Genomic DNA, 72,089 nt, shown 5'->3' on the forward strand with positions numbered 1-72,089 from the left:
CATTTTCTATAAAGAATACCCTTGAAGGGACTTCAGAGTTTATCTGATCCAAAAATTTCTAGGTGTTGGCCTGAGGGCCACATACGGGTTGCTTGGTTGGTTTGTTTTTCTGATACAAGATTTTTTTTAATTAGTAATTTAAGATTTGGAAAATGTCATATAAGTCTGGATTCCTGGCTTCTCTTGAGGAATTGGAAGATCAGGTGACCTCAGGCCTGAACTCCTGCCCGGCAACATTGGGCTGGAGGTGAGAGGTCACCACCACCACCACAGAGGTCACCACAAGTCATGGGGGCATTTTACTCATTTGTGTTACCTGTTGACCCCTGCACACATTTGAGTCTGTGACTCCTTGCGTCCTCCAGCTCCTTCAATTTAGAAAAGAGGAAAGTGTGACCCAGAGAGGTCTGGTGTACTTGCACAGGGTCATGGAGCTGGGATTGGCAGAGCTGGGTCTAAAACCCCGGGTTTTTCTTCCTGGGCCCCTTAGAATATGCTCTATGCCAAATGAGCACAAATACTTTTATTGATGAATTAGGTGATTCCAAAGGCGTTCTCCTGTGAAACTTCTTTATTTCAGTAGTCAGATCAAGTTTATTGTTACAAATGAATGCAGTGCTTTAAGACAGAGCTAAATTATGACCTGTCTTACTCATCTCTGTGATTATAAGCACAATTTGGGGTCAGACCACACCTAACTCTGCCATTATCATGGGCAAATTTCTCACCTTTTTTTTTTTTTTTTTTTTTGCGGTACGCGGGCCTCTCACTGTTGTGGCCTCTGCCGTTGCAGAGCACAGGCTCCGGACGCGTAGGCTCAGTGGCCATGGCTCACCGGCCTAGCCGCTCCGCAGCATGTGGGATCTTCCTGGACCGGGGCACGAACCTGTGTCCCCTGCATCGGCAGGCGGACTCTCAACCACTGCGCCACCAGGGAAGCCCTCTCACCTTTTTAATAATAGTTGTACAAACCACAAAGTGCAGTGGTGAAAATTAAATGAAATATTTCATGTAAACTTCTCACTATAGGGTCTGGAATATAGAAAGCGTTCAACATATGTTGTTGAATTAGGACCTCAGAGAAATTAAAATAAATATGGCAAAATAGCAAAGTAGCTAAACAATTTTGCATCTGCAAATATGTATGAGTTCACAGTGATCCCATCAATTCAAATCCAACACCAGAGTGTTTTCTTTATCTTTACCACTTTATATATTCATTCTTTGTGATATTTCATCTAACCTACAAAACATGATATATGTCAGTACAAACTTATTGATTAAAGTTCACAATTTAGGGACTTCCCTGGTGGTCCAGTGGTTAAGACTCCTTGCTTCCAATGCAGGGAGCACGAGTTCCATCCCTGGTCGGGGAACTAAGATCCCACATGCTGCACAGCGTGGCCAAAAAATTAATCAATATTTTAAAATATATTTTTTTAAAGTTCAAGATTTATTTGTGGTTATTTACATCCTTAGAATATACCCCAATAATAGTGCACAGTCAGGATGTTTTGTTCAAACAAAACTTGAATTAATCCCTTACGCTTGGGTGGTTGAGTTATCAATAAGATGTACAGTTGGGTCAATTTGCTGCTGTTTGTATTGATTTTAGAATCTCTTTTATTTCATCTTTTATGATTTAATTTTGGGTTTTAATATGTTATCCTTGTTTCAACCAATAAGTACTATGTTACTGGGATTAAAGTAATGAAAAAGACAGAGTGTCTGTCTTCTAAAAGCTTAGAGGTGGTAGTGGAAACACACATATAAACAGACCATTACTATAAACCGTGTCTTGGAGGTATGGATGGAGAGCTGAGGGGTCGTGGTGGTTTGACTGGTAGATAATGGGGGCTTAATAAGGCTTGCTGAACAAATCAATGAATGACTGAATCAATGAACCGATTTTTCCTTTTATTTGTCCCCTCTAGACTATGAGTTCTTCAAGATGAGGACTCAACCTAATTGATCTCTGTATCCCAGGGAGGGCCAGAATTGGTCCCAATCTATGCCTTTAGAATAAAAAGCAGCCATTCTAGGGCCCTGCCTTCAGCACTAGGACTAAATTAGTTCCATGAATGCCATATATTTCATTTGTCAGAGTAGCTGTCCCAGTTCCTCCCGTGCTATCTCAGCACTTTCCCGCTCTTTTCTTTTCTTATGGCTATTACATTTTAATATATATTAAACATTATTATTTTTTAACATCTTTATTAGAGTATAATTGCTTTACAATGCTGTGTTAGTTTCTGCTGTATAACAAAGGGAATCAGCTATACGTATACATACATCCCCATATCCCCTCCCTCTTGCATCTCCCTCCCACCCTCCCTATTCCACCCCTCTAGGTGGTCACAAAGCACTGAGCTGATTTCAGTCAAGCTCATCACTTTCTTCACTTGTCTTCATGGAAAACCATGTTCCTATTTTAAAATGAGGGTGGGGTGGGGTTGGGGATACTATTCATTGAAAAAGTAAAAGAAGAAAATAATGGAGGGATTTCCCTGTTGGCGCAGTGGTTAAGAATCTGCCTGCCAATGCAGGCGACACAGGTTCGATCCCTGGTCTGGGAAGATCCCACATGCCGCGGAGCAGCTAAGCCCGTGCGCCACAGCTACTGAGCCTGTGCTCTAAAGCCCGTGAGCCACATATACTGAGCCCACGTGCTGCAACTACTGAAGCCTGCACATCTAGAGCCCGTGCTCCGCAACAAGAGCCAAGCTGTGCGTGCAGAAGCTCGTGACTTCTGTGGCCCGGCGCCAAAGTCAGAGACTCCCAGCAGCTAAGGGTGACCTGAGACCTAGTGGTTCCCAAGGCTCTTTTCTCCCTCCAGCAGTCAACTTGGATCTAATTATTCTACCCATTCCAGGAAATTCCCTGGAAGGCAGCTCTGTGGAACTGAACTGGGAGATTTCACAAAGGGAGATTTGTTCTTGCACCAAAGGCTCCAGTTAACTACCTTATTTCTTCCAAGTCTTACCCTTTTCCAATGCCCTTTCAGTACAATATTCACTGGGAGGGAGCTTGTCCGTCCAGCACATTTTTTTTCTTCCAGCACTTTTGTCTTCTGATTTTATTCTAGCAAGGAGAGCTGCCCACCTTTACAGCCACCGGAGTAGTGGGTGGTCGGGAGAGCAGGGGCTTGGATTGGCAATGACAGCAGGGGTTGTTGAACTCTGGGTGGGCTTGAAGAATGAAAAGTATAGTTCTTAGATTGATGTCTGGGGGGCAGTGGTCATGTTGATACCTTTTGTCAGGATCCAGCTTGCGATGGGAGCCAGCTCTTAGTGAAAGGTCTTAGGAGGATCCCTGGCCCAGTCCTCTCAAGTGGGCAAGTATTAACCATCTAGGATGATTCAAAACTCACCTAGGATGAGAGAAATTGTGGCTGACCCTGCTCATTGGCAAGAGGGCCATTCCCTACCCTCTTCTCCATTGCCCACAGGGTCACAGGGTCTCGGCTTCCAAACCAAGTAGGCTCGTCAAGCAATTTCCTCCAGAATAAAAACAGGTTCTAGGGCTTCCCTGGTGGCGCAGTGGTTGAGAGTCCGCCTGCCGATGCAGGGGATACGGGTTCGTGCCCCGGTCCGGGAAGATCCCACATGCCGCGGAGCGGCTGGGCCCGTGAGCCATGGCCCCTGAGCCTGCGTGTCCGGAGCCTGTGCTCTGCAATGGGAGAGGCCACAACAGTGAGAGGCCTGCAAAAAAAAAAAAAAAAAAAAAAAAAAAACAGTTTCTAGCATTTTTTTGAATTTAAAAAACTAACCTTGATGGTACTCTATGTGTTATGCACTATTCTGAGAACTATACATCTATTTTCTCACTTAAAGCTTAAACAACCCAAAGAGATGGGCACAATTATCACCCCATTTTACAGGTAGAGAAACTGAGCTCTGTTCTAAGCACTTTACATGTGTCAGGCCCTAGAGATCAGATGGATCTGTATGACCGTCAACGTGAGGCTAGCAGACCTGGGAGGCAGGTGCCATGCTCCGTGTGCTTCCACCATGCGCCATTCACTTCAGTTATTTCTAATCCCAGAAACAACAATGGCCACGTCTGACAGTGACAAAGCGACAACTGAGTGCCCTTAAGGGCAAGAACGGCTCCTCTACCCGACCGGTCTGTGGAGTCATTTGGGGTGCTGCTCTTGACTCAGTGGCTTCCAAACTGTTCTCCTGCCCTCCCAGAGAACCTGTCAGCCTCTGAGATTCCCTAGAAAATGTATTTCCAGCCAGAGTTGTATTCAGCCGTTGCAGCTGAAGTCACTGGTTGATACATGTGTACAACACGTGTTAGTTTTCTCTTCTCTGCAAGTCTGCATGGTGTATCAAGATTTTAAATGTTGTTTCACACTTACATCCCTTATTAAGAATCACAAATTTCACTATGTCATCACATAGACTCTTGGAAAGTCTCAAGTGAGTTTTCTTAACAGAAGAAAGGTGTGTCATCATGTGATTCTCCAAGCTGAGATTCTTCTTGGAAAGAAAACAGCACTATTCCTTCTTTGATGTCTCCGAGGACAAAGAGGAATGGGTGAGGGTTTTCAGGTCTTCAACAGACTGTGAGTTTGGACTCCTCTGGGCACCTATTCCAGCCTCCCCCACTCACGAGACATACCCAGGATGATCCTCTCTTCCAGTTGCCCAACTCACTTGACCTTGGGGTGGGGTAGGTGAGAGGATGTGTTGCCTTTAGAAGCCCATCTCCAGCTTGTTTAATTCTTGCTCCAAACCCATAGATAATTTTTGCAGGTTTTTTCCCAGCTCCACTGAGGTATGATTGACAAATAAATATATATTTGAGGTATACAATGTGATGTTTTGGTATATGTATACATTATGAAATGATTATCACAATTAATCTAATTAACATATTCATCATCTCACATAGTTATGTGTGTGTGTGTGTGTGTGTGTGTGTGTGTGTGTGTGTGTGTGGTGAAAAAACTTGAGATCTACTCTCTTAGAAAATTTCAAATACACAACACAGTATTGTTAACCTTCTTCACCATGTTGTACACTAGGTCTCCAGAGCTTATTCATCTTATAACCAAAACTTCACAACACCCTTTTACCAGCATCTCCCAGTTTCCCCCACCTGCCAGGCCCTGGTAACCACCATTCTATTTGCTGTTACTATTGATATAAAGTTGACTTTCTTAGATTCCGCATATAAGTGAGGTCAAACAGTATTTGCAGACACAATTGTTGTTAAAAGAATGATTCCACAAAGTCCTTTATTACTCATTTATTATTTTTACAGTATAACTCATTTATATCTGTTATAAATATATTCCAAACTGGAGATTCACAGATGTTAATGAACTTGCTCACTGGGTCACTTGTCTCTTAATCCCACTACCTTGTGCTGTTTGCGCTTTGACTAAAGGATGAAAAAGGCAATGTGAACCCATGTGAATGAAGTTCAAGGATAAATGCTGTCAGGGACCAATTCCAACCCTTCTGTGCTTTGTGTGTGTGATCCGAGGGCCAGCCAACCACTGCCTCTCAGGGTAGCAACTGACTCCCTGATGGATTGATAAAAAACACATATTAAAATGATGACTCATGTAGTAAAAAAAAATTGCTTCATTATTTTTAAAAAACGGTGAGAAAAATGTTAGGTTAACGTTGCATTTATAAAATGCCTCTTAAAGTTATACTCTAGGTTTAACATTTTACTTCATACAATTTTAATTTGCCATACAGAACATTTACCAATATACATAAGTACTTGCCTTTTAAAAACCCACAAAAACAGAGTCATTCTGTGCAGTACAGATTCTACCTGAGATGCTCGAGTCACAGTCTTAGGAGTTGTTCTCAGGAGGAATGGGATGCCAGGAAGTAAGTCAACATGGCTCCTGCTGCACCCTTTCCATCGGCGAGTGTGCACTTCTGGGTTGAGCTTGTTTCCAACAAGGGCTAAAATGCACAGACAGCTGTCAAGCCAAAGAAAGAATGTGTTTTGCCAAAATATTTGATATATACTTGGCCTTGTCTGCCAGGTCTATAAGAGACACCGATGTGGCATGAAACAGAACAACATAATCAGTGACATGGGGCTAAAGAAAGACCCACTGAATGTGGCATCACTGTGGATTGAGAGACACTGTTTTTTGTAACACAAAAGTGTGTGTACACATACACACAGTTATACATACATATGTATGTATGTGTATCCTTTCAAGTATCAGAACTGTATTTGTAAGTGTGCCTCAAATATTATGAGGTCATTAACCATTACAGAAGGAAAATAGAGAGCCTTTAGGAGTTGGAAAAGCCTTTGAGTGAGTATGATGGTGGGTACCAGTTGGCATAGTAAGAGGATTTCCTAGAGCAAACAAGAATAAAGTGGGGAGACAGGGCATAGCAGGTTTATGAGTAAGATATGAGGTTCATAAGCAATCAATATTTCAGTAGAGATGTCACTTATAAGAAGAGCGATATGGAGGATCTATTTAGATATGTAGGCCAGAAAGTCCTTAGGGCTAGAGGTGCATGGTCAATGGCAAAGGTGCAAAATTGGAACTACAGAGAGAACGGAGGCAGGGATGAAACATCATGGTAATGAAGATACAAAGGTGTTGCAAGAAGAAAATAGCACCTCAGGCCCCAGCCACCTCCAGGGCTCCTCAGGGCTCTCTGCAGCATTGTGTGAAGCCTTGGGACCAGCCTCCTCTTTGGTCTCCACCAGCTTTGACCTTAAACACTTAAATGAGTCTTCTTGGGAGAAGATTCTCACAAATTGATTTTTACTAAATCCATTTCATCTCTGAAAGGGGACATAAAGAACAAAATTTTCCTAACACAGGGAGCCACTTCATGGGGTATCCTGGTGAACAGGAAGGTATCTTAAAGGATCCAGAACTCAGCAAGCAAGCCCAACAATAAGGCAGAGTCTTGAGAAGAAAACAGCTAGGTTACCCAGTGGATTAGCAGGGAGCTATTTCTGAGGACATTCTGCAGGTAGGCAGGAGGCAAGTCTGAATCTTAATCAGAACTGGTCCCTAGCATCCATTCTCATGTCCAGCCAAGACTACAACCCACAAGGATGTGCCTAAGTGGAGAACAGGCTGTAGCTGTAGGGGCTGCTGAAGGAAACAGGATTGTCAACCAGGGGCAGGCAGACAGGGATGAGTGATTTCTTACATATGAGACACTATGCTAGACTGTCAAGTTTTGTCATCTTTTTTAGTTCTTACCACATTTTGAAGAGGGTAAGTTTATAATCCTTATTTAAGTGACAAAGAAGCTGAATTTCAGAGAGGTTAGGTACTTCATTCTAGATCACAGAATGACGCCAAAATATGAACCGAGAAGTGTCTGACTCCAAAATTTATGCTGTTTTCAACAAACCTAGTGGGTTCCCTGAAGGATTCTCAAATTAGCTTATTAATTCTTCACTCAATGCATCTATGTTTTAACCAAAAAACTAGAAAATCTCCAGATGTTTAAAAATTAAGCAACACATTTTGAAATAACAATTAAATCAGAAAATATTTTTAACTAAATGATAATGAAAAGAGACATATCCAAACATTTTAAGAGCTGCAGCTAAAGTAGCACTCAGAGAAAAATTTATAGTGTTAAAATGTACATATAAGAAAAGAAAATGTACTGAAAAATCAATGATCTAAACCTCCATCTTAAGAAGCTGAATAAAGAAACCCAAAGAGATTAGAAGGAATATCTATATCTCTAATAATAAAGAGAAAAGCAAAACCCAAATAAGTAGAAAGAGAAAATCAACAAAGTTAAAGGTTGGTTCTTTGAAAGAGTAGTAAAAATGATAATCCCCGAGCAAGACTAATCAAGTAAAATTCAAGTGAGAAATAAATTGTCACATCAAGAACAAATATATATATTTTAACTGCCTCCTACATAAATAAGACACTGAGAATGAGGAGGAGAAGGAAGAGGAAGAGGACAAAAAAAGTATCTGTTTTGAAGCCATCTAGAAAATCACATTTCAGATTCTATTGTATTTAATTTAACCCAACATGCATTTATTGGAAGAGAACATAAGGGCTGTCCATCTGGTTTTATCAGTCTAGAAAGATAGAGCACATGAATTTTGGAGTTGAATAAAGCTGAGTTCAAATTCATTCTCTACCTTGAACTAAATGTATGATTTTGGGAAAAGTATATAAATTCTCTGAACTTCCTTTTTCTCATTTGACAAATGGGAGATAATAATATCAACCTCATAGGGCTATCGGAAGGATTAGAGGTAAAGCACCAAGCGTGTGGGTAGCTTATATCTTACAGAATATTTTTCCCAACATGACCCATAACCATGGCATTTATAGTTTATCTGTAGGAAGGGTACAAAAATATATCCTGAAACAAGGTCATTCATTTGGAAATGTAAACTTTTCTGAAAAGTCTGGGCATTTACTTTTCTTGACCTGCCAATAAGAGAGGCTTGGAGTGGTCATTCTTCAAGGGAAAGGATGTTACCAACATATTAATAACATAAAGCATCATATGAAAATTAAACTGAAATAATATAAAATTTCCACTCTAATGTTATACAGTAATTAATCTTTCTTGATTATTAGGAGATCGAAATAAAAACTATGCCAATAACATAAGTTATTTTAAGACTCTAGAGGAAAAGGCTCCCATCTCCAGTGCTGATATTATGACAGAGAATTCCCCCGAATCCTCAGCTTTCCACGAGCGTGTCTCCTGAGTCGTGCATTTTGATGTATACTGCAGGGCCTCAACCACGCAGACTGGCTCATCTGCAAGATGAATCCCCAGGCTTTTTCACACACTGAAGGAACTTGCCAGAGCTATGACGAGAAAGGAAAAAAGGAGATCAAGAGGCAGTACAATACACCTATGGTCAACTCACCAATGAAAGAAGCCCCTTTGTTAACGACAAAACTACGCATCGACCACTTAGCATCCACCCAAGTTTCTTTCCTGCACTGACAACAAGGAGAAAGGTCAAGTCCAAGAGTGAATGACTGAAAGTACAGCCCAACTTAGCTTCATTTCACTTGTAAAGCCATAGAAATAAATAACTGATGTTTGAAGATAATATGTGGAGATGAAAATGTCTGGCTCACACAAGTCACAGATATGTGCTATGAATGTCAGCTGAGAGTCAGGAAGCAGCAGAAGCAGCAACCTAAGAGGAGGGACCTCCATATTTTCTGTTGAGGATTTGCTTTCTCTTCAAAAACTTCCTGAGGAAGTGTTGGGTCTAAGCGTCAGGCAGCAAGAGGTCATAGACTCTCTGGGAGATGGCTGGCGGCCATCAGCAAAAGGACCACAATCCTTGGCACAGAAAGAATCCTAGGTAAGTATTAGCAGGTGAAGGACTCTTGCTTTCATAAAAATCAAATAACAAAGCCACAGGGTCCAATGGGAGTGGTTAGCACATGGAGGAGAGAGGTGGAGAGCAGGGTAAGTGGTTCCTTAAATTGCAGCTGAATCTGATTTTGCTAAATGTGAGTCAAGAGAGAGAGCGAGAGGCTTAGAAGCAGCTACCAGTACCCCTGTTTCTAGGATAGGCCATCTCAGGCTCATCTCTAGCCAACTGTCATGACCAGTTGGGTATAGTGGCTCTAAGTAGAGAGTCAAGCCATCCTCACCAATACAGTGATCTGAGATTCCCCACATGAATACATTCTAGGAGGGAAAAGTATCTTCTTCCTTAAGGAAATAATGCTTCAGAAAAGGAATCTTTAGAGGACTATTTAGGATTTTCGAAGCCACCTTTGCTTTACAGTAAATGAAGAGAATAGGAAGACATTGCTTAATTAGTTTCTCATTTATTGGGAAGTCAATTTTGGTAAAGGAGCAGCAATTGTGCTGTTAAGATAATCTCTCTCCAATAATATATAAATATCCACATCCAATGTTCCAGTAAAATGGAAACACTTGTGCTATGTTGGATAACACATTGAGGATAGAGACAGAGTATCTTGAAATAACATAAAAGGAGAAATGCACCTTTAGGGTTTTTTAATATGCCACTAGGGCACACTAGCCAGAAAAAGCAATCTGACTATTTGCTTTTTTTTTGGGGGGGGGGGCGGGGGTGTACGCGGGCCTCTCACTGTTGTGGCCTCTCCCGTTGCGGAGCACAGGCTCAGGACGCGCAGGCTCAGCGGCCATGGCTCATGGGCCCAGAAGCTCCGTGGCATGTGGGATCTTCCCGGACCCGGGCACAAACCCATGTCCCCTGCATCGGCAGGCGGACTCTCAACCACTACGCCACCAGGGAAGCCTTATTTGCTATTTTTAAAGTAATCCAAAAAGTAGTATTTTAAAACATATCTTAAGAAAAACATATCTTAAGAAATTCTGGGGACATCCCTGGTGGCGCAATGGTTGGGAATCCGCCCGCCAATGCAGGGGACACGGGTTCGATCCCTGGTCCGGGAACATCCTACATGCCACAGAGCAACTAAGCCCATGCACCACAACTACTGAGCCTGCTCTCTACAGTCCATGAACCACAAATACTGAAGCTCGCATGCCTAGAGCCCATGCTCTGCAACAAGAGAAGCCACCATAGCGAGAAGTCCATGCAAGGAGGGAGCCCGCACACAACAACGAAGACCCAATGCAGACAAAAATTTAAAAAATAAAAAATAGGGCTTCCCTGATGGCGCAGTGGTTGAGAGTCCGCCTGCCGATGCAGGGGACGCGGGTTCGTGCCCCAGTCCAGGAAGATCCCACATGCCGCGGAGCAGCTGGGCCTGTGAGTCATGGCCACTGAGCCTGTGCTTCTGGAGCCTGTGCTCCGCAACGGGAGAGGCCACAACAGTGAGAGGCCGGCGTACCGCAAAAAAGAGTTGCCATTTAAAAAAGTAAATAAATAAATAAATAAATATTTTAAAAAAGAAAATCTGTGTATATTTTATAAAACTGAGTGTGTGTATGGAAAAAATGACTTTAAGGATATACAGCCATATGTTAATCGTGTTTGTCTCTGAGTAGTGGGATTTATTAAAAGGTAATAGAATCAGTAGAAGGTCTAATCCATGTAAATGTAATTACAATTCTGTTTGCTTATTAAAAAAATCACACTGAAACAGCGGGACAAATTTGGTTAAATTGGAAAGTATGTTTGGGATGGAGTGATTTAGACTACAGTCTACATCTATATCCATGACATTCACTTTGGGCTCCCCTAGAGACAAGCAGCTTGCAAAGCCACAGAACTCTTAGACACAACAAGGGCTCCTGGTAATTCAAGGAGGCATGCCGAGTATATCATGACCTCATGGTTGGAGAAAAACAACAGGAATTTCAAATATGATCCCCAAGTTTAAGGTCACATGAGCTGGTGCTCTGAGTGACAGGTGCTGACTTACGAATCACGTCTTCCTAGGTGGGCCACTATACAAGTCCATGTGGGAAGGTATGCTTAATTATTCTTCCCAGGTGGAGGATGAATGAGCTTACCCAGAGCCTGTAGTTTGGGCCATTCATAAAAAAATGGGGAATGCTAAATGTAAGAAAAGAGATAAAAGAGTGTTGGGGACGACTCATCTACATTCCCCCATCTTGTCCTAAGTTTTAGCATTCCATTTTCTCAATGCAAAGTATCTTTGAGTAACTTAACCTGGTCAGATGTTTGCCATGTTTCTTTTATAGTTGTTCCTTTGTTCTGTTTGTTTTCCCATCTAACTGCTGTAGAAGGCTTCTGTTATTTTCTGGCAGTTTCCAGAGAGAAGCCAGCTGACTGATGGGGAATTCAGGTCATTTGAGAGACAAAGGCCTCACTGAATGTTCTTTGAATCTGTCCTTCTGTTTTTCTGACATGGTTGGTGGGAAAGGGAGGTGATAGAGAAGTGATGGGAAAAGTATCCTAACGTTTCAGCTTCTACATTCCTTAAGAAAAGTTTTCTCTCTGCATCTGTCTTGTTCCAAGCTATCACATATGGGAAAATTTCCAAAGATGCTTTTAGCAGAGATCTCTGTCTATATTAAGTATTGGCCACAACTTCTTAAAAATAGTGAGGGGAGAGGGGTCCCAGTTTTGATAACAGGGTTGCAGGTGACTTTAAAAATATATACCTATCTGTAATTTAAACTTTTCTCCAATAAACATGTATTACTGGTAAGTATTTTTTTTAAGATTTTACATTTTTTCATTAGAAAATGATAAAGCTTGGTAAACTGCCATTTGGCAACTTACCAAGTGTTAGGCATCTACACTGAGACCCAACTAAAGAAACCTCACCTGCAAAATTATGCCAAGTCACAAGGATTTTATAAATCCTTTGTATATGGCAAAACGTGCTTCTACTCCTCTGAAAGCTAGGAGTTCTGGGTCAGGCCTCTCATGTGGGAAACCAGGAAAGATACCCTCAAAGTCTGGGTCAGCTTTACAGGAAAATAACTGCTTGAGTCAGGTGTGGAAGGAAGAGAAAGAGGAGGGAAGGTGGACAGCAGGAGGCCACTGGCTGGAAACACCTTCTGGGCTGAGCTGGGGGAAGAGCAGAGTTCACCATAGGTCACCACCCAGATCACCATCCAGGCCCAAGGGAAGATGCCTGTGGATGGCAAGACAGCCATTTCTTCTTCAAGAAGACATCAATTACCTGTAGTTATCTTGGCAAGTAAATTTGATATTCCTTTGCCTTATAATCTGTCTCAGATCATTTATGGAGGAACCCGAGCAGGAGTCACTGGGGAAAAAAAAGAAGAAAGTGTTAAAATAGCAAGAGCTCACAAACATTTCCTGAGTCTCTTGGTTTCTTCCAGGTAGCAGGCCCTGGTCAAGGCCCTGGGGTAAAGAGGTGAAGCAGAGGTAGCTTCTAAGAGCTCACAGGTCAGCAGGGGAGCCAAAGGTGTGAACTACGTAGATACCTACCATGGAAATAAAATTAAGAGACTGTTGGAATGGGGTAAATGTAGAGTAAGGCCCCATTCATTTCCTGAGCCAGTCCTTTCTCAATGCATTTCTGTGACTGTGGACTCTTTCATGGACTGATTCCTGAAATAACCCTGAGAATATATGGCTACAAGGTAGTAACATATACCTGGGAAATTTTCCAGGGTCATGGATCACCCAAGCCTGTAGCGTATGAACCTTCATTGGATTCAAGTTATGGACTTCCACACGTCCAAAAGTTCTAAGATGGGAGAGACAAAGAACATTGTTAACCCCAGACTAAATTTTTCAGGCATCCACAGCCCCTGTGAAAAGCCAACAGGCGGGGTGCCATTGGTTAGAACTTACCCTTTGGAAGTGATCCATGATTTGCATTAAAATCAGGCATCTTTACTCATTCAGTGTGACCCTAAATGAGTAAGATTCTCAAAAGAAGATTCTTAATCTGTACATTGATGTTGATTCTTTAAGTACTTGCTATTCCAAGAGTGGGCCTTAGACCAACGTAATGAGCTCATTAGACCTGCAGAATCGCTGCCCACCACCACCTGCTGAATCAGAACCTGCAGCCGAACAATCGCCAGGTGATCTACTCACTCTCTGAGTTTGAGAAGCACATCGTTGAAAGACCCCGATGTCCTGCTCTAACCCCAGCCTTAAACTCTCCCCATTAGTCTCTACCACTCCTGTTACAAGTACTTGGATCCCTAATATCAGATTACAAAATTCTGGAATGTTAACACTTGTACCCAAAAACCTACAAGGTTGGGGTCAGAAGAAGATAGAAGGACGAATGTTTCTTGGTGGAATTAAACATTGAAAGAGGAGAGAAGGAAAATTAATTTGGGGCACGTGGAGTGCCTGGGGCACATTAATACATGCTCCCTCCTCTCAATCAGACTTATCCGGGGAAAGACTGAAGAAGAGAGACTGGAAAGGTAATCAACGTGGTAAAAACTGTAAGTACGGAAGGGGGTTAGAGAAGGAAGGCATGAGTGTGATCAGAGTCAGTGGTTAAAGGAGTGGATGTGGAATCTAGAAAAATGGTACAGATAAACTTATTTGCAAAGCAGAAATAGAGTCACAGAAGTAGAGAACAAACTTATGGTTACCAAGCGGGGGAAGGTGGGGTGGGACGAACTGGGAGATTGGGACTGACATATATACACTACTATGTATAAAATAGATAACTAATGAGAATCTACTGTATAGCACAGGGAACTCTACTCAGTGCTCTGTGGCGACCTAAATGGGAAGGAAATCTAAAAAAGAGTGGGTATATTTATATGTATAACTGATTCACTTTGCTGTACAGCAGAAACTAACACAACATTGTAAAGCAACTATACTCTAAGAAAAATTAATTAAAAATATGGAATTTCCTTAGTGGCACAGTGGTTAAGAATCTGCCTGCCAATGCAGGGGACATGGGTTCGAGCCCTGGTCCGGGAAGATCCTACATGCCGTGGAGCAACTAAGCCTGTGTGCCACAACTACTGAGCCTGCACTCTAGAGCCTGCGAGCCACAGCTACTGAGCCCACATGCCACAACTACTGAAGCCTGCGTGCCTAGAGCCCGTGCCCCACAACAAGAGAAGCCACCGCAATGAGAAGCACATGCACCATAACGAAGAGTAGCCCCCGTTCGCCGCAACTAGGGAAAGCCCGCGCAGCAACGAAGACCCAACACAGCCAAAAATAAATTAAATTATTTTTAAAAATTAATTAAAAAATAAAAAACAAAGGAGAGGACAATAACTGATACTCATCCAGCACTTTCTCTGTCAGGCACAGGGCTCAGCATTTTCATATATTATCCCAGTTAATCTTCATATCACCAGCACCTCCTCAGGTACATACATACTACAGGGGCCCTGCTAAGGTCACATAGGTGAGATGTCATGACCTCTGGAGTCCCCGCTTTTAACCACTATAATAAACCACTGACACTGTCTGCAAAGAGGTAATGAAGGTCAAACGCCCAGCAGAGCTCCTACTGTTCCCAATAGTAGACTTACTGCTGACTTGGGATTCATACAGTCCAGGGAGGAGAGAGGAGTCGGGCAGATCTTCGTGGATGGTGAGACTTTAGACAGTCAGAAGGAAGGAGGGGCCGGGTCATATGGGGGAGCACCGTGAACAAAGGTGGAAAATGGGCAGGATGGAGTGTCATGGGAGAGAGAGCTGAGAAGATTATAGCAGGCGTCGTAAAGCCAAGAGGAGGAGCTGGACACATGCAAGGACCATTAGGACTTTTGGAGGATTTTAAACAATGGAGAAACCAGACAAAAGTGTTGACTTCGAAAGACAAAGCTCACCATAGAATACAAACATTTTACCTTTTTTAGCCCGGATTCAGTACTGGCCTTCAACATGAAAAGCATATTCTTCTAAAGATGAAGTGGCCAATAGGAGACTGTGCTAACCCTTACAAATAGGATGCAAAGAAATAAGTACCTCTTTCTATCAAAGGCGTTACTGATGGATCCATTGAGCACCACCTGGACCACACCACAGGCATTTTCTGCAAACTTAAGAACAGAAACACCATTCCTCAGCATGCAAACTTAAGTGCCACGCCCCAGCACTTCCATCCCAAACACTTCTTAGCATCATCTGGTGAAGGAGGAACGGCCTGTATGGCTCTAGCTTGGTCAGGCCAGATCTGTGTAATTTTCATCCCAAGCCATTGGAGGGATTATGCTTCCCATGAGGGTTTTCTGGAAGCAGTTGCTCCAATCTGTGTCTGAACAATGAAGTTCAGCATCATCACTGCTAAATTGGTGGTTCAGAAGGTGGAAGTCCAGGGACCCCCCTGGCAGTCCAGGGGTTAAGACTCAGTGCTTCCAATGCAGCAGGTGTGGGTTCGATCCCTGGTCAGGGAATTAAGATCCTACATGCCACGTAGTGTGGCCAAAAAAAAAAGAAATAAAAGGTGGAAGTCCAGATGAGTAACAGCAACATAATCACTGAAGGAGGAAGGTAAAAGCACTTTCTTGGGGCCACGCACTGTAGACACTGCACATTTCATTTAGCGGGAGCAGAGCAGACACGTAAGGAGTAAAAGAAATGAAGAAAGAAAAAAGAAAACGCCAAGAAAAAAGAAACTGTGGAGAGATGGTGACACTGAAGCCTGCAATGGCATAAAGAGAAACGGGGAATGGATGAGTGTATATTTTTGAGCAAGGGGTTTTATTCCGCTGGAATCTTCCCTAGGCACTGGGGGAAAACAGGATGAACAAAACTAAGCAATATACTTGTTTCCTCCAGGAGGCCTATCCAGGTCCCTGGGACTAGCTCAGGTCTCCTTCACACATGATACAACTATACCGCATCGTGAGGTTGAGCTTAACGCGGGGTTAGCCACCAGTACTGAGAGTTCTGTGAGAGCTGTGAGCCTGGCTGTCCCGCTCGCCACTGCAGCGCTGGAGCCTCGCAGCTAGGGCACAGCACAGAGTGGGCGCCCAGGGAGAATCCACGCATGGAGAAGAGGCAAGGGAAAGGGGAGGCAAGAAGTCCAAATACTCTGCGATGGAGAGTATGGAAGAACCCAGGACAACAGAAGCCAAGTCCTGAAGGATGAATCGGATTCTGCCTGGTAGAGGTCGAGGCAGACGCAAACCAAAAGGCCCAGGAGCTTGCGAGAGGAGTGATGTTTGGGGGAAAACTTCGGTGGATGCTGAAGCTAGGTAGATGAGTTAGTTCACAGAGGGCCATGAACGCTTTGCCAAGGAATCCAGCCTTTACTCCGCAGGAGATAAAACACTACTGAACAATTTGAAAGGGAATTGTGAAAACCCTGTGCGGTGTCGGTCTTTCTCCTGGGGGTGATGAGCAGAGAACAGAGGCCCGATTACTATCAGTCACAAGTGCTAACCCAACAGATGGGTGCCAAGCACTAACCCTGTCCTATGTAAGTCTCAACAGCCCCCGCAGAGTAAATCTTGGGTGAGTTTGCCCCAAGGTCACGTCACTTGGAAGCAAGGAAATGAGCTGGTGGGGGGGTTGAGGGGGGACGGAGGGGGCGGGGGGATCCGAACCACCAAGCAGCACTGCCTCTGGTGTCAGAAAAAGAAAAGATCAAGTCGGATGAAAGAAGCCCGTTTACATCCATCTATCTATGAGAACTTGGCCAAGATAAAGGTGCAGTCCCAGGGGAGCTCACAATGGTAGAACACCTTCCTTCATTTTCCTGTGCTCCTGGCCCCAAGGACAGTGTGAGGAACACAAGTAGGTGCTTGTCACATACAAAATGTGACTTGGCTTTCAACGTTTTCAGCAACAGCACTGCCACCAAACAGATCACACACTGATAACATAAATAGAAACTATTCTCAGAAAAAGCAAACAAACAACGACAACCAAAAACTCTGCAGTGCCTCTGATTTTCACAGCACGTAGTAGGTACTCTACAAATATTTGTTAAAGGAATGCATTCAGGTAAACCATACTAGGGTTTACCTGAATCTCCTTAAGGTAGGTGAGGCTCTCAGCTCTGCTACTCACTAGCCCATTGACTTTGAATGAGTCACTTAACCTCTTAAGTTTCCTCACCTGGAACATGGACATTTGTACCTTCTCATGCCACCTGTTGTGATGACTAAACAAAATGACACAGGTGACACAACTGGCCCAGGATTTGTCATGAATAGGCACTTAATATATGTGAGTTCTCACTTCACCCAGCTCCTCCGATGTCTGAGTTTAATTTTGGAGAATTCTAAGTAGTGTAGTTTCATTTTCTCCCGTGTTTCCCATTCATTTCTTTCCTTTCTTCCTTTCTTTCCCTTTTTTTGCCTAGTCCGCTTAAAATAAGCAACTTACAAGAAAAATAAATATGTACAAAGGCAGCTTAGAGTGAGGTCAGAAACAGATAGCCGGGAGGATGGTATTTCCCAGCCTGGGTTCTGGATCTGGAGTCAGACAATTTGGATAAACACCTAGATCTGCCACTTACTGTGTACATTTAGTAGAAGGCTTATTTACCTGCACCTCCATTTTGTCACCTATAAAATGGATGTGATACTCATGGTGCCTACTTCATAGGGTCCCGGTGAGGATAAAAGATTTTAATCCATGTAAAGACCTGAGGACTGTGCCTGGCACACAGTAAACGGTCTGCAAATGTAGATTATTAAGACTGTCCCAGGAACCTAAGATTGGCCAATACCAGGATCAGAGGATTTAAAAAGCCCATAGATGGGCAACCAAAGCCAAAAAATGGATAAGAGCAAGAAGTCTTCAAATAGAGCTCAGCAACCTTCCACGAATGCCCACAAATTACACATGAAAATATTCTAGCATGTGCTTATGAACATTTTTCTGAGGAAAGAATACTAAACTTCTGTTTCTAAAAGGATCTGTGACCTAAAGTGCGTTAAAACCAACCACTTACTGGATGACCTCTTAAGCTCTTTGGTCTCCAAGATTCTAGAATTTCACTTGTGGTACTTACCCTTTTGGACACCAAGTCCCAGAATACAGAAACAAAGTTGTTGCTGCAGTCTTTCTTCCAGTGTGGACAAGATTGATAGTTCATTTCTAAAAGACATAGTTTACAGAAAAGTAATTAAAGTGGAAAAGAAAAGGTATAATTGATCTCTGTTCTTCGCGGGCTATTGGATCCCAGTGGAGCTGCTTTCCGGTGGCATCCCCGCCAAGATGGAGGATGGAAAATGGACACATCTCAACCCAATTTAACTAAGTGCCCCCTGAATCCCTTCCAAGTCCTTACCTTACCCTCCAAATCCCAGACAGGAACACAGTGACCAGCTTTGAGTCATCATTCTGGGAAATTACAGCAAAAGTTCATCTGACAGAGACAAGCCCCCCTGTATTATTTCCGCTTCCAGGAAGAATTAGAGATAATTTCCTCCCCCACCACCTTCTGTCTCCACACCCTTAGGCTCAGATGCCCTCAGAGTCTTTCTACACTCGCCCCATCCAGACAGGCTTAGCTGTCAGTGAGGAACCACAGACATAAGGCACGAACACATATTTTCTGTGATACTTCTTCCAAGGATATCTGCTTTAACGCACCAGCATTTTTTTTTAATTTTTTTATCAAGGTATAATTGACAAATCAAATTGTAAGATAATTAAATGGTACAGTGTAATGATTTGATATGCATATACATTGTGAAAAGATTCTCCATCAAGTTAATTAATATGTCTATCACCTCATATTCTTTTTTTTTTTTTTTTTTTGATGAGAACTTTGAAGTTCTACTCTCTTAGCAAATTTCAATTACACAATACAGAGTTAACAGTTATAGTCACCATGTTACACCTTAGATCCTCAGATCTTATCTGTCTTATAAATGAAAATTTGTACCCTTTTACCAACTTCTCCCTATTTCCTCCACTTTCCAGCCTCCGGAAACCACTTATCTACTCTGTCTTTATGAGTTCCACCTTTTTTTTTTGGATTCCACATATAAGTGATACCATGCAGTATCTGTCTTTTTCTGTCTGATTTATTTCACTTAGCATAAAGTTCTCCAGTTTCACAGTGTTGTCACAAATTATGGGATTTCCTTCTTTTTAAAGGTTGAATAATATTCCATTGTGTGTGTATTTACATATATATGTACATATATATACATATACACATATATGTACATACATATATATGTGTATATATATATATGTATATATATATCACATTTGCTTTATCCATTGCATTTGACTACACAAACATTTATTGAGTGTTAGGCCCTGGAGATAGAGAGATGAATTAGATAAAGTCCCTGCCTTCAGAGGTCACATAATCTACTATAATCAAATAATTCAGAGAAAGAGCAACTTGGGTTGGGGGTGGTGTGCAGCACCATGTGGGAAGGTTGACGTTGAACTTGGTTTTGAAGGATGAATAGAAGTTTTCAGACAGACGTGCTAGAGAAAGGGGCTCCATGCCGAGAGAGCATGTGCAAAGGCACCGGGTTTAGATTTGTACCGCCAGAGTAGAAGGGATAAGGAGGGGATAGATGGAAGATGAGGCATATGAAAGACAAAGGCCAGACCAGGCCAAGGAATTCCGACTGTATCTTAGAGGCAAACAGAGCTATTTGGGTTTTAAGTAAGAGACAGAAACAATTCCATTATCGTGTCCAGACGGAGGCTGACATAAAGGGGTCAGGGGTGAGCAGTTAGGATCCGACAACAGTCCAGCAAGAAAGGAGGGGGCATTAGTGATCTGGATTCAGGCAATTGTAACAGCCACAAGAAAGAAAGGATGAACTGCTAGGTAAATGACTAGGTTGGTGACAGATTGGGTATGCCAGAGGAGGATGGAGTGAGAATGAAGGCAGAGTCTGGGATTGTCTCACCTCAACTTTGCCTCATCCAGCAGGTAGGGGAAGTGTGGGGTGAGAAGCCCTGGAACCCTCTCTTGGTGTCCCAGAGGTCAGGCATGCAGCAGCCACCTATTTCTGCTGTGGGTACGCGTACAGCTGACCCTGCACAAATACCCATCTTTCTACTTCCACTTTGTTATAGGTTGAATCGTGTACCCCCAAAAGATATGTTGAAGTCCTAACCCCCGGTACCTGGGAACATGATCTTTTTTTTGGAAAAGGGTGTTTGCAGATGTAATCAGGTCAAAATGAGATCATTAGGGTGGGTGGGTCCTAACCAGTAAGACTGCTCTACTTATAAGAAAGGGAAGTTTGGTCACAGAGACAGACAAGCACAAGACGCACAGGGAGAAGACAGCCATGTGAAGATGGAGGCAGGGACTGGCGTGAACCAAGGAACACCAAGGGTTGCCAGCAAACACCAGAAGCTAGAAGAGGCCAAGGACTCTCCCCTGGAGCCTTCAGAGAGAGCACAGCCCAGCCAACACCTTGATCTAGGACTTCTAGCCTCCAGAACCATGAGAAAATAAGTTTCTATTGTTTTAATGCCACCCAATATGTGGTACCTCATTACGGCAGCCACAGGAAACTAATATAACCACAGACGTGGGCTTGACTGCCAGTGACCAGAAAGAAATTTCTAGATCAGAAATACTTCCGGGGATGAGGAAGTAATCCTGGGACTTTTTATAATAATTAAATGCATTAAAAACAAAACAGCACAAATTAGAAAAAAAAATCCATGTACAGATGTAAATAATTACTGCAGAGTCAAAAGATAAATTTGAATCATCTCCAATAGATGCAAAACTGTTGACGATGATGAAATGAACATAATTTTGTAAGGTGCTACAAGGGTGCCCCTGTTCATAGGTTTTCATGAACATAAAGCTATTTTATCTTCACAACCATATCTGGAGAGAAGTCTCTGAGTTTCACCTACCCTCTCCCCACAAGGATGCTTCCCCTTGCCACCTGCCCATTAAATAAAATTTGAACATCACAGAGAAAAAGAAGGGAGAGAAATTTTACAATAAAGTAAGATAAATTAAGTATATAAAAAAAGCAGAATAAGAAGTTAAAAAAAGGGAGAGATTAGAAGCTTATAACAGAAACTATGACTTTCATAATAAAACAAGTAAACAAGGCAAAACCAAGGTAGAAAAAAATTAAGGAAAAATTGTTTAAGCCAGACAATAGAACAATTAAAATATAAAAATTAGGAACCAGAAAGACAGCAAATAAAATAAGGAAAAGAGGTTAAAATCAATAAAAATTGAGGCCAAAGGAGAAGGAAGTAGACAGAATAAAACAACCTATAAAGGATTCAGTTGAATAGAAAGCAAAAATAAAGAACTCTGAAAGGTAAACTGATGAGAAATAGATTTCTTTATTTCTCCAATCTTTTCTAAGATAAAGCTGACGTGGTATATTGAAAAATAAAACTAAAAGCAAAGTTTACAGGAAATACATTTAAGCTAAAAGGGTTAAATGAATGACCTTGAAAAGCTAACTTGCAATAAGGGAAATTTAAAAAGGAAAGCAAGAACTATGGTAAAAACTATAAAAGTTAACCAAAAAGAAAAAGAGTAAATGGAGAGATATATTTATATGCCATATTTCTAGGTGCAAAGAGTCTGGATTAAAGATTAATTGAAAAGTTACAAAATAAAAACACTGGATGAAAATATAGAAAACTCTCCAATCTTGAGTAAGAAAAATTTAAGCAAAATATGGAACCCAACAGCCAAATAGGAAAGGATAGACAGATTTGTTGCATTTCTGTGTGGCAAAAGACAATATAAACAGTATTAGAAAAGAAACAGAAACTGAGAAAAATAGATTTGCCACCTTTGTGCCAGAAAACAGGCAGGATGACACGTGGTTAAGAACACGAGTTCTACAGCCAGTAATCGTGGGTCTCTCCCAGCTCTGCCACTCACTAGCCGGCAACTTACTTAACAGCCCTGTGCCTCAGACTCCTCCTTTGTACAATGAGATCATCACAGGGGCTGTGAAGGATTAAATGGGTGAATATTCATACAGCACATAGAACAACGGCCCATAAGTAGTAGCTACTATTGTTAATTTATATTGAACTTCTATAAATAAGAAAATAATAGACATCCCAATAAAAAGGATTAATATATATGAACTGCCAGTTTACAATAGAAATAAATATCCACCATTAAATATACAAATATACTCAGCTTCACAGCAAAAGAAATGCAAAAATGAGCCGAGGTATTATTTCTTTATCGAAATGGCAAGACATTTTAAAGTATTATTGTCCAGTGTTGGTGAGGGTCTGGGTAAACAGATTATCTCATATATTTTGAGAGTATAAATTGTTACCAATTTGTCACTTTCCACCACAATTTATTCCACACTGAAATTCCACCCGTAGTCATTTATCTTTCAGAAATACTTCCACAAGCATGCCTGTGTGTGTGTGCACTCATGTGCGTGTACAAAAGCGCTCCTTGCGATGGTGGTTGTAACAGCAAAAACATCTGAAAAACCTAAGTGTGCAGCAATCGGAGGTTGTTCAGATAAATTATGATATGTCCGTAGAGCACATAAGATGAGGCCTTTTCAAAAGATATGGCTGTATTTATACCTACTAATTTTAAATGAATAAAGCAAGTTGCAAAACAGTATGTGTACATTTCAAGTATACAGACTGTCCCCGACTTGCGATGCTTGGGTTTAGGATTTTTCAACTTTTTGACAGTGTGAAAGCGATATGCATTCAGTAGAAACCATAATTTGACTTTTGAATTTTGATCTTTTCTCAGAGTGGTGATATGGGGTCTGATCCTCTCTCGTGATGCTGGGCAGCGGCAGTGAGCCACAGCTCCCAGGCAGCCACGCCAGCCAGCGGGTAAATAACCAAGACACATATGACCACTCTACACCCAGACAACCATTCTGCTTTTCACCTTCAGTACAGTATTCAACAAATAACACAAGCTATTCAACACCTTATAAAATAGGCTTTGCGTTAGGTGACTTTGCCCAACTAGAGGCTAATGGAAGTGTTCTGAGCACATTTAAGGTAGGCTAGGCTAAGCTACGATGTTCAGTACGCTAGGTGGATTAAACGCATTCCTGACTTATGATATTTTCAATTTATGATGGGTTTATGGGGACATAAGGAAGATCTGTATGTATTTATGTGAGCGCAGGGAAATGCAGGGTATGTACCAAATTGTTGACAACAGTCCCCCTTTGGGAAGGAGCATGAAAATCGAGGAGTGGGGGAACTGGAATTTTTGCTTTTTACTTTGATGCATTTCTGTATATGCAAGTATTTTTCGATTAGGAGTACATCTTGGGCTTCCCTGGTGGTGCAGTGGTTGAGAATCCGCCTGCCGATGCAGGAGACGTGGGTTCGTGCCCCGGTCCGGGAAGATCCCACATGCCGTGGAGCGGCTGGGCCTGTGAGCCATGGCTGCTGAGCCTGCGCGTCCAGAGCCTGTGCTCCGCAACGGGAGAGGCCACAACAGTGAGAGGCCCGTGTACCGCAAAAAAAAAAAAAAAAAGAGTACATCTTTTTTGTAATTGGAAATAATGCAAATCTGGGTTGAAGAAGCTACTACAATAAGTTTTTTTAAATAGTCAAAAGCAATAAAAATAAGAATAAAACTATATAAAGTAAAAATATCCACATTATAAATAAAAAGAGAAAAAAAGAAGTGAAATGAGCTCAATCAGGCTTTCTCAGTAGAAAACATCTCCCCACAGTGAGGTGTTCTGGGTCTTTCTGGGCAAGGAAGGTGACTTCTGATCAATGGCAAAGCCACACACTGGCCCTAGACCCAGAGAAGCCCAGCATGTGGTCCCTATGGCTGTTCTGTGGAACAAGGACTTTGGCCTGGTTGCCTCAGAGTCCTCATTCTGTTCTAGAATTCTTTGGTCCTGAATGATGCCCTTATAGAAAGTAAAACACCAACAATTCAGAAGCAGGCTACTCTTGCACTCAGAAAGGAGGGAATCAGGAAGCATGAACAGCCCTAAACTCTAAAGTCAATTTTTCTAGAAAACATGAGTTGGTCTACAGAATTCTGTTTTACATGAGCCTGAGTTGTCATTAAGGGTATAGATGCCATCAGGGTGGGCTCCTGTGGCTCCTTCCTCCACACTTATCTTCTGGAATCCCTAGCAGAGCTCAGGGCTCCTGCACCCTGCACGTCCCCAGGCGCCCCCAAGTGGACCAGATCCTCACCATAAGAGCCTGCATCTCCGCACCAGTTAAGGTCATCCGCAATGTAACCCATCAGTGTGTCTTCCAGAGTGAACATATCTCGCTGGACCTTCGTGTACTGGTGCGCCAACTCCTTGGTTTTGCTCCAAAAGACTGTCTAAGAGAGAATAAAGACAATCTATTATTGAGATCAATTTACTAAGTCAAAAAAACTCCACCGAATTTGCATCTTTTTAAATGAAAGAAAACATAGGAAACATCAGAATAAATCACCTATAGTAAGAGTAGGTGTTGCGGGTTTCACGGATCTCTGTGTGTGAGAATGAGAGAGAGTACATGTGTGGAGGGTGTGTGTGTGTGTGTGTGTTCTCTAGGTCATGATGTAAAATGAAGTTATTATTCTGGATTGCAGGGAAAAAAGTCTCAAAGCCACTGATCAGAATCTTATAATAAACCTAAGTTCCAAACACATCTGGGGGAGGCATTAGGTAGTCCCAAATTCCTAAAGTTCTCGGCAAAACAATTTTTTCTAAGTGCTATTTTCTGGGAGAAGTGCCCTTTGATTCTTAAACAGCTCCATAACCCCTGCTTTTTTCCCCGAAATTCCCCTATCCCCTTACAAAAAAAGGAAAAGAACAAATATAGTGAGTTTTTGCAGGGTCCCTTGTAAAGGTGCAGAAAGTCAAATTTCAGAACAATCTTCTGCTCCATGGATCTATTCATTCTTAGTAGGAGGCAGTGGAGGTTTGAAGCCGGGGCCCTGGAGTCATGCTGCCTTATGAAACCCAGCATCACTGCTCACTGGCTGTCTGACCTTGGACAACCAAAGAATTGCTAAGCCTCACATTCCCCATCTGTAAAAGGTATTGATGATAATTGTAAGGAAGTCCTGAGATGCTGAGATGAAATGAGACGATGCAAATAAGGTGTTTGTCCCGTGTCTGTGGGCAGTCACTTATCCAGCCAGTGTCCCCTGGTGATGATTTACCAGCAGCTACTCTGTGTTGGGCTTTGGGCTTGGTATACACCCCGGAGTTCCATAGTCGCTCCAGCTCTAACAATGGGAGGAGACTGTAATGTGTGGCTGTCTTAAGGGCTTCGTGAAGATGATTTGGGGCACATTGAATTTTCACTTTAAACACTGACTTTAGAAAGGATGCACTCCATTACAGACCTTTTCCAGTATAATTAATGTATTAAAACCCAGGCCTCTATGGCTCTAAATCTTGGGCCATTTACATTTCAACTGGTCACTTTCAAGACCATCAAAATTGAGTAATCACTGGCCACCTAAACTTGCCACGCCTCAGTTTTCTCTCTAGTGAAATGGGATTGCTGATGTCTGACCTACCTATTCCACAAGTTGACTGTGAAAACCTAACAGAATAAAGGTTCAGAAAGTCATTTGGAAGCAAAAAAAGGCCCTCAGCAGATGCAAAATGGCATTGTCCTCATCATCATCATCGGAGGTCAGGGAGAGTTTTGCAGTTCTATAAGGTGGATTATTTTTGTTTGGATTGGGTTGGGGTTTGTGTTAGGTTTGTTTTGCCTGATTTTTGGCCGACTCTCCTTTCCTCTTTCTCTGTCCCCAGTTCTCTCTCCAGTCCCCAGATGTTCTAAATCCCAATGACATCCTGGTCTCCCAATGGACCCCAAGCTCCCTCCCTGCCAACCATGCCTACATCCTAATAAACAGATTTTCCTCTTCCCTCATCCTGGTCAAAATGTAGTCCCATGACCTCTTCCCTTTGACTTTTATCTTCAGTTTTCAAATCCATAACTTGACCCAGTTACCTTGTCACAAGGCACCATTTGATTCACCAGCTTCATCAGTGGGTGGTAGTCTTCCTCTGTCGCACTGCAGGGGTCCTTAGAGATAAATGCATTCCTGAATGCCTCCCTGATCTTTTGGCAGTCTCTATCTCTGTGAGATAAAACATGGGAAATAAAATAAAAGATGAATAATTAGATTTCAAACATATGTTTAGAGCATAATTACCCCCAAAAAATATCTGTGTGCCAGGTGGTTCATATACACCATCACGTCTCATGTGTACAAGAGTTTTATGAGATGAGCATCACCCTCCCTGCCCTACAAGGTCCCTGCACTCGTGGGGCTTACTCTCTGGTTAGAGAGACAGACAGTATACAAACAAGCAGATACGCTAACGAAATAAGTATGGATTATGATAAGTATGCAGGAAATCAGTGGGGAATATTGAAGCAATGACCACTGGTCTGGAGAGGGCTCCCTGAGACTAAATGTTGAGAAGGAGTGCATTCCAGACAGAGGGTGTCACAAGTGCAAAGGCCCTGAGGCAGAAAAGAACTTGCTGATTTTGAGGAAGTGAGAAAAGAACAAAGGGAGCGGTGGTGAGAAATCAACAAAAATAATCAGTCTTTCAGACAAGGAAACGATTTCAAATTTTACCTAATTATCATGGGAAGGCAGTGGATAGGTTTAAGCATGGAAGTGACCTCATCTGATTTTGGGTTTTGAAAAAGTCACTCTGAGAAACTCCGTGCCAGCCCCAAAGATGGAGCAAAGTCTCTGAAATAGGAATTCCAACCCCATGTCCTCTCCAAACAGCCCCTGGCAGTGAAAAGGCAGGCTGGCAAAGCAGCAGAGATGGACGGGAGGGAGGGATGCTGGAGAAGATTGCAGCTGGACCTTCCCTTCTGTGTCTGTGTTAACTAGTGCACCTGAGCCCATCATTTCCTGGGGGGAAGGAAGTGGGTTTCCACTGGGAGTGCTCAGACATGGTTATCAGGACAAACTCCAGCCTTTGGACCCGGCATCCCAAATACAGTACCAGGTCAGGCAGCTAAACCTGGGGGAGTAAAGACGAGCCCCTCATTTTCTATTCCCTCTGAGCCTGCTCTGGCCCTGCAGGGCACGAACAAAGCAGCCATTCCAGAGGGTCTTTTGCCTTCCCAACTCAGGCTGGCCAAGTCGAGTGGATTATTCCTCCTGATAAGCCAGGGAATCAGAGGATACCTGTGAGACACAGGGCCTTACACCAAAGCCACCCTGTGTATGTTGGAGACTCATCTTCTCAGTCCAAAATAGCTGCTCCAGTTCCGGCCATCATGACTACATTGCAGCCAGCAGGAAAGGTTAGGGAACAAGAAAGGAGGAGAAGGAAGAGAAGGGAGAAGTAACCGCAGCAATGGCCATGTGCCAGCTGCCTTTTAAGGACACGTGCTAGAAGATGTTCTTGCTATTTGCTCTTATCATATTTGCTAAAATGTAGTCATGGGCACACTTTGCTACAAGGCAAGATGAGAAAGGCAGCCTTTAACGTTGATGGCCATTCCACATCAAAAAGTACAGTTTTACCACAATGAGATATCACCTCACACCTGTCAATGGCTATCATCAAAAAGAACACAAACAACAAATGTTGGTGAGGGTGTGGAGAAAAGGGAACCATCCTACACTGTTGGTGGGAATATACATTGGTGCAGCCACTGCAGAAAACAGCACGGAGGTTTCTCAAAAAACTAAAAATAGGACTACAGTATGATGCAGCAATTCCACTTCTGGGGATATATCTGAAAAAAATCAAAAACACTAATTTGAAAAGATACATGCACCCCAGTGTTCATAGCAGCATTATTTACAAGTTCCAAGATATGGAAGGCCCTAAGCGTCCATCAACAGATGAATGGATAAAGAAGATGTGGTGTATACATACACAATGGAATATTACTCAGCCATGAACATGAATGAAATTTTGCCATTTGGAGCCATATGAATGGATTTGGAAGGCATTATGCTAAGTGAAGTAAGTCAGACAGAGAAAGACGAATACTGTATGATCTCACTTATAAGTGGAAGCTAAAAAACGCAACAAACGAGTGAATACAACAGAAAAGAAGCAGACCCACAGATACAGAGGATAAACTAGTGGTTACCAGTGGGGTGGAGGGACAGGCAATATAGGGGTGGGGGAGTGGGAGGTACAAACTTTTGGATGTAAGGTAGACTCCAGGATGTATTGTACAACATGGGGATATAGCCAATATTTTATAATAACTGTACATGGAAAGCGACCTTTAAAATTTGTATAAAAAATTAAAATAAGAAAAATCCCAAAAATTTAGAATAAAAAAATCATGAAAGCACAGTTTTAATTCTAGAGAAGGGACTGGCCTGCAGGCTCTGTCCCAGGAAGGTACCACCATTGTCCCATTTTACTGATAAAGAGGAAACTTTAAGGCTGTGAATTTAACCAATGTGCCCGAGGTAACATGATCAGTAAGTGGTAAAGCGGGATTGGACCCCAAATCTGTGGGTGCCTCCCACATGGCTACAGCCTTACCGGGCAGGCTACTAAACTGTTCCAGCCTGTTGTCTTCATCTGTAAGAGGGAGATAAGAATACTTCATACCTGGGAAGTTTTGGAGGATTAAATGAGATAACACTTGGCTTGTCCCCCGGGCCCCCAGTTCTTTCATGGACGCCCCTCCCCTTCCCCAGCATGCATGGGACCGTTCACCTGCATCACTGCTGACCTGTGAAAGCTCTGCCGGGAAACCATTATCCACCTGGCTCTGCCCATACATTATATATGTAAGAGAAAAACGTTCTTACATAATGTACTTCGACATCAAAGTTTACGGGGCACCATCACGGCAAGTTTAGAGCAAAGGTGTTTGGAGGCTGTTTTACTTTAGAAGACCATGTTTTACTTCAATTCATGTAATGCAGTGGCCCTCACAGGAATTTCCTGTTCTGATCCCAACTCCCTCATAAACTCTTCTGCCTCCCTCCTCAGCCACAAAGAGTGGAAGAGGAGAGACATCTCCTTGATGTGGAAGGACAAGAGAATTTTCCACCACAAAAAAACTGGCAGTTCAGTGAAATCACCACGCGCTGGGCACCTACCATACACCAGATGCTTTCACCACCAAAAACGGGAGAACTCACAGATCTCCAAGAAGATTTTTATGCTTTTTAGGTATATAGATGCCTTCAAGACATATTACCTTAAGAATTCAAGAAACCCCAGGTTAAAAATTAAAAGTTTTTATGCTTTTTAGGTATATAGACCCCTTCAAGACACATTACCTTAAGAATTCAAGAAACCCCAGGTTAAAAATTAAAGTTTCTTGTTTAGAAGGAGCAGAGTTTAGAACATCAGAGTTGAAACAGATCTTGGAAGAGTTTATAACTCATCCATCTTCCCTTTCACTGTCTGAGACCAGAGCCTCCTACATGCCCCAAAAGTGAGAGGAAATGGGGAGAGGTTATGAGAAGGTTGGGGACAGGCTTTATGAAGCCACTTTTCATCCTTAAAATCTGGGGTGGGGGGTAATAAATTTGGAGTTTGGGATTAAAATATACACACTACTAGAAATAAAATAGATAACCAACAGGGACCTACTGTATAGCACAGGGGACTATACTCAATATCTTGTGATAACCTATAATGGAAAAGAATCTAAAAAAGAATATATATCTATACATATATAAACAATCGCTTTACTGTATACTTGATACTAACACGACATTGAAAATCAGCTATATTTCAACAAAAATTTTTAAAAAATCAAAAGTAAACATTTCACCGTGGATGAGCAATAAGCATTTTAATTGGTAGATAGGTAGAAAGATAGATGGATGGAAAGAAAGATAGAGGGAATTCCCTGGCGGGCCAGTGGTTAGGACTCCACACTTCCACTGCAGGGGGCACGGGATTGATCCCTGGTCAGCGAACTAAGATCCCGCATTCAACGCTGCACAGACAAAAAAAAAAAGAAAGAAAGAAATATAGATAGATAAAAATAAAAAGAAATTAGGACGGAGGGTACAGAGATGTCCGCAGTACTCATTCATACATGTCATTGCAGACATGGGTCTCAAGTTCACAAGTGTGGCTGGAAAAATGTGAGCCCTTAATTTAGTTATTTTTATTTGCAAAGCCCACGGTCCTCATTTTTGTCCCCCCGGGTAGAGCACTCTTCCATCAAATCAAATGGCAGACAAGCAAAAGCTGTTTCGAGTGAGCAGGCTGGTTTCAAGGAAACAGAGGGCCTCAGGATCCCTGCGTCCTGCGGGGATGGAAGCAGATGTCTCTAGCTAAAGAGGCAGCGTGGGAGAAGTAAGAACCATTTCTGAGAGTTCAGTATCGCTCTTCTCTTCAATAGCTCCTCTGTTCCAAAATTAGAGGCTTTAATTGTGACACTTCTAGGGCGGCCTACCCTTCACTGTGAAGGGAATTGTCAGCCCAGCGGGCTGTTCCTCAGAACTCAGGCCATGCCTGTGGCCCCTACACATGGTCACCTGGCCCAGAGGGTTGTTGGGCGTCACCGGGTCTTGTGAACTCTGGCCGCACATGAGGATCCCCTGGAGAGCTTTGGTAAACACACAGTGCCTGGCTCTGGACCAACCAAGGCAGGGTGAGGGAAGGGGAAGAGAGCAGAACCTGTAATTTTCCAAAAGCTTCTCATTCCCACCTCCTCCCAGACCCCTGGAAACAGCCCTCCTACTTCCTGTCTCAATGAATTTGAAGACTGTAGTTACCTCCTATAAGTGGACTCAGACAGTATTTTTCTTTTTGTGACGGACTTATTTCACTGAGCATAATTACCTCACGGTCTGTTCATGTTGTAACATGTGTCAGAATGTCCTTTTTTCAGGCTGAATAACATTTCATCGTAGGTATTCACCACAGTTTGTTTATCTCTTCACCCATCATGGGCACTTGGGTTACTTCCTCCACCCATCCTTTCATTCCACGAATATTTACCGAGGGCCTACTGCTAGCTTCACGACAGACACAGGGCTAAAAAGATAAATACACACCATTTCTATCTTCAAGGCACTCATGTCAAGGTCTAGAGCAGACAAAGAACAAAACTCATCACAACTAAAGCACTGGTGGCTTGCCCAAGGCACTAAAATTTGCAAACACAATAAAGAGTAGAACATTTTCCCATTTTCTACTACCCAGGATAGAAACAGATTTAAAAAAGAAAAACAAAAACTTGATTAAATGTGAATCAGGATCCTCATTTGGAGAATGATTTTTCTTTGTTTTCTCCCCCGATTGTGACACACGCAAAATCGATATATGTTTATAACTTCGGTGGGTTTCTCTTTGACCACCTGCTGGCTTTGCTTTCTTTGGTGGGTTCCAGAGTGATTGGTGATTTGTAGCCAACAAAAAAGAGATGCTTTATAGGGTGCCTGTGCTCAGCGGAATATAAAGCAGTCTTTGAACAAAGTTTTTATACTTTGGAGCTTGGAATAGTTTGGGTGATGTTTATTTTACATTAAGTGGGAAAAGTAGGTCTAAACTTAGAGAAATAGAAAAAGAATGGCAGCAAACTGATCACTGGAGTTGTCTCTGGGAAGAGAAATAAAGGGGAATTTCCACTTTCATCCTATACTTTTCTGTTGGCTTACAACAGAAATGGATTCTTGTATTATGCAAGTAACCTAGAAAAGAAGAGGTTAAATTTTTTTTAACTGAAGATCTGGTATGATTACAATCAATTTTTAAAAAGTGGAAAAAACCCCCACAGTAATCAAACCGTGTCTTAAAAATAGTAATATCTTGTTGCTAGGAGTATAAGGGTTGTTTTGTGACGTTTTCTTCCCTATATTTTGAATGTTTCTATAATAAGCATATATTACAATGGGAGGCATGGCAAAACTTTCATTTTCTTTTCAAGTTGCTTGAGCTGTTAGACCAAGCATTTGAGACTCTTGGAAGGTCTTAGAACATGGGAACAGCTCAGGTCCAAACCCCCGTGGTCGCCACCTACCATTTCTGTGCCGTCTCCCACATCTCTGGGCCAAAAGGTGACACTTCTCATTCCTCATCTAGTTCAGTTCAACACCAGGGGAGACCTAGTGTTGGTGACCCAGACCCATTTCTCAAGACCTAATGACATGAAATATGGGGTGAGGTGAGAAGAGGGCCATGCACCTCTTCCAGGGCATCTTTCTTTCCACGCTAAAGACTTCCTTGCATCCTTAAGCAAAATCGGATTGTCAGATCACCCTCTCACTTATCCCAGGTTGTACCCAGAATCAAACTTTGTGAATAATTTCAAGGAGACGGGTCATTGAGAAGCTCAGACAAAGCAAGGACAGGTCGGGGCATCCTGTATAGCCCCCAGGGTCCATCCTGTCCTCCTTCCTGGCCCAGAATGATAGATGAAGTTACCAAATGAGGTTTTGCAAGGTTCCTCACACAGCCAGAAGGAGTGAAGTGATGAGGCATCTCCATTTTATTCTCTGGAGAATTCTACAGCTTCCATGATTTTTCAGGGACTCAAACCTCACACATACTGCATTTATTTTCTATCAGTGATCCTTTAACAAATGACATCCTGCTGAGGGCATTCAAGAGATAAGTCTCTTCGGGCTTCCCTGGTGGCGCAGTGGTTGAGAGTCCGCCTGCTGATGCAGGGGACACGGGTTCGCGCCCCGGTCCGGGAAGATCCCATATGCTGCGGAGCGGCTGGGCCCGTGAGCCATGGCCGCTGAGCCTGCGCACCTGGAGCCTGTGCTCCGCAACGGGAGAGGCCACAACAGTGAGAGGCCCGCATACAGAAAAAAAGAAAAACAAAAAAGAGATAAGTCTCTTCATTCTAACCAATATCACTAGCGTATCTGCCCAGAGGGCCAGTTGTCAAGGAGATCCCAGCAGCTCACTTGCCTTCCTTTAATTCCCTCACGGGCATCCCTCTTCCTAAATAAGTAAAGCCAGCTACTTTAGCTCCTTCCTCCCTGGGGCCCAGAGTGCACCAGGTTGTATGTGTGTGGAGACGGTGGTGATGAAAAAGAGAAAGTCAGCCTTGACACGTGGGAGCTGGCCTGGCACTGGTAGGAAGGCCTTGGTGTTCTCCTGTGGACCACAACTCCAGGACAGTGGCATCAGGTAAGGTCACTGTGTGACCATAACAGCACGCCGTGTGAACAGACAAAAGCAATGTCCAAACCGCACACACACAAATGAAGTGACCCAATATCCATTCGTTGTGGCTCATATGAGCGACTGCTGCTTCTTTACCAATTACAGCTTCAGCTTTCCTTCATTCTTCCAGCCTGATAGATAAGATTTATTAAGATTCCCTATCACAGAATTACCCCCTTCCCCTCTGCTTCCTGGCAGCAAAGCCAGCCTCCTCGAACCTTTGCCAAATCTCATAAAATAAGCCTGAATCTTACCAGTCCTTTCTACCATCCTCAGACAGAGCCCTGCCCTGCCCCTCTGGGTCCCTATGGTGAGCGCTCAGTCTTCTTGCAAAGAGCAATACAACCACCTTGTTCAACCACCGTGTAGTGGCTGGTCTTGTGGTTTGGGGGAGGTATTGACGGTAACCCACCGTCTGAATGGGACATTACAGAATCGAAAGGCCTGTAAAAATCATCACACCTTCATCAGTGTTTATGCCTGACAAGCTCCAGGAGCAGCTTCTGAAAGACATGATTTGTTAATAAGCAACTTTCCGTGTTGAGCTGCACTCTCAGCCTGACAGCTGTTTTCTGTTTGCCTCCTTAACTGGTGACCTGGAGGCTCAAGGCATGCAGGCCGGGCACAGATGTCAGGATTCAAGGTCACTGGGGTGTGCTCCCCCTTCCTCCCACTCAGCTCCTTCCAGCAGATGCCATTACTTATCCCCCGAGAGTATTCCCTCTTGTTCACTTCCCACCCCTTCTCCCTCCCTCTGACCCACCTAGGTAGGTTGTCTCCTGTGCCCAGAAGTCATGCTAGAAGGAGAAAGGAGGGGGCATGACACCACAGAGCACTCACCCTGTGCCAGGCGCTGCGCTTGGCGCTCACTTTGTATGCATCCAATTTAACTCTCACACCAGCCCCATGGGGGGCAGGGGTACAATCCCCTGCTACTGAGGCTCAGAGCTTAGTAACTTGCCCAAAGCCAGTCAGCAAATGGCACAGCTGCCTTAGGTCCAAACTCTGCTCTCCCTGCTAAACAATGCTGCGTCCCACAGGAAATGTTAAATCATGTCCCCACCTATCCCCAGAACGAAGTGGGTCCTAACAGAAAGGAGGACCCAAGACCCCAGAGGGGTTGTCGTTTCCCTGTAGGTCAAATGAGAATTTGAAGACCAGAATAGGGACAGAAAGTAAGTGGAATAAGAGGGGACGGGGCAGAAAGTGTTAAAGTTTTATGCTAAAGCGAAGAAAACAAAAAAACAAACCAAAAAAAGATATATTTGGTGGTTAAATCCATTTTGTATGCTGTCAGCCTAGTTCAGGCTTCATAACTCTGTAATGTCACCTCTCTCTAAACCTACATCCTTCCCGTAAATGACAATTATATTTCAAAGTCCCCATCAATGCAGCAACATCACCTTCGTAATGTGTTGCTCCCCGGGGAAAGTGCTCACATCCCAAACCCTCTTCCTTAAAAGCACTTGAATCTCAAGGGGTAATTACACTCAGTCTGTGAATTTTCCTGCTGTTATGTCCTGCAGGGCCGCTTGTCTTGGACCAAAGAAAACGTGCAGGTTAACTCAGCGATGAAGTCTCAAATTTGAGGCTGCTGGAAGCCTGCATTGAAGGTGAAGACTGCCACCTAGTGGAGGAAGGGGGTAATTGTCAGGGTTCACTGAGGCAATTAGGACTTCCCTAAGTAGGATCTTAAAATCAGACTCTTCCGGCTGAAGGAAAGCTCAGAAATCATTAATTCATCAATCTGGCAAATATTTATTGAGCATATACTATGTTCCAGGCGCGTTTATGAGTAAGTAAGATATACCAGTGAACAAAATACACAAGAGTCTCTGTCCTGTGAGAATTCCATTCTACCAGAGCAAGACTGACAATAAACCAATTTTCAGCAAGACTGACAATAAAGATAATGAATGTTGTAGAGTATCCTAGAAATTTATAAATTCTATGAAAAAAAGGAAAAATAGAATAGGATAAGGGTGTCAGAGGTTATGGGGGAGGAGGTGTCTGTTTTTGGCATTAAACAGGTAGGACAGTAGATGACCTTTCAGCAAAGAATTGAAGGAAGCAAAGAACTTAGTCATACAGACATCCAAGCAAACAGCGTTCTGGGCAGAAGCAACAACCTTCCCAACAGCCCGAGTGCCTGGTGTGTTCAAGAAACAGTAGAGAAGCCAGTGTGGTTGGAGCATAGTGAGCAAGGTGGACAGTAGATAGAAATGAGGTCAGAAAGGTAATGCTGCCCCACTGAGTAGAGTTTCATAAGCTACTCACGGTGAACTGAGGAGCCATAGAGGATACTGAGCACAGTAGGTACATGATATTACTTAAGTTTCAAAAGATTTCTCTGACTGCTTTGTTGAATATAGTCTGAAAGAGGGAACAGGCAAAGAAAGGTAGACCAGTAATCCAGGCAAGTGCCCATGGTGATTTGGACCAGGGTGGTAGCAGTGATGATGGTGAGAAGTGATAGATTCTTGATTCATTGTAAATTTCCTAACAGATAAGATGCATGGTGTTAGCGAAATAAGGAGTCAATGATAATTCCAGGGTTTGGGGCCTGAGACACTGGAAGGATGGGGTTGCCATTAACTGAGATCGAGAAGGCTTTGGGTCGAGGTATTGATCAGGATACATAATATACTGTGTAGTATATATTATAACATTTGCTATATATGAAATACTACATACTATATACTGTATATTAAAATTATATTCTACATATTATATCAAAGTAGGATATATACATATATATAATTATAGGAATGCAAAAATGGGAATTATTGAGCCATAAATTTAACAAAATATATGCAAGACTTGTACTCTGAAAACAAAACATTGCTGAGAGAAATTTTTAAATGACTAAGAAAATAGATATCCTATATTCATGGGTTGGAAGGCTCAATATTAAGATGTTACCAAATCACAAGTCAAAATTTCAGCATGCTTTGTTAAAAATATTGGCAAGTTGATTCTAAAATTTATGTGAAAATATAAGCTAGCCAAAGCAATCAAAGGAAAAAAGCTGGAGGACTTATATTATTCGGCTTCAAGGCTTGCTAAAGAGCTTCAGTGATCTAGACAATATAAGAGTTGTGAAAGGCTAGCTATAGATCAAGGAAATAGAACAGAGAGTTCAGAAAGAAACCCATACATACATGGTACTGTAGAGTGAATTTTGTGTCCCCCAGAATTTGTAAGTTGAAATCTATTTCCCAAGGTGATAGTATTTGGAGATGAGGCATTTGGGGTAATTAGGTTATGAGAGTGGAGCTATCATGAACGGGATTAGCATCCTTATAAAAGAGACACAGAGAGCTCCCCCCTCCCTTCCTCCATGTGAAGACCCAGAGAGAAGGAGGCCATCTTTGAACTAGGAAGTAGGTTCTCAGCAGACACTGAATCTGCTGGCATCTTGATCTTGGACTTTCAGCCTCCAGAACTGTGAGAAATAAATTTCTGTTGTTCATAAGCCACCCAGTCTGTGGTGTTCTGTTATGGCACCTGGAATTGACTCAGACATGGTCAACTGACGTTCAGGAAAGGAGTCAAAGAGATTCAGTGGGGAAGAGAAAGCTTTTTCAATAAATGATACTACAGCAAATAGGTTTTTCATATGTGAAAAAAATGAAATTGACCCTTATTTCACACCATACACAAAATTAACTAGAAATGGATCAAAGACCTAAAGCACAGTTATATAAGAAAAAATGAACAAGTTGGACCGTATAAAGATTTAAAAAACAAACTTTGCTTTTTAAAAGACTCCATTTAAGAAGATGAAAAGGCAAGTCATAAAGTGGAAGTAAATATTTTCAGGATACATCTGATAAAGGACTTGTATTCAGAATACATAAACCACCTACAACTCAATGATAAGAACTAAAACCTAATTTTTTTAAGATTGGGAAAAGATTTGAATACGTACTTCAATAAGCCCATGAGATAATGTTCAACATCATTAGCCATGAGGAAAATGCAAATTAAAACCACCATTAAAATACCACTGCAAAGCCATCAGAACACTTCTAACAAGGAAGTGTAACAACTAGAATATTCATACCCTGATAATGAACACATAAAACTATACAATTACCTTGTGAAACAGTTTAGTAGTTTCTTAAATAGCTAAACTACATGGTTCAGCTATTTCATTTTTGGACATTTACCCAGGAAAAATGAAACCACGTGTCCACACAGTAACTTGTATACTCATATTCATGGAAGCTTTATTCATAATACTGTATCCAAAAAGTGAATACAATGCCCATCAACAGATGAACGGATAAACAACTTGTGGTATATACACGCAATGGGCTACTATTCAGCAATAAAAGGGAAGGAACTATTAATATGTACAACAACATGGGTGAATTCAAAAATATTATGCCAAGACCATGAAAGAAGCCAGAGACAAAAGAATATGTAGTGCGTGATTCTGTTTATATAAACTTCCAAAAACATGTAAACTAATGTCCACTAACAGAAGGTAGAGGTACCCTACTCAGTGTCAAGACATTAGTAATTTAAACAATGTGGAGTGGTATAGAGAAAAACAGATCATAAAACAGATTAGAGCCCAGAAGTGAACTGATAAACCTGATATGCAACAGAAATGGCATTATAAAACCCTTGATAAAAGATGGATTATTTCATAATTAGTACTCGCACAACTGACTATCCATCTGTAGGGAAAAAAATGAAATTAGGTTCCTACTTTATACCACACACAAAAATATATTCCATATGGATAAAACGCTTAATGAAAATCAAACATTTAAAATTTTTAGATTATATGTGACACTTTTGTTACCTCTGGTAGAAAATAAGTTCTTAAATAACATACAAAAGGCACAACTATAAAAGATAAATATGGGGGTTCCCTGGTGGCGCAGTGGTTGAGAGTCCGCCTGCCGATGCAGGGGACACGGGTTCATGCCCCATTCCGGAAAGATCCCACGTGCCACGGAGCGGCTGGGCCCGTGAGCCATGGCCGCTGAGCCTGCGCGTCTGCAGCCTGTGCTCCTCAGCGGGAGGGGCCACAACAGTGAGAGGCCCGCATACCACAAAAAAAAAATAATAATAAATATGATTACATTAAAATCTTCAGTAAGACAAAGGACCCAATAAATAAAGTCAAGAGTCAAACCACAGATTGGGAGAACATATGTGCAATCCACATAACTGACAAAAAATTAGAATCCTGAACGTATAAAGAAGAAAAACAATTCAATACAAAAACAGGCAAAAGACAAAAATAGGCATTCCTCAGAAGAAACCAGAATACCAATAAACGCATTAAAAAATGATCAATTGCATTAGTAATCAGGGAACCAAAAATTAGAGCCACAAAGAGATGAGGAAAATTGTTTGACAATTCCAAGTGCTGGTGAGGATGTACAGTAACAAGTAAATTCACACTGCCTTTGTGAAAGGATGTTGATACCACAAAGTTGGAGACCTGTTTGCCCATATGTAACGTGGCAGACACTGTTGCTTCCCAAGCCAAATAGATATTCCTCACCCTTCTTCCCTACTGGTAAAGCATGTCTCCTATCATAGTGATTCCAAATATCAAATACTCACTTTGCAAGCCTCCTCTACAGTTTGGGCAGCCATGTGAGCCACTAGCCATGTGGCTAGTGAGATTCAAGGGGAAGCACAGGGGCAGCTGAGGAAGGGCTTCTGGGAAAGATGCTATTCCCTGATAAAGAGACTTGCAAGGAGGGCACTCCTGCCCATCCTCCTGCTCTCTGTTCCTGAGTATCACTCTCTAAGGACATAATGCCTGGAACTGCAGATGCCATCTTGTGACAAGAAGCTCAAGGATGAAAGTCACGCTAGGGAGATGGAGGAGTGAAAGATCCTGGGCCATCAGTGAGCTGCTGAATCTACCAAGGACCACCCCACTTCTGATATCTTGTCATGTGTATATATAAAAAATCTCTTGCTTTAAACCTCTTATAGTTGAGTATTCTTTTACTTGCAGCCAAAACCATCTTCATTGTTACACCCATTGTTATGGGCTAAATTGTGTCCCCTAAAAGATGCTGAAGTCCTAACTCCCAGTCCCTCAGAATGTGACCTTATTTGGAAATAAGATCTTTGCAGAAGATCAAGTTAAGATGAGAGTAAGGGTGACCCTTAATCAAATATGACCAGTGTCCTTAGAAAAGGAGGAAACTTGGATCCAGAGACAGACACACACAGAAGGAAGAACACGTGAAGACACAGAGAGAACATCATCTGCTAGGCAAGGAATGCCCGAGGCTTCTAGAAATGAGAGTCAGGTAGCAGAGTCTTCCTCACAGCCCTTAGAAGGAGCCAACACTTCTGACACCTTGATTTCAGACTTCTGGCCTCCAGAACTGTGAGACAATAAATTCCCACTGTTTAAGCCACCCAGTTTGTGGTACTTTGTTATGGCAGCTCTAAGAAATTAATACACCCAGTAAAGGTGAAAATGACATACTCTATGAATTTGGAATTCTGCCTCTAAGTAAACATCTTAGAAAAAAATCATAAGCGCAAGTAGACATGTATGTTTTAGCATTGTTTATGTCAGCAAAAACTGAGAGTAAGGGAATCTATTAATAAGTGTAGGTTACGGTCATTCAGCAGCGTACTATACAGCAGTTAAAATTAATGAACTAGTGCTCATATAGCAACATGAATAAATCTCTAAAATAATGTAATCAAAATCACCAAAACATATTGGTAAGTGGAAAAAGCAAAGGTTATTCTACAGGGCAAAAACACAAAATAAATACAAATTAAAATTAAAATTCAGTAACATCTTCCCTTATTAGATTGTCAAAAATCAGAAAGTTTGAAAACATCCTGTGTAGTGAACGTATGAGGAAATAAACTCTCATTGCCTCATGAAGAGAATTGCCTTATAAAGAGAAATCTGGCTATGTTTTCAAAATGTAAAATGGTATATTTTTTGACTTAGTGATTCTGCTTCTAGGATTCTATCTTACATCTCCAAGTATTTTATTGCAGCATGGTTTGCAATATATTACAAAAGTTTTAAAACAACCTAAATGTCCATGAGTACAAGTCTAGAATATGGTGAATCTATACAGAGGAATATTATTAGAATGAGACAGAACTACATTGATAATCAAGATAAACTGTTAAGTGAAAAAAAAGTGAGACAGAAGAGAGGATGTGTATAGAAAAAAAGAATACATGAATATACACTTATATAGTCAGAGAACATTTCTAGAAAGATACAAGTGAAACAAGTAGTATTTGCCTCTGAGAAAGAAGAAAAGAAAAGTGAGGGGGGAGGTATTTTGATTTTATCTATAGCATGTTATTTCTTTTAAAACTAGGGAATAAAAGATCTGACAGAAATATGACAAAAGTTTTATTGTCTGTTAATTCTGCACGATGTGTAAATGGCTAGTTGTAACATTGTTCTATGAATATTTCAGTGCATTTAACATTTTCATAACTTAACATGTTTAATTTTTTAAGAAAAGAATGGAGAGGAGATATGACCTGGGGAATAAGGAATATTGAAGAAGGAGAAAGTAGTCCCTTGAATGGGAAGAATGAAGAAAACTAGACCCGTCAAATACAAAAAGTACAATTTTTAGCTGTAAAGTGATATTTTCGGGCTTCCCTGGTGGCGCCGTGGTTGAGAGTCCACCTGCCGATGCAGGGGACACGGGTTCGTGCCCCGGTCCGGGAAGATCCCACATGCCGTGAAGCGGCTGGGCGCGTGAGCCATAGCTGCTGAGCCTGCGCGTCCGGAGCCTGTGCTCCGCAATGGGAGAGGCCACACCGGTGAGAGGCCCGCATACCGCAAAAAAAAAAAAAAAAGGATATGTTCATAACCTTGGTTTCCAAAGCACCTTTTAAAATTTTTACCAAGAAGTATTAAAACATGAAATCAGATCCCCAAAATGCAATTAATTGTCTTTCATCTAAGTCTCACATCGTCCTTTGTAGTTTTAAATCTCTCCCAGTTTCAACTGTATGTCTTCCGTCTTTCTTTACTCTTAAAGAATCCCCAAGGAGATTTCATTACTGCTCTAGACAACTTAATTCATAAACAGATGTTTCCTCCTAGAAACCAAGATAATGCAGGAAGCAAATTTATTATGAATTTCACAATATTTACACCATGAAGTACCAAAACCAGAAATGACTTTACAACATTTGCTTGTTAGTCATAATAAGAGAAAACAAACCTTTGAACTATCAAGACAAATCTGGACCATGGCCAAGTAACTGCGTTGGGGGAATTGTTAATATCTCTTCAAATCAAGCTTTACTAATTGCTTCAAAAACATCCAAAGACTAAAGAAGTAGGCAGCTTTCTGCTATGTGGATATGTCATGTTTGATACAGCAGGTAAGAAGTGGAGAACTAAATTTAGCAATTCTTGAAATGCCTCATTATGGAAGAAATTTGAATTATGTCTATAAAACTACTAAGCTAAAGCCATTCATTTAAGCAGGTCTATAGCTTCCTTTTGTGAAGCTCCTTACTTTTTTTTTTTTAATTGTGGTATACCCCACTATTTAGAATTCCACTTGGGGGGTTAAGTGATTTTGTATTCTTCACTATATTTTAAAAATATTTTTCCAAGTATTCTAAAATGGGCATGTTTTACTTTTATAATTAGAAAAAAATGTCATTGGAAGAAAAAAGAATGTCATTCTCACGCTCTATTTATTCTTCAAGTTTCTGACCTCAGTTTTCACTTTATTTTTTGTCTTTAATAACAAGATTCTCATCATCCCCCTGCTTCCAGAGCAGGTATTTACTGGTGATACTTTTCTGAAAAAGATGAGCCCCCATTCCCGACTCATATCAACTATGAAAACTCGTGGATATAATCAATCCTTCCCTTCCAAGCCCTTAGTCTTTGAAACACACACACACACAAACACACACCACACACACACACACACACACACACACACACGAAAACAATTCTTGATTCATCTCTCATTCAGTTTCCTGTTTTGTTCTCACCATCTTGCATCTGTTCTTTCCACCACAGTTCATTTAAAGAAAATGTTGTCCTGGTTGTTTTCTAACCTGATCTAGGTCTAAGGCAAGAAATAGATCTTTAATGGCAAAAAAAAAATGCATGACCACTTCTAAATTCATTTATTGCAAAAAAATCTCTTAACTGACCAGTATTTAACTGAACCACTTTCTGTTCTCTCTGTACAAGTTGCCTATCTTCTACACAATTAATAGGCTACTCTCTGTATCCCCAAGGACTTTCATTTTCACTTACTTGGTTTTTTATTTACCTATTCTTGAATATGTTTATGCTTGTTGTTTTTGCTTTAATTATATGCTTTCATTAAATTGTTCATAAATAAATTGGATAAGTGGAAAAAGAAAAAAACATGTTTTCTATGAAAACCAAGTTGAATTTTTTGGTAAAAATGACCCAGGTGAGTCACTTTAAAAATGTTGCTGACTGACAAAGGATTAATCTCCAAAATTTATAAGCAGCTCATGCAGCTTAATAACAAAAAAACAAACAACCCAATCCAAAAATGGGCAGAATACCTAAATAGACATTTCTCCAAAGAAGACATACAGACTGCCAACAAACACATGAAAGAATGCTCAACATCACTAATCATTAGAGAAATGCAAATCAAAACTACAATTAGATATCATCTCACACCGGTCAGACTGGCCATCATCAAAAAATCTAGAAACAATAAATGCTGGAGAGGGTGTGGAGAAAAGGGAACCCTCTTACACTGTTGGTGGGAATGTAAATTGATACAGCCACTGTGGAGAACAGTATGGAGATTCCTTAAAAAACTACAAATAGAACTACCATATGACCCAGCAATCCCACTACTGGGCATATACCCTGAGAAAACCATAATTCAAAAAGAGTCATGTACCAAAATGTTCATTGCAGCTCTATTTACAATAGCCCAGAGATGGAAACAACCTAAGTGTCCATCATCAGATGAATAGATAAAGAAGATGTGGCACATATATACAATGGAATATTACTCAGCCATAAAAAGAAACGAAATTGAGCTATTTGTAATGAGGTGGATGGACCTAGAGTCTGTCATACAGAGTGAAGTAAGTCAGAAAGAGAAAGACAAATACCGTATGCTAACACATATATATGGAATTTAAGGGAAAAAATGTCATGAAAAACCTAGGGGTGAAACAGGAATAAAGACACAGACTTACTAGAGAATGGACTTGAGGCTATGGGGAGGGGGAAGGTTAAACTGTGACAAAGCGAGAGAGAGGCATGGACATATATACACTACCAAACGTAAGGTAGATAGCTAGTGGGAAGCAGCCGCATAGCACAGGGAGATCAGCTCGGTGCTTTGTGACCGCCTGGAGGGGTGGGATAGGGAGGGTGGGAGGGAGGGAGACGCAAGCGGGAAGAGATATGGGAACATATGTATATATATAACTGATTCATTTTGTTGTGAAGCTGAAACTAACATACCATTGTAAAGCAATTATACTCCAATAAAGATGTAAAAAAAAAAATGTTGCTGAATTTGTTATTGGTAGGACAATTGTCAAAGACCTAAGGAAACTGTAGAAATCTAGAAGCATTCTTTATATATATATATATATATATATATATATATATAAATTTACTTATTTTATTTTTGGCTGCATTGGGTCTTCATTGTCACATGCAGGCTTTCTCTAGTTGGGCTTTCTCTAGTTGCTGCAAGCAGGAACTACTCTTCGTTGTGGTGCGCGGGCTTCTCACTGCGGTGGCTTCCCTTATTGGGGAGCAAGGGCTCTAGGCACGCGGGCTTCAGTAGCTGTGGCACGCGGGCTTAGTAGATGTGGCACACGGGCTTAGTAGATGTGGCACACGGGCTTAGTTGCTCCACAGCATGTGGGATCTTCCAGGACCAGGGATCGAACCCGTGTCTGCTGCCCTGGCAGGCAGATTCCTAACCACTGCACCACGAGGGAAGCCCAGGAAACATTCTTTACTTAGACAACTTCTCAGTCGACTTTAAAGAAGCTGGCTCTCAAACCCCAGTTTCTTCCATCTTGAATCCCTCCTTATCCATCCAACCAGCACACTATTTCTGCTCTCCTTTCCAGCAAGACCCCTGGCGAGAGCTGTCTATGTACAGTCTCCAATTTCTCTCTTCCCACCTTTTTCTTGAATCCATTCCAGACAGGCTTTCACCATGACCACTCTTCTAAAACTGATCTTGTCAAAGTCATCAATCCATTGGTCAATTTTTAGTTTTCATCTTACTTAACCAGTCGGAATCACTTGAATAAGACAATTAACACTTCCTCCTTATAAAACATCTGCTTGAATTTCTCTGCACAGTTGACTTCGTCATTTATATCTCCAGCCCAGACCTCTCCCTAGTACCCTAGACTCAAAGAAACCAGCTTCCTATTCAATATCTGCACTTGATTGTCAATGGACATTGCAAAACTACTATGTACAAAGCCAGACCAGTGTTTTCTTTCCCAACTTGCTTCATCCCAGTAGTTCCCTTTCTGATAAATGGAAATTCATTTTTCTGGTAACTCAGCCCACAAATCTCATTTCTTCTTTTTCTCTAACATCCCATACACAAGTCCATAGCAAATCACATGGAATCTACTTTCAAAATGTATCCAGAATATTTCCCCTTCTCATCACCATCCATCACTATCCAAGTCTCAATCACCTCTCACCTGAACTGCTACAAGAACTCCATGGCCTCCATGCTTCTGTCCTTGCCCCACTACCATCTATTTTCAACCCAACAGCCAGAAGGATGCCTTTAATAAGGTGTCAGACAGTGGTACATGCTCTATACATCACTATTCATCACTAGTGGATGTATCCTATATCCTAAGGACAAAAAGAACCATAAAGACATTTAGATATTTTGTTAGTAATAATAATAATACATACATACATATTATTTGTATATATGAAAACGAATACATAATTATATTAATGTTATTAGGAACCAAGCTTTTTAGGGTCAGAGAAAACAGATACAAACATAAAATTTAGGAATTCCCTGGTGCGTCTCAGGGCTCATCCCCTGGGATCACGGGTGTTTGGAGGCGGAACTGATCTCAGGCACACAGATGACAATCGCCGCTCCCCTGTCCGCCTTTGGCAGCCTGAGAAGCAACGTTTTACTTCCCAGCTTATTCTGCTTTATGTACAACTTCGAAAAATGAGTTTTCCGGGTGAAACCAAGCCCTGAGAATGGAAGTCAAGAAAGCGTTTCACTATGGGGAGAGATTAGAAGCTAGCTGGGAGAGGGCCCGAGGAACCTTCCGGAAAGTTCCGTAGACTGATGTGGGTGGTGTTTCTAGGGTCTGAACGGAATCATTAAGCAGATGCACTTTACCGTGTGTTTTATCTTTAAAATTTTTTTAAGTTGTTACCGCTTTGTTTTGCTTTGTTATTGGATGCTGTGGTCACATTCATTTCAGGGCGCACGAAAAGAATCGGGATGTTGTTTTATAGTAATGAATGAAACTAACTTCAGTGATCGGGCCCTTCAGACACCATCCTCCCACCTCAGGCTCCGCAAGCCACTTCACCAGGTGTCTGTAACTGTCCGGGGCGCTTTTGGGTCAGAGATGGCGAACGCAAACCCCATGAAATGTAGGAAACGCCAGCAACTTCCCGGCTTCTTGGCCGAGTGGGGCTGCGGTCCCAAATGGGGCCGGGCTCCGGGCGTCTCTGACAAGTGTCCGCCAGTTGAGCGCAAGGGCCAAGGAGCAGCGCGCTCGCCACCGCCCGCCTGCACCTCTGGGGACTGGCGCTCGGACTCGCGAGCCCGGACTCCCTACTCAGCACTGCCCCGCGGGCTCTCAGCTGACTCGGAACAGTCGATGCTTTGTTTCAGGCAATCCTGACGGCTACTCGGACCGCACGGTCCGGCTGTGCCCAGCTGTGCCCAGCCACCACCGCGCGCGGTGCCCCGCCATGCGCCAAAGACGCCGACTCACCTGAGCTCCGGCTGCACCGACTGGGTGTACTTGTAGCATCGCTCCAGGACGATTTCTTGAAAACGGGCAGTGCTGCCCGTCCCATTCCACTTCATGTGCTCGGACGAGTGGCGCCACATCCGGACTCCGACCACCACCGCGATGATCCCCCCCACCAGAAGACATAGAAATATGCAGAGACAGATCTTGGCTTTCTTGGGTCTGGAGTCGGCCATGGGTTCCAACGCGGGTCGCCCGGGCGAAGTTGGAGAAGAGGCTGCTGGAGGCTGGGCAGGCAGGGAGGAGAGAGCTAGCTCGGTTCTGAAACTGCACTTCCCCTTTATCTCTCACTTGCTTTTTCTCCGCTTCCTTTCCCACCCCCATCCCCTCCTTCAAAGTTCTTCGATCGCGGTCGCTCGACCAACAAGGATTTCAAGGTCTTAAAAAGCCTTCGAGACCACCTAGAGGGGTGGGATAGGGAGGGTGGGAGGGAGGGAGACGCAAGAGGGAAAAGATATGGGAACATATGTATATGTATAACTGATTCACCTTGTTATAAAGCAGAAACTAACACACCATTGTAAGGCAATTATACTCCAATGAAGATGTTAAAAAAAAAAAAAACAAACAAACAAAGCCTTCAGCACCTACTACAGCCGTTCACTTCCCGACTTCTGAGCAGAGAGCCACCACTTTGACCTTACTTGACAGGCACTCAAAGAACAGACAGAGTACAGCCTTATACTCCTCAGTCATCAGTCGGCTCCCTTTATCAAGCCGCACTTTACACTTTACCCACACCTGCTCCCTGGACAGTGTCAAGGCGACTGTCTGCCTCCGTACCTGTGTACATGCAATGCCTTCGGCCCACAAAGGAAGGCTCTACCTCTACTTATAACGTTGAGGAATACCTGCTCAGCCCCCTGTAAAGGCTCTACTTAAGCCTTATGCCTTCTCTCCATTGGCATCAGATTAAGCTATGGGTTCAAACTGAGCTCTGGCTGGGTGATGTGGGGTAAGTTACTTGACCTCTCTGTGCTTCAGATGTAAAGTGGACACCATAGCAGTACTCACTTCATGGGGCTGTTATGAGGATTAAATGAGCTCATATTTACGAAGTGTTTAGCCTGGCACATGGTAAGCACTCACTAAGTGTTAGCTATTCCTACCTGCTCCCTGAGGCTGTGGAGGGGATGCAGTTTTGTAATCCATGAGGTGTTGCTTGGAAGTGTCTGTCATGCAGTAAGTACTCAAAGTAGTGGTTCAACAAATAATCCAGTAGCTTTTCCCAGATGCCCCCTGCATCACCTCTCTCAAGGTTTCCTAGCACTAGGAGCATCTGTGACATTTCAGCAGAGACCTAAGGCAAGTGGAAGATCAAGCCAAGAGACTTCCTGGGGCAAACAATTTCCAGACAGAGGGGAGAGCAAGTGCAAATACCCTAAGGCAGAAAAGCCCTTGGCCTGTTCCAGGAGCAGCAAGGATGCCATTGGAGCTGGGGTGCAAGAGTAATGGAGGCAGAGCAGGAGAGAAGTTCAGAGGGTAGAAGGAGGCCAGGTCACCCATGGCCCTGTAGGACAAGATAGGACTTTTTGGACTGTGAATTTTATTTTTAACCTATTCAAGGTCACTGAGTGACTTGATCAGGCATGACATTTTAAAGGCTCTATCTGGCTTCTGCACTGAGAATAAATTGTGAGAAAGCAAGGATAGAAAGATAGAGACCAGTTATGATGACTTTAACCAGGAGAGTAGTAACAAAAGCAGCAAAGAAAAAAGGAAGTTGGATTCTTGATGTAGTTTGAAAGCATAAGCAATGGCATTAACCGATGAGTTGGATGTGGGGTTTACCAGAGAGGGGTCTAAGATGATTTCAGGAATTTTGACTTGAGTAACTCACCAGAGAAAGGACAGCATTGCCATGTATAGCAAAGGGAGAACTAGGGGTGAAATAGATTTGGTTTGGGGGAAAAGGCATGAAGAAAGAATTTGGTTTTGGAGGTGTTAAGTTTGAGATGCCTATTAGATCCCCAAGAGCAGACATCGAGTAGCTAATTGGGTATAAATATCTGGTATTCAGGCAAGGGGTCAACCCTGGAGACATAAATATGGGAACCTTTCTCATATAGTTAGTTTTTAAAGCCAAGAGGATAAATGAGATCATGTAGAGAGTGTCTGTGGACACAGAAGGAAAGGGTTCCACCATGGGGCATGTGTGTAGAGAGATCAGAAAGATGAGGAGAGCTCCTGCAGACAGAACTGGGCAGAGAGACCCCTGACACCAGAGGGAGGGCCACTTGGGAGTTACTGGTGCAGTTGGCAAGAGCAGTTTTAGAGGAATGTCCAGGACAAAGCCAGATGTGAGTAGGTTGATGAGAATATGTGAGAAGAGAAGGTGGCTTCAGTAAGTTGGTTGACTTTTTTTGGAAGAGCCTTTTTTGTCAAAAGGAACTGAGGACATGATATTGAGCAGAGACCTGTATAATATGTTTGTAGGATGACAGGGTAACCCAGTGGACAGGCAACAACTGATAATGCAGGAGAGGGGAAATTGCTGGAGCAGAAGAGCTCGCATGTAGGTGAGAGGAATCCCAGGCACGAGCTGGTGTGGCAGGTGCTGCAGCCCTCACGGAAGGAAGGTGGAGGACATAGCTTTGGGGGAGGAGGGCTGGTGGATTTGCTGACAGCGACTACGTGTGGATGGTCGCTTTTTTTTTTTTTACATCTTTATTGGAGTATAATTGCTTTACAATGGTGTGTTAGTTTCTGCTTTATAACAAAGTGAATCAGTTTTACATACACATATGATCCCATATCTCTTCCCTCTTGCGTCTCCCTCCCTACCACCCTCCCTATCCCACCCCTCTAGGTGGTCACAAAGCACCTCGCTGATCTCCCTGTGCTATACGGCTGCTTCCCCCTAGCTATCTATTTTATGTTTGGTAGTGTATATATGTCCATGCCTCTCTCTCTTTGTCACAGCTTCCCCTTCCCCATCCCCATATCCTCAAGTCCATTCTCTAGTAGGTCTGTGTCTTTATTCCTGTCTTACCCCTAGGTTCTTCATGACATTTTTTTCCCTTAAATTCCATATATATTGTTAGCATACGGTATTTATCTTTCTCTTTCTGACTTACTTCACTCTGTATGACAGACTCTAGGTCCATCCACCTCATTACAAATAGCTCAATTTCGTTTCTTTTTATGGCTGAGTAATATTCCATTGTATATATGTGCCACATCTTCTTTATCCATTCATCTGATGATGGACACTTAGGTTGTTTCCATCTCTGGGCTATTGTAAATAGAGCTGCAATGAACATTTTGGTACATGACTCTTTTTGAATTATGGTTTTCTCAGGGTATATGCCCAGTAGTGGGATTGCTGGGTCATATGGTAGTTCTATTTGTAGTTTTTTAAGGAACCTCCATACTGTTCTCCATAGTGGCTGTACCAATTCACATTCCCACCAGCAGTGCAAGAATGTTTCCTTTTCTCCACACCCTCTCCAGCATTTATTGTTTCTAGATTGTTTGATGATGGCCAGTCGCTTCTGACTGCTTCTCAGTGAATAGAGAAAGTCACCTGCTGAGAGTGGGTGGGGCCAGTGCAGCTCAGGAGACCAAGAGGGAGGATGGGGTGGGGACATCAGAGGTTCCCAGCGTGTTGTTAAGGGGTCAGGAAGCTAAAGAGAAGCCAGTCAGCGAAGGTTTCCTTCTTTTAAGCCATGCTTTGTGACGATGTAGCTTTTGAAACCTAACTCTGGTTACTTTACCCACTCCAACTTCCTGCTTGCTCTAGACACAGAAAGCAGGCATGGAAGCTTCCAGCCTCCAGGGGCACCTCGCCCCCCCAGCCCCTATGGCACTCCAGTCCTGGGGCCCTTCTCTCTGTCTCCAACCAACCGAAGCTCTTCCCTGATGCTGGGCCTTCACAGATGCCATTACCTCCCCATCCCTACCCAACCCCTGCTGAGCTCCTTCAATGTGACTTCCTCAGAAAGCCTTTCCTGACCCCACTGAGCCCCCAAACTGAGTTAGGTCTCCAAGTTGTACACTTTCCTAGCAGAAGAACACAGATGCCAGTGGTTCTCCTGGGACAATACAGAACCCAAAAGCTCTGGTGTGGATCACCCAGACCAGAGAATTTCTTCAAGGTGTCCTCTCCAACTAGACCAGGGTTTGCTTGAGACTAGGTCTGCAGGAATTAAGTCATAGAAAACAAAACTTATGGTTACCAAAGGGGAAAGGGAGGGGGGAGAGATGAATTAGGAGTATGGGATTAACAGATACATACTGTTACAGATTAACAGATACATACTTACATATATATAAAATAGATAAGCAATGATGATTAACCATTGACACAGGGAACAATATTCAATACCTGGTAATAACCTATAATGGAAAATAATCTGAAAAAAACACATATATATATAACTGAATCAGTTTGCTATACACCTGAAACTAACACAGAATTGTAAATCAACTGTATTTCAATAAAAAAAAAAAAAAAGCCTCGGGCTTCCTTCGTGGCGCAGTGGTTGAGAGTCCGCCTGCCGATGCAGGGGACACGGGTTCATGCCCCAGTCCGGGAGGATCCCACGTGCCGCGGAGCGGCTGGGCCCGTGAGCCATGGCCGCTGAGCCTGCGCGTCCCGAGCCTGTGCTCCACAACGGGAGAGGCCACAACAGTGAGAGGCCCGCGTACTGGAAAAAAAAAAAAAAAAATCTGCGTGCATCACTGAATTATTTTGAGCATTGAATCAGGTAACATATAGAGAGAATAGCTGAGTGACCCCTTAGCAAGTGTTCAACAAAGAAGCACTAATAATGGGGGAGCTGCGTGAGGACAGGAAGGATGGCGGTGAGTCAGAGTAGATTTTCAGAAGGCTTTGGAGAGACAGTAACACTAGATGAGGCTGTGGAAGGGCAAGGAAGGTTTGCAAAAGAGAGAGAGACATGGAAACAGACCTGTAGGGCGAACTGGGGGCAGACGATGGGATATCTGGGGCATCAGAGGAGTGACCACCCCCAGGCCACACACCTGGTTAGTGGAAGTGCTGGTCCTAGAATGTGGGTTTCAAGCTCTTTTTTTCCTTGGTCAGCTTCATTAGTCATTTTTAAATCATTCAACTAATACAATCACATTTAAAAAATTGGAAATAGAGAAAAGAAGAACATTGCCTCTACTCCCATTCCAAAACCCTAACCCAACTACCATTAGCATTTTGGTATTTCTCCTTCCAGCCTTTTTTTCTAATCTCTGACAGCTTTAAAAGTAGTTATAATATATAATATTTTATATATATATATATTTAAATTTCTGCTCTTTCCTCCTCACTGTGCAAATGTGGTCTCTGCCAGGCCATATATCCTTCCCCAAAACACTAAGCCCAGGCTCAAATCCCAGCTCTCCATCCCTAGGTAGCTCTTTGAGCTGAGCATTTTATCCGGTACTCTCCCAGTGTTCAGGCTGGCTGTAAGAACCTGGGAGTGTACGCATAAAGCAAAGAGCAACCAACTTCCGCATGGTACAGCCTCTAGAAAAGGGGCTTCCTCCTCTCCCCATGCCTCTCACCAGAAGCCCAGCTCCACAAGAGCTTATGTTTTGTCCTAGCACCAGGACAATGCCTAGTAGGCAGTTGGCACTCAAGCAATGCCTGCAGAATGAACAACTCCCTCTCCATCAGATTCACCAGCTAAAACCCACCCATCAGTGGGCATTTGTTGTTCATCTGAGAAGTAAAGTGCAGTGTTGAAGGGAGGGGAGCAGAGAGGCTATGATTAATTACATAATTCTTTTTCCTCCAGTAATAATTACTAACATCAATTAGTGTCGAATACTTTGTGTACAATAGCCTACAATATTGTCATCATGTAAATATTTTATTATTCCCATATTGCAGATGAGGAATCGGAGGCTTAGAAAGGTAAGCAATTTGGGGCTTCCCTGGTGGCGCAGTGGTTGAGAGTCCGCCTGCCGATGCAGGGGATGCGGGTTCGCGCCCTGGTCCGGGAAGATCCCACATGCCGCGGAGCGGCTGGGCCTGTGAGCCGTGACCACTGGGCCTGCGCGTCCGGAGCCTGTGCTCTGCTGCGGGAGAGGCCGCGGCAGTGAGAGACCCGCGTACCGCAAAAAAAAAAAAAAAAAAAAAAGAAAGGTAAGTAATTTGGCCAAAGTTAGTTAATCAACAAGGGTTTTGAACCCAGACAATCTCATTTCAAGCCTGTCCTACCAACCCTACCTCTACGTCCTTAGGCAGCAGATAGTTAATGGGTTCCCACTCTGTGCTGGCCCAGAGTTGACAGACTCAACTTGTTCTCACAGAGGATTTGTGGTCCAGCGTGAGAACTTCTGGAAACACATTCTTGGGCATGCATCCATGGCAGCCATGAGGCTCTGAGCATCACCTGGAAGCTCAGGGTGGACTTCTTTCCCTAGGAAGGCGTTTGTCTCCCTAATGTGTTTTCAAATCAAAAGAAGGGTGAATAGATGCTGAATATCGAAAACAACAGAAACGCCCACTCATTGATGTCAAACACAGCACAGCCTGTCATCTGGGTTTTTGTTTTCTCCTCGTAGTCTTGTGAAAAGGAAAGCTGCACGCTTTCTCCTCCCATATCTTGAAACATAACAAAGCCACGTCATTCACTCTTTATTCTGTATTTTCGATGAAACAGATTTAATAGGACTTGGCAGAATGCCTTGGATTGCTTTCAATTCACTTGAGCTGTCTGCCCTTCTTGCAGTGCCCTGGCTTGCTTGTTATGATCTATCAACAGAGCCACTTCCTCAGTTAGGGCTAACCTTAGCCTAACGGATTTGGCAACTTCTCAGCTCTCCCCACATTCCACCTCCTTCATCTAGTTCCTTGCTCTTTCCTGAACTTTCTGATGACAGCTTACACACCCCATGTCTAGAATCTTTTACAAGCTCTCTCATTCCTGTCATGAGTTTCCACACGCACCCTATACTTCCTGGTTGTTTTTTCTGTTCATTTGTTTTTGATCAGTTTCCTCATTCCTCTTGCCCTTCACTAGACTTTAATTCGAAGCAGTCTTTTTCTCAGGTATGATCCCAATGACTAGCAAGTCTCTGACACCTAGTAGACGCTACAAAACTGCGTGTTGATGAATATCACACTTCAATGCAAATCTTTCTTCGTTCACTCATATATTTATCCATTCATGCATTAAATATTCACCGAGCACCTACTATGTTCCATGAACTGTTTCATTTTTTTAACCTCTTTTCCCCAGTTTTATTGAGAAATAATTGACATACATCACTGTATACGTTGAAGGCATTTCCATGAACTGTTTGAGGTACTGGGTATACAGCAGTTTAAAAAATTCAATCCTTAGGGAACGTATATTCTAATGGGAGGGGGCAGACATATAATGGACAAAATATGTAAGTAAACCATAGGGCATGTGAGGTAACGATGAGAGCTAAGAAACAAAATAATCAGGGAATGAGATAAGGACAAGGGAGGTGGGAGGGAGGATTGCAACATTGGAATGAGGACGAAGGAAAGTCTCACTGAGAAGATGCCATTTGAGTAAGGATCTGAGGAAGGTGGGGTAGCCACATGATATGGGGGGAAACAGGGTCCCAGCAGAGGGAAGAAAAGAGCAAGGGCAGGTAAGAGGTGCTAGGTGCAGAGAGAGCAAGATGGGAGGAAGTGGGAGAAGAGGCAGGAGATGTGATGGCATGTGTGGGGGGTAGGGAGGGTAGATGGACACTCACGGTGCAGAAGAGTGACATTATCTGACTTGGTTTTATCAGGCTTACTCTGGCAGCTTGTTGAGAATAAACTAAAGTGGGTGAGAGCAGAAGCAGGGAGAACGTTTAGGAGGCTATGGTGCCGTAATCCAGACAGGAGATGATGGTGGCTTGAACCACGTTGACTTCAGGGGATGTTGGCTGAATTGTGGGTATATTTTGAAGGCAGAACTGAGAGTTGTTTAGGGAGTAAAGAGACGAAGAGAGGGACTTCCTTGGCAGTCCAGTGGTTAAGACTCCGCACTTCCACTGCAGGGGTCACAGGTTTGATCCCTGGTCAGGGAACTAAGATTCCACGTGCTGTGCAGCACACTGGGGAAAAAAAAAGACAGAGAGAGAAAAAGAGAGAGATCAAAGACAACTCCAAGGATTCTTGGCTTGAGCAGCAGGAAGGCTGGAGATGTCATTCACTGAGCTGCAGAAGACAATGAAAGAATTCATTTGGAGAGTGTTAAATTTGAGATGCCCATCACATGCCCAAGTGAAAACACCAAGGAGACAAACATCATGCCAGGCTTTACAAATATTAACCCATTCAATCCCCATAACAATCCATGAGATAGGGAGCATTCTTGGCCCCATTTTACAGGGGAAGACTGAGACTCAGAAAGAATGAGTGACTTACCCAAGGTCACCAAGCCAGTGGGTAGTGGAACTGGACAACTGGGATTCAAACCCAAGCCATGGGGTGCAGAATGCATGCTCTTCTACACCATACTGCCTCTTAGCTGAGAAAACACACACACACACACACACACACACACACACACACACACACATCTCTCATTCCAATCACTTAAGAAAATCCTTGCCATTAGCTCTGAGCTGATCACTGTGGCCAGGGCCTGGCATGCTCTTATTAGACTAGGTCTGAATCTCCTGCTGCCTGAACTGGGTGGGGGTAGAGCCCCACATGAGGGGAAGTTCTCCACAGGACAATCAGGATATCATCCCCAGAAGAAGGGTGAATAGATGCTGAATTTCAAAGACAACAGGAAAGCACACTCATTGGTGTCAAATTTAGCCCACTCATAGCAACTTGGGCAAAGTTTATACATTTGTCATTCCACATATGCATTTCAAACCACCCAGAACACCCCAAAAGTCATGCCAAAATTTTCTCAACGGATTTTCTTATAAGATGTTTACTTGATTCCCTGGGACACTTGTGCTTTCCATTCTTATATTCCAACACAGAGAGGCTAAAGGTCAAATATCTCAGCTGGGAGGAGGAACACATTCTTGAATATCTAAGAGGCAACTGTGAAATGAGGTTTTCTCAACCTAGCACTTTTCAGAGCAGGCTAAAAACAAAATAAACAGAACACTCAAAAGAAAGCACCAAATAGAATTCATTGAAAGTAAGGGTACTGAAAATCATTCACTGGTTTGCTAATTTTGTTTTGTTTTTTTTTAATAAACAAGTCTTTAGAGCCGTTTTAGATTCACAGCAAAACTGAGCAGAAAAGAATGAGTTCCCATATACCCCCTTCTCCCACGCGTCCACTGTGTTGCTGCGTTGCCCACCCTCAACCTCCACCACCAGCGGGGCACATTTGTTACAATCCAGAAACCTACATTGACACATTATAATCACCCAAAGGCCATAGATTACATTAAGATTGATCCTTGGTGTTGCATACTGAACAGGTTTTGACAAATACATGATGACATGTAACCACCATCATAGTATCATACAGAATAATTTCACTGCTCTAAAAATCCTCTGTGCTCTCCCTATTCATCATTCCTTTCCCCCTAACCTCTGGCAACCACTGATCTTTTTCCGGTCTCCATAGTTTTCTCTTCTCCATAATGCCATATAGTTGGAATCATACAGCATATAGCCTTTTCAGATTGTTTTTTTTTTCCTTCCACTTAATAACCTCCATTTAAGATTCCTCCATGTCTTTTCATGGCTTGATAGCTCATTTGTTTTTAGCCCTGAATAATATTCCATTGTCCGGATGTACCACAGTTTATTTTTCCATTCCACTACTGAAGAACATCTTGGTTGTTTTGTTTTCCGAACCTAAATTTATTTCAACCTAATAAATTGTAAAATTCTGATTATTTTACTTAATAATTAGTAGTCTAAGCAAAGTTCAAATTTATCTTTTAGAAAGATATCCCTTCTTGAAAAATAACAGCTCTACAAATAATTTTTTTTTTATAATATCAGCTTTGTGCTCATATGTAATTTTCTAAATTAAGAAGACTACAAAGACAAAAATAAAATTACTCATAACTTCATTCAGAAATAAATATCATTAATATTAACAATTTGTTGTTATGTATATGTATACATATATATATATATACGATTTTCCTAACATTTATACCCTAGAATTTTAACACAGATACTTTATCCTCTTTAAAAATTCTTCAGGGAATTCCCTGGAGGTCCAGTGGTGAGGACTCTGCACTCTCACTGCCAAGGGCGTGGGTTCGATCCCTTGTCAGGGAACTAAGATCCCCTCAAGCTGCGCAGTGCGGCCACAAAATTAAAAATAATAAAAATAAAACCAAAAATTCTTCATAAGTAGTATTTCTAATAATGCATAGTCTTCCACAGTATTGTGCTACCATAGTTTATTTGATCATTATCTCAATTTCAACTATTTCCAATCTTTGGCTATGCTATGGTAAAAAAAAAGTCCTCTGGGCACATCCCTTAAGATTTTCTTACAATAACTTCTGGAATTTGAATAAAATATTATTCTTGATGTTAGAAGATAAAGGACAAAAATCTGAAGAACTGGGAATTACAAAATATTTTGTATGTAATCATTATATGTAATCATTAAAAAATTGGAAGAAATTTTCCCATATCAAGGTATGAGGAAGTCATTCTGGCTTATACACGATTTAACTTAAACTTTATGCTAACTAGAACAGCCTGTTTTGTGGCCTGTTAAAACATACATTGTGCATTTGCTTTAACCATTAAAGAAAAGAATGCATTTAAAAATCAAAATGGAATAACTGTGGTCCAGGCATCCAAAATGAAGCCTGGTGGCCACTGTGGTTTCAGACACAGTCCTGCAACACTGAGAACTGAATTTTCTGAACTGAATCAGACTCAAGGACACCACCAACTATTCTCAAAACTACATCTGCTGCCAGCTGCCAGTTGCAAATTTATGATCTCAAGTTCTTCCCTTGTAACTATGCAACCATTTCAGACCCCAACCAATCCTTACTTATCAAGCATCCTTACTTCTTGCCAGCTCCAATTATGATTCTTGACAAATGACGTGTAATTTGGGCGGGTTTGCCTTTATAAGACTCCCCCATTTTGTAGTCTAATGGAACACAATTCAACTACTTCTTAAGCCTGAGTCTCCTGGGCTATAGTCCTCAGTTTGGCTCAAATAAAACCCTTTTCTATTCCTATTATAAATTGTTTATTGATTATTTCCATCGACATTGTTTGATATAGTCTGCTGGTTATCAGAAGAACTCACCTGTAGTCTACTTTGGTACCAAGCACGGGCCCCTTGTGAGCACCCCTGCCCTTCCTACCCCCAGCTTCACATCACTCTTCAGGTGCTTCAGTGAGTTTTCCTGATATCTGGATCTCCCTGTATTGGGTAATGTTCCAAAACTTTTATTTGAGCTATTATCTTAAGACTTGGAGTCTTAAGGGGGTACCAGTATATTTCCTAGGTGAAAGGGACCTAAGGGGAATTTCCTAAGCAGAGGAGCTAGAGGGGAGTTCCTAGCAGGGGACCTCGTAGGAAGTTCTTAGGCAGAGGACGTAAGGGGAATTTCTAAGCAAGGAACCTAGAGGGCATTTCTAGGAAGGAAAGACCTAGAGGGAACTTTGGAGTGAACTGAGTTGGCTAATCTTTTTTAATGTGGCTTAAAATTGGAAGGATTTGTACTTTACAGTAAAATGAAACTGAAAGAAAATGGAAAATTGTGCTTCTAAAGCCTACCATCTCTCAGCCACCCACTGGAACTCCAGCTGAATTCATGTACAATTGAGATGGACCCAATACTTGTAAGTACAATAATTCTCTCACCCTGAAATGGCCAAGATGGGGCTCTTTTGACATTCCCAAACTGGTTTTTGTGTGTGCAGTTAGAGAAAGTTAGCATGATAAAACAGTTTTTCAAACTTCTCACCCTGAGAAAACAAAACTATTCCTAGGAGAAAGATTAAAGCTGTAACTCTTTTATCATGTCCTTGAAATGTAGACACATCCCACCCTGCCTGAGACTATGGCTTTGACTCAATTAGTAGAACCTAAAACTAAAAGAAAAAAAAGGCGGGGGTGGGGAGGCCTTTGAAAACTCAAGCAAGTAAACTTATTCTTACTATTATTTATGAGCCAATGAGTTTTATATTGAAAAGCATGATTCATGACTAAGTTTTAAAATGAAAACTATGTGATCTCTATGTCTATCTAGATGTCTGTATGTAGGTTACAAATATATGTTTCTACCTCTGGATGGTAAAAGAGGTGTATTTGATTGAATTAAAAACAAATGCTTACAAATTAAATATTTCTAAACGTAACATGAAGTAGCCTAATTTTTTTAAGGATCACAAGATGAGAAGAAGGCGACAGCAGTAGTAGACAGCTGTAACCCAAGAATCCGGGCCAGGCCTGTATGATCCATCCTACTAGCTCAGTTGAATTGTTTACCAAATGTTTGTCTCCCTATCAAAATTGAAAGCTATTGTTTTACTTCTAGCTAACTCTTGCCCCAATTTACAGGACGGAAAGAAAATTCTTTAGCAACGTTGTCACAAAGTATAGCTACTGAGGGCAGTCTAACCAATTGTTGGATCTGTCATCAAATTCCCAGGTCAATACAAGACTGATATAAGCCTCTCATAATACCTGTCACCAAATTTTCAGGTCTTCCTAATGTTACCATCCACCTAGACCGACCTCCCTAACTTTACAAGTTCAAATTTTTCAACAGATTAACATGTCCAGTCCTTGTCTGATACCATCCTCAATCCTTAGAGATCAAGCACAATAACCCCAGACTGCTTTGTTCTTCCCCTTACTTAAACTGAATAAAGTCTTGAAGAGTAAAAGGTGAGTAAATTATGCCAGCAACTCCCACATGTTAAATACCACACAAATGACTTTCGGAAAGCTTGCAAGAGAAATGACCCATGGTTTGATGTTGTGTTGACAAAACTTCCAGTAAGAGCACTCCGGGAGGGGTCACTGCACTTCCCCAGGTTTTGTCTTCACGTGTGATACTGAAATTGACACGCCTTCCCAAGGATGGGCGCATAAATGTCTTCATAGCTGGAAAATAGAAGGTTTATTTGTATTGGGTTTATATTATGCATTGTCTGTATATAAGGAAACAGATTAACCTCCTTTTTCTCTTCATTACAGAGTCAAGAGATCCATGTTAGCAGGATACCAAGATACCTAAAGCATTGCAGCACAACAGACATGCCTAAACTCCTTAGCCCAAGTAATATTAGATAACGGGGTTGCCTTAGATCCTATGCTGGCTAAACAAGGAGTTGTTTGTGCTATTGCTCATACTACTTGTTGCATTTGTATCAATACCTCTGGAGAAGTTGAAATTCACCTAGAAAAAATTTCCCAAAAGATAAAATGGTTACAAGATGTAAGACAAACTGACCCTTTAAATGATCTGTTCAGTTATCTCCCCTCAGGAATAGACAATTTTTTCTGCTTTGCTTTATAGATGATTGTCTTTATCATAGTATGTATTACTATCTTTTTCTAGCTATTAAACTACTTATGACATCACTGCTTGCTTTAAGTCTTCTGCTAAAAGTACAGGTACAATCATAAGTATATTGAGCAGATTGTACATATGCTTTCGTATATATGATGCAGACAAAATATATACAGTTGTATACATACACACACATATATATAAATGCATAGTTTATAATTAAGTCTGAAAACGATTCACAAAAAAGAAAATGGTCATAAACACTAAAGTTAATGTCACAAAAATTTACTTGTTCACTCATGTTCACACTTCAAAACTATACATTGAACCTACTCTATGCACCTGGCTGTGGACTATATTCTAAGAATATAAAGACTTTAAAGCCAAGGTGTCTGCCCTGTACAGGTCTATATTCTATTCTGGAGAAAGAATTCTTATTAACTAAGGATAATTGATTGTTATGCACATCATGATACAAGCTCATTGACAGAAGAGTAGTAGCAGGAATGAGTGAATAGTGAATAAACTAAAATTAGAATTTCACTAGGTCCTCATTCATAAATTATTTTATCATATTTTACATAGAGTCCTAGAGCTTGGTTTTCCGGCTACCAGCTATGAACAGCCTAAAGGTAAGAGTAAAGAAAGTACCTCCTTTTTTTTTTTAGCACTTTAACGTGTGCCTATATTATCCCATACATGCATTATTATATGCAGTATTATCTCATTTAAATTTCACACTAACCGTTTTTCCTTTTAGAATGATAGGGTGGCACACTGGACACCGAAAAAAACGCTGTTGCTCAGAATTACACAGCCAGAGTGGAATTTCAAAATCCCATTTTTTTTTCAGTGTGTTTGTCTTCATTTTTCCCAGTTTTATTGAGATATAATTGACATACATCACTGTATAAATTTAAGGTGTACAGCATAATGGTTTGACTTACATATATTACAGAATGACTGCCACAATAAGTTTAGTTAGCTTCCATCATCTCATATAGATACAAAAAGAAGAGAGAGAAAGAAAAAAGAGAAAAAAAAATTTCCTCGTGATGAGAACTCTTAGGAGTTTCATGTATATCATACGGCAGTGCTAACTCTTGTCATCATGCTGTACATTACATCCCTAGTATAGTTGACCCTTGAACAATGTGGAGGTTAGGGATCAACTGCCATGTAGTCAAAAAACCACATACTGCTATCTCTGAAGTAAAACAAATGAACTGATAAAAGACTCACCCAAGGGCAAGAAGCTGAAATAGTTTGGATGGAATCAGCACTCAAACCCTGGTTCTTTCTATTCTCCGTATTGTGGTCTCTGAACACAAATTTTCCCCATACGTAGTTAATTTAAAGATCTGTAAAATGAAAATATAGGTACTATATTTATTGAAAAAATCTGCATATAAGTGGACCCTCACAGTTCAAAACCCATGCTGTTCAAGGGTCAACTGTACTTGTTTACCTTGTAACTGGAATTTTGACCACCTTTCTCCAATTCCCTCTCCCCGCAAACCCTGCCTCTAGTAACCATAAATCTAATCTCTTTTTCTATGAGTTTATTATTTTTGTTTTTAGATTCCACATACAAGTGAAATCATTTTAAATTGGATTATTTGATATATTTTTGGCTGTTGAGTTGTATGACTTATTTATACATTTTAGATATTAACCCCTTATCAGATATATGGTTTGCCAATATTTTTCCCATTCCACAGGGCTTTTTTCACTTTGTTGATTGATTCCTTTTCTGTGCAGAAGCTTTTTAGTTTGATGTAGCTGCTTTTGCTCATTTTTGTTGTTGTTGCTTGTGCTTTAGGTACTATATCCAAAATATCGTTGCCAAGACACATGTCAAGGAGCCCTTTTCCTACATTTTCTTCTAGGCGCTTCATGGTTTCAGGTCTTACATTTAAGTTTTTAATCTATTTTGAGTTAATTTTTGTGAGTAGTGTAAGATAGGGGTCTTTTTTTTCAGTAAGAAAGAAAGAGAGTGAGACAGAGAGACAGAAAGAGAGGAGGGAAGGAAGGAAGGGAAAGAAGAAAGAAACTGTATGCCATATTTAATGTTCAAACAAAGATATTTTATTCATGCTTACTATATAAGGAAAACTTATGTCTTCATCAGACAACTATTAATTCATTTTTTCAATTTGCTTAATTAATACCTGTGTTGAGTTTACCATACGCCAGCACTACTATATCAGCAGTGAACAAACCAGATGAAACTCCCTGCCCGGCCAATGTTCATAGCAGCATTATCATAATAACCAAAAAGTAGAAACAACCCAAATGTCCATCAACTAATGAATGTATAAACAAAATGTGATGTACCTGATGCTGAAAACTTGGTCTCTGTGCACTGGTGCCAAATCGAATCTTGGAGACAAAGTTTGGGTGAAGTAGAAAAGAATACCTTTATTGCTTTGTCAGGCAAAGGGAGACACCGAAGACTCGTGCCCCTCAAAATTGTGTGTCCCAACCCGGGAGGATTTGGTGAGGAGTTTTATAGCAGTTGTTCAAGGGTGGGGTTGCGGTAAGGATTAGGGTGTGTGCAGGGTGTGCACTCCTTTAATCTGGCCTCAGGTGGTCTTCTCTGGAATGAAGAATGCTAACATCTTCCATTTGTTGAGGGTTTTAGTTCTGTAAAGAGCTTAAAGATAGTGTTATGTGTATCCCTTGGGGCGGAACCAGGACCCTGCCCCAAGGCTGCACTATTGTTTCTTGACTGCTCCTCCCTTATCTCTGCATCACCTCCCTTCCCTGGTTAGCAACTGTTTGGACCTGCCCTAAGAACTCAGGGAAGGTCATGGAGGCTGAAGGCTGTTCCCTACAAACAAGAAATGGGAGACACAGAAAGGCTTCCATGCCCAGGAGTCCCACAGTGTCCTGTTCGGTTTCATACCCATGCAATGGTATAATGTTCAGCCATAAAAAGGAATGAAGTACTAACACATGTTGAACCCTGAAAACGTTATGCTAAGTGAAAAAAGCCAGTCACAAAGGACCATATATTGTATAATTCCATTTATATGAAACGTCCAGAACAGGCAAATCTATAGAAACAGAAAGTAGATTAGTGGTTGTGTTTCCAAACGCCAGTTTGTGTGCCCCACGCACAGTGAGGCCAAGCAAACCGAAACATCAGAGTTTGGAACAGAAAAAGGTTCATTGCTGGGCCAAGCAAGGTGAACAGGTGGCTCATGCTCAGATAACCTGAACTCTCTGATGGTTTTCAGGGAGAAGTTTTTAATAGACAAAATTTGGGGTAAGGGCTACAGGGTAGTGACTTTCTTCTGATTGGTTGGTGGGGAGGTAACAGGGTGGTGGTCCAGAAATCTTGTGTTCAGCCTCAAGTCACCATCCTCCACCTGGGTGGGGGCCTCGTTTCCAGCAGAAGAACTCAAAGGTATTGTTAGACACATTCCTTGAGGAGGAACCAGGACCCTGACCCAAGGCTGTACTACTTTTTCTTGACTGTTCCTCCCTTGTTTCTGCATTCCTTCCCTTCCCTGATTAGCAACTATTTGAATCTGCCCTTTGGAACTCAGGGAAGGTCAAGGAGGCTGAATGAAGCCTATTTCCTACAAACAAGAGACAGGGGACATGGAAAGGATTTGTACCAGGGGAGGCCCCGCAGGGTCGTGCTCCATTTCAGTTGCTTAGGGCTGGATTGTAGGGGCAATGGGGAGTGACTGCCAATGGGTATGAGGTTTCTTTTGGGGCTGATAAAAATGTTCTAAACTTAGATTGTGAGGTTGCTGCAAAACTGTGAATATACTTAAAATATACATTGAATTGCATACTTTAAAAGGATTAATTTTATGATATGTGAATTATATCTCAATAAAAATGTTAAAAGAAAGACCCTGCCCCCCATGGCATTTACATTCTCTAGTGCAGCTTCCTCCCATTTCTCCTGGATCTGATATGAAGCCAGCCCATTTCATACCTCATGGTCCAGGTTTCAGTTCCTTTGTGCAGAAATCTGGGCAGTAAGCTCTCTACTGGACCAGTGGTGTAATCTAGGTATTATTCCTGGTTCTTTCTTAATTCCTTCACCCTCCTAGAAATTCTGGAACTTAATTTCTTATAATGCACTATGGGGAGATAGTTCTGTTTTACATATCTAAGAACCCTGACTATGGCAGAGACCAAGTAACTTAAGACCCATCCAGTTCAAGGCATTGACTTCTATAGACAATACTGTACAAAAGGCTTTGAACTGTGAAGACTGTAACTCCACGGTGCCACCCACAGTGAAGACCAGCATACCACTTGTGATGGACAACACATGACTCAGGTGGGAAACACTCTGTTCTGTTTCATTATAGGAATGACACCAAATACCTTATACATATTAAAACCATTAATTGATATTGAATATAATTAATCAAAATGCTTGTGCTATTATATTTTTAAAAATTGAACATTTACTCTCTAATGAATTACCTGTAAATGAAAATGATTCTCTGTAATATTAATATTAACAGGAAGAAGTGTTGAAAAGAGGGTGAGATTGCACAGATGTTTTAACAGGAGGACCACTGTTTACAACAGTCCTGGAGCTGTATGCTTTGTCCTCTGACAGACAGGAGAAGCTCCATCTCCTTAGCTAAGGTTACAAGACAGAGACATAGTGGAACTGGGGTGCATCTTGGGGCCCAGAAAGGCACTGTGAAGACTGACCATCACAGAAAGAGAACTGATCAGCCACTGCACAACTGTATGTCACACAGAAAAACTGTGAAAGTCACTCCAAACCTCATCCACCAACAGGAATAACAACCTGACACACCTGCAGGATGCTATAATAACCCAAGTTCATGGTGATGGCCTGACTCATCTAGAAAGGATTCACATTCTATTCAGGGTACCAGCTTCACAAGGCCAGGAAGTACATAACACACTCTAAGTCAGAATGGTTTTCAGTCTTTCTTAAACTATCCACCACATTCTCATCACATCTCCACTCAGCTGCAGGAAATGGTTGAGTGTCACTTCCTGGGTGTAGCTTCTACTCAAAATATAACTTCAATATGTTTTTTTCAAATACATCCCAACCCCAGCCCTGCCCTGCAGTTCAAACCTTTAGCCACAAACAAAAATAGCTAAAACCAAAATATTGGAGATTGGTAAAAAAGTTCTCAGTTAACTGGGTGTTTCATGGGGCTAAACCCATTCTTCTCCTGAGGGTCTTTAATAGCTAAGGTTTACAGCACAGTCTATTTTCACAACCTTTAAAAGTCCAGGACTTCTTGTGTTTTTCTTTTATGAGAACAACTTCCCTTGACTTGTTATGAACAAAACTTGGGTCTGCTCACCTTTGTGCAGCAAAACCAAATTTACTCACTCTGGGTTGTGGTGAAGGAAAGTTCAGCATTTATTGTAAGCACCAAACAAGGAATCTGGATGGCTAGTATTCAAAAGAACCAAACACCCTGATGGTTGTCAGGGAAAGGTTTTTAAGGACAGAGTGAGGGAGGAGGTTGCAGGGTATGTGATCAGCTCATGGACATTCTTCTGATTGGTTTGAGGTGAGGTAATTGGGAGTCAATGTCATCAAACTTCTGGTTCCAACTTGTCTGGGGTCCATGGGCTTGTGGGCAGCATACAGTTAACTTCTTCCACCTGGTGGGGGTTTCAGTCTCTGCAAAACAACTCAAAGGACATGACTCAGAATAATATCTAGAGCCCCTGGGGAGGAACTAAATATGCTCGACTTTGTTTAATGGCTAAACTGTTTTTATTTTGTCTCGCTTGAGTGTTCTCCTATGTTTCTGCATTTTCTCACTTCTCTGATTAAACTCATTCTCTGGAACTTGAGGAAGGCCTAGGAAGCTAAAGGTTTTCTACAAACAAGAGGCAGGCAGAGAGCATGGTGGTGGGTGGGAGTGGGGTGTCTGTCCTGAGAAGGCCCTATGGTCATTTAGAAACCCACCTTGTGGGCTTCCCTGGTGGCGCAGTGGTTGAGAGTCCGCCTGCCGATGCAGGGGACACGGGTTTGTGCCCTGGTCTGGGAAGATCCCACATGCGATGGAGCGGCTGGGCCTGTGAGCCATGGCCGCTGAGCCTGCGTGTCTGGAGCCTGTGCTCTGCAATGGGAGAGGCCACAACGGTGAGAGGCCCGCGTACCGCAAAAAAGAAAAGAAAAAAAAAAAAAACCACCTTGCTGTGTATTAGCAAAAACACTGGAAAGTGATTTTTTTCACATTTGGTTGTTATTGTTAATGGTGTGTTTTGTTTGGATTTCCTTTTTTTTCCAAAGTCCATTGTTACTTGCAAAATAAAGATTTATTTTACTGTGTAATTTTGAAGTGTATGCCTCTGTTTCAAGGAATGAGAGTTTTCAGACCATCTTTGGAACCCTAGAGCATCTATCAATCAACATAATACTTGCCCTGGTGGAGGAATTCCCAGCTCTCAGATTACCTTACCTTTGTCCCCTGAAACCTCTAGACCATTGAAATTAAAAGCTGGAGTCTTTTTTTTTTTTTTTTTTTTTTTGCGGTACGCGGGCCTCTAGCTGTTGTGGCCTCTCCCGTTGCGGAGCACAGGCTCCAGACGCGCAGGCTCAGCGGCCATGGCTCACGGGCCCACCCACTCCGCGGCATGTGGGATCCTCCCGGACTGGGGCACGAACCCGTGTCCCCTGCATCGGCAGGCGGACTCTCAACCACTGCGCCACCAGGGAAGCCCTGGAGTCTTTTAAATAATTAAGAAATTTGTTTCTTTGGAGGTGGGGTGTAGTGTTTATCTGCACTAATAACCAAATGTCTAGATTTTCTTCAAATTGGATTCTCGGAGTACACATCAAGTTTGCATTCAGGGATACGTAAACACTCCAAGATGTTCATCCTTCTTAAGAAGCAGCACTCTACACTGACTGAAGTTTCTATCTGGACTCAGCATTTAGTTTCATCTTTGGAGCTTTTCATTTGGAAATAATATGTGGTTGTTCAATTCACTGCTACACCATAGCCAGCAAAGAATTAATATACCAATACATCAGTCTTACAAATGCATTTACTCCTTGACCCACTGACTCCATATCTAGGAATTTATCTTGCAAATATCCCTGCCCACAAAAGAAATGATGGGTATACCAAATTACTCATTGAAACACTGTTAATAAGAGAAATGACTGCAAACAAACCAAATGATGTCCCCAACAGGGGATGGGTTAAATAAATTATGAAACATCTCTCCCATGGAATATTATGTAGCTGTAAAAAAAAAATAGTGAGGAATTGCTGTATGTGCTGATACAAAGTAATCTCTAGGATACATTAGTAAGCAGAAAAACACAAGATACAAGGTATTATTTACGGAACACTCCCTTCTGTGTAAGAAAAGAGAGTAATAATATTCATTCATATGTTCTTGTATTTTCACAAAGTAACAAGTGGTTATCAGAGAGAAAGGAAGGGGACAAAACAGGTGACAAGGGTGGGAGTGAGGTCTTTTACGTTGTTTTTACTTTTGAACTATGAGTAAGTATTGCCTTTTCAGGGATAACATAAAAATCACCCAATGTAATCTAAAACAACTTGTAATATATTAGAAAAATGGACCCTTGAGGCAGCATGTGTTTCTCATCAAGCATGCTTATCAAATCACCCTCCAGTGGAGAAATCAACAAAATTGTGTAGGCAGCTGCATCCTTTGTTGTTTCTTCATATGACTCAGAACCACACAGAGTAAATGACAACATCCTTCCTCTAGGCATTGGCCCCTCCACACCCACCCCAGGGACCCTGAGAACAGAGCCAGCAGACCGGAAATGCTCTGAGAGAGCAGCCCTGGTAGATGTGTGCATGACTAAAAGACTATTTGGAAATTCAGAAATCTTTCCAAGCTACACATGACTGTTTCCCTGGGTCTCTTGAGGCCAGAGTTCACAGTGGGGTCACTGTAACCCTAAGAACCTCTATCTCAGTGCCTTTTGAAGCCTCCATGTATTTTGTAGAATATCACCTCCTTTCCAAGAGTCTCCACCTCACTCTCTCTATGGGTCCTCATGGGGAGTATTGCATCTCCGGTCACAATGTCTGCCTATGGCCGGTGGCTTCTGTCAGGATTTTCCTTTCTTGCTCAGCCCCCACTGGTGACATGTACTGAAAAGGCTGAGGGCTGGACACCTCGCACTTGATCCTCCAGTTTCTCCACCCACTTCCATTTGGCTCTCTGCCCCCATCCTACCCCAGCAGGCTCTCCCAGAGGGAGGAAGGAGAAAGCTATGTATTTCCTGTCTTAGTTCATTTGGCTACTATAACAAAACACAAAGACCAAGTAGCTTCTAAACAACAGAAATTTCTTTCTCAGTTCTGGAGGCTGGGAAGTCCAAGATCAAGGCACCCGCATGGTCGTGTTCAGGTGAGGTCCCTCCTCCTGGTTCACAGATGGCACCTTCTCGCTGTGTCCTTACATGGCAGAAGGGGAGAGAGACCTCTGTGGGTTCCTTTTCATAAGGCACTGATCCCATTCATCAGGCTCCACCTTCATGGTTAAGCACCTCCCACCAGCCCCACCTCCTATTACTACCAACTTTGGGGGTTAGGATTTCCACATATGAATTGGGGGCACACAAACATTCAGACCACAGCCATTGCCCTGGCTGGCTCCCTCCTTGCAGGGTGGCCTCCCACCTGCCGGATTCATTGACAGAAGGTCACTGCTGCTCTCAAGGTGACCTCTCCATGGGACTCTTTCCTTCCAGATTCTTGTGGCCACCTCATCTGCTGGTCCCTTTAGGCAGTGTTTCTGCACACTCTCAATATCTTTGTAAATGGTCCTTTGTTAAATCTTCTTCAAATTATCCAAATTTGAGTGTGTCATCTGGGTCCTGCTAGGACCCTGAGGGAGTAGACTGGCCCTGCCTGCAAAGCAGTTTGATTTTGCCCCATCATTGCTTTTGATGACCTCTCTCACTGGGAACCTGCATCTATGCCATAGTTGGGTCACTCTTTGGTAGCTCGGTCCCCCCACAATGCTATTCGTGGCTCTGTGTCCTGTCCCTAAGGCTCTCCCTCCCAGAGAGAGATGCTGTTAAATAATTACACGGGGACAAAGGAAACCAGTTGGCACTATGGGCCAAACAGGATGTATGATGTCCACACACACACACACACACAACAAATCTCTACTACAGATATAATGATAACCTTCTAATTCTTCTCCACTTTCCAGAATTCCTTTGTTATCTGATAACCCCTCCCACAATGGATTTCCAAAAACCCCATGCCATCAGCCCAGACCTTTCTGAACCCCAGGGATAGACACAGCTTTGACAAAAGCTCAAAAACATGTAATCTGACATTTTAGAAGAAGAGTAGAGTGTCTTATATTTTAGATATGACATTATTTCAAAGACATAGAGGTAGAGAGTAATCCATTGTCAGATGAAACTCTACCAGAATAGTACTTCACCTCCTTAGGGATTGGTATTTGATTGATATCCTCAACCAGTATTTGGGGGCATCAGTATGCTGTGGCCAGAAGGCTCCTTCCAACAGGCCTCCAATGGCTTTCCATCATATTCAGAGAAAAGTCTGCAAAATGGCCTGCAAGATCCAACCCGATTTGTCCTCTTTCCCTCTGTCACACTGATCCCACTATCCTGGTCTCCTTGCATTTCCTCGAATAATTCAGACACACAGCCCCCCAGGGCCTTTGCTCCTGAGGCTCTTGCCTGAAATGTTCTTTCCACAGAGATCAGCTTGGCTTAATCCCTCCACTCCTTCAAATCTTTGTTCAAACATCATCTTCTCAGGGATGTTTTTCCAGACCTCCTTATATAAAACAGTAACCCCCAGCCCAACACTTTCTATCATCCTTCTCTGCTATATTTTTCTTGATAGCATGCATCACCTTCTAAAATACAATTTACTTCTTTATAAAGACTACTTATTGTTCATCTCCCCCACATACTAGAATACGCACTCCAAGAAGGCACGGATTTTTGTCTGCTCACTGAAGTAATCCTAGCAGTTAGTGCTTGGAACCTATAGACACACAATATTTGTTGGATGAGTTAATGATTAGAGCACAGATCTGATCATCCGTCTCCCTTGTCCAAGTTTTTTAGTCTTCAATAGTTCCACATTTCTCTAAGGACAAAACTAAAGCTTTTTAGGGCTTCCTTGGTGGCGCAGTGGTTGAGAGTCCACCTGCCGATGCAGGGGACACGGGTTCGTGCCCCGGTCCGGGAAGATCCCACATGCCGCGGAGCGGCTGGGCCTGTGAGTCATGGCCACTGAGCCTGCGCGTCTGGAGCCTGTGCTCCGCAACGGGAGAGGCCACAACAGTGAGAGGCCCGCGTACCGCAAAAAAAAAAAAGAAAAAAAAAAACAAAAACCACCTTGCTGTGTATTAGCAAAAACACTGGAAAGTGATTTTTTTCACATTTGGTTGTTATTGTTAATGGTGTGTTTTGTTTGGATTTCCTTTTTTTTCCAAAGTCCATTGTTACTTGCAAAATAAAGATTTATTTTACTGTGTAATTTTGAAGTGTATGCCTCTGTTTCAAGGAATGAGAGTTTTCAGACCATCTTTGGAACCCTAGAGCATCTATCAATCAACATAATACTTGCCCTGGTGGAGGAATTCCCAGCTCTCAGATTACCTTACCTTTGTCCCCTGAAACCTCTAGACCATTGAAATTAAAAGCTGGAGTCTTTTTTTTTTTTTTTTTTTTTTTGCGGTACGCGGGCCTCTAGCTGTTGTGGCCTCTCCCGTTGCGGAGCACAGGCTCCAGACGCGCAGGCTCAGCGGCCATGGCTCACGGGCCCACCCACTCCGCGGCATGTGGGATCCTCCCGGACTGGGGCACGAACCCGTGTCCCCTGCATCGGCAGGCGGACTCTCAACCACTGCGCCACCAGGGAAGCCCTGGAGTCTTTTAAATAATTAAGAAATTTGTTTCTTTGGAGGTGGGGTGTAGTGTTTATCTGCACTAATAACCAAATGTCTAGATTTTCTTCAAATTGGATTCTCGGAGTACACATCAAGTTTGCATTCAGGGATACGTAAACACTCCAAGATGTTCATCCTTCTTAAGAAGCAGCACTCTACACTGACTGAAGTTTCTATCTGGACTCAGCATTTAGTTTCATCTTTGGAGCTTTTCATTTGGAAATAATATGTGGTTGTTCAATTCACTGCTACACCATAGCCAGCAAAGAATTAATATACCAATACATCAGTCTTACAAATGCATTTACTCCTTGACCCACTGACTCCATATCTAGGAATTTATCTTGCTAATATCCCTGCCCACATAAAAAATGATGGGTATACCAAATTACTCATTGAAACACTGTTAATAAGAGAAATGACTGCAAACAAACCAAATGATGTCCCCAACAGGGGATGGGTTAAATAAATTATGAAACATCTCTCCCATGGAATATTATGTAGCTGTAAAAAAAAAATAGTGAGGAATTGCTGTATGTGCTGATACAAAGTAATCTCTAGGATACATTAGTAAGCAGAAAAACACAAGATACAAGGTATTATTTACGGAACACTCCCTTCTGTGTAAGAAAAGGTAGAGAGTAATAACATTCATTCATATGTTCTTGTATTTTCACAAAGTAACAAGTGGTTATCAGAGAGAAAGGAAGGGGACAAAACAGGTGACAAGGGTGGGAGTGAGGTCTTTTACGTTGTTTTTACTTTTGAACTATGAGTAAGTATTGCCTTTTCAGGGATAACATAAAAATCACCCAATGTAATCTAAAACAACTTGTAATATATTAGAAAAATGGACCCTTGAGGCAGCATGTGTTTCTCATCAAGCATGCTTATCAAATCACCCTCCAGTGGAGAAATCAACAAAATTGTGTAGGCAGCTGCATCCTTTGTTGTTTTTTCATATGACTCAGAACCACACAGAGTAAATGACAACATCCTTCCTCTAGGCATTGGCCCCTCCACACCCACCCCAGGGACCCTGAGAACAGAGCCAGCAGACCGGAAATGCTCTGAGAGAGCAGCCCTGGTAGATGTGTGCATGACTAAAAGACTATTTGGAAATTCAGAAATCTTTCCAAGCTACACATGACTGTTTCCCTGGGTCTCTTGAGGCCAGAGTTCACAGTGGGGTCACTGTAACCCTAAGAACCTCTATCTCAGTGCCTTTTGAAGCCTCCATGTATTTTGTAGAATATCACCTCCTTTCCAAGAGTCTCCACCTCACTCTCTCTATGGGTCCTCATGGGGAGTATTGCATCTCCGGTCACAATGTCTGCCTATGGCCGGTGGCTTCTGTCAGGATTTTCCTTTCTTGCTCAG

The 72,089-nt window shown here is 42.2% G+C and overlaps 1 protein-coding gene across 1 annotated transcript; it reads right to left on the minus strand.

Annotated features, from left to right (window-relative positions):
• Positions 1-5,257: 5,257 nt before the first annotated feature.
• Positions 5,258-46,718, minus strand: CD38 (CD38 molecule). Its single transcript, XM_082653230.1, has 8 exons — positions 46,341-46,718; positions 26,230-26,359; positions 24,457-24,592; positions 18,329-18,414; positions 15,331-15,404; positions 13,022-13,114; positions 12,581-12,667; positions 5,258-8,809 (listed from the first exon to the last, which is right to left on the minus strand). Exons 1-8 carry the CDS (start codon positions 46,553-46,555, stop codon positions 8,755-8,757), a joined length of 876 nt encoding a protein of 291 aa, XP_082509356.1. The 5' UTR covers positions 46,556-46,718; the 3' UTR covers positions 5,258-8,754.
• Positions 46,719-72,089: the final 25,371 nt, after the last annotated feature.

Source organism: Grampus griseus (genome assembly GCF_964374135.1).
Source record: "Grampus griseus genome assembly, chromosome: 4".
Taxonomy (NCBI): Eukaryota; Metazoa; Chordata; class Mammalia; order Artiodactyla; family Delphinidae; genus Grampus; species Grampus griseus.

What these genes read in the sequence shown, in the direction of transcription:
- CD38 (XM_082653230.1), bottom strand. Translation starts at nt 46,555, where the DNA reads ATGGCCGACTCCAGACCCAAGAAAGCCAAGATCTGTCTCTGCATATTT. An exon ending in TCGGTGCAGCCGGAGCTCAG is followed by an intron (nt 26,360 to 46,340) that starts GTGAGTCGGCGT and finishes TTTATCTCACAG; the next exon opens with AGATAGAGACTGCCAAAAGA. An exon ending in GACCCTGGAAAATTTCCCAG is followed by an intron (nt 12,668 to 13,021) that starts GTATATGTTACT and finishes TTTTTTCCCCAG; the next exon opens with TGACTCCTGCTCGGGTTCCT.